The following is a 72,089-nucleotide window of genomic DNA, read 5'->3' on the forward strand; positions in this document are numbered from 1 at the left end:
TTTCGGGTGTGCGGTCAACCCGACCGGAACTGAAGCTGAGCGGCGGATTACTGGCTCCTAAACCATAAAAATCACAACGCTATAAGTGACACGCTAAATCACTTCCCGGGGACTAAAACTTGGAACTAAAAGTTTCCCTATCGATAAAAAGCATGGCAATACCCCTAAAAACATAAAAAACGAGGAAAACTAGGGTCCCTGAATTTTCCCCAACCGGTAGACCGGTCGCCCAACCGGAATTCCGGTTCTGGAAAATTCAGAACCCTCATCCGGAATTCCGGATGTACAACCGGAATTCCGGTTCCTCGCAGGCAGCCAACTAAAATTTTCATAACTCGACCAATTCAACCCCAATTGGTACCAAACTTTCCAGACCTGCTCTAAACACCCCAAAGAACAAATCTAAGGCCTCAAAACCACCCAGAAAACACATATACAAAAATCACCATTGGAGCTCAAGCTTTGAGTTCCAAACTCAAGCTTGAGCAAATCCACCTAAACATGCATTCCACTAGCTTAAATCTACTTAAACTAGCATATAAACACCTCTGAAAACTATAGAGAACATCCAGCAACTTCACAGCAACAAATAGAACCATTTCATTCAAAAATCACATATTTGCATAGGAAATTCAAAGCTTTAAACAACACCACTAGCATGCATTAAAACCTATATAATCCATCCATATAAAACCTAATTAAGCTACTGGAAACAACAATTAAACACAGCAACATACAGCTTTACAAACTAACATGCAACCTACCATTTTCACCTCAAAAACATCAAGAACAAAAAGAATAGTTGAGAACCACTTACAAGTAACTATGGATCATAAAATCAACACAAAAAGGGCTTGAATCACCAAGGAAAACTCCTCCTCCTTGCTGCTCAAAGAGGGCCGAAAGAGAGAGAGAGGCTTGAGAGAGAGTGTTTGAAAGTTTTTTGTAAATTTTCTCTAAGTGTAATGTTTTGTAAAAATAAATAAGTGAATAAAGCCATTTACATATACTTATTTCAGCCAACAATTAATCAAATAAACACTTATCTTCCATTTCACAAAATCACAAAAGACAACAATACTAATGGGGCAAAAAGACCATTTTGCCCCTCCACCATAAAACCACATAAATCATACTAAAGGGGGTATTTTTGGGAAATTCTAAATTTCCGGCCATTCCCGACATTCCCAATGTCTAAAACCCGTCCCCAAATTACTAACATACTAAGTTGTGATTTCTACTGAGCCAAACGCCGAGTTCCAAAATACCGGACACCGGAAATGCAAAATATGCAACTACTGAATAACATAACCATGCATTTCTGAATTCCATAAATAACAGTAATAAATTATTTAAATAGCTATAAATAATTTCATAATTTAACATAAACAACTGCTAATTTCCAAATTAACTAAGCGGGCTTTACAACTATCCCCCCTTAAAAGGATTTCGTCCCCGAAATCTAACCTGAATAACTCTGGATATTGAGCTCTCATATCTGACTCTAGCTCCCAGGTGGCTTCTTCCACCTTGCTGTTTCTCCAGAGAACCTTGACCAATGCTATGGTCTTATTCCGAAGGACTTTATCCTTTCTATCCAGGATCCGCACTGGTTGTTCCTCATATGACATGTCTGACTGAAGCTGAAGACTCTCATAACTGAGTATATGAGAGGGGTCTGAAACGTATTTTCTCAACATTGAGACATGGAATACGTTGTGCACTGCTGATAAGGCTGGAGGCAATGCTAACCGGTATGCCACTTGACCTATCTTCTCGAGAATCTCAAAAGGTCCTGTAAATCTAGGGCATAACTTGCCTCTTTTCCCGAAACGTTTAATCCCCTTCATCGGAGATACTCGTAAAAACACATGTTCCCCTACTTGGAACTCAACATCTCTGCGTTTCGGATCTGCGTAACTCTTACATGCGCTCTGTGAGGCAAGCATTCTAGCTTTTATCTTTTCTATTGCCTCATTGGTCCGCCGAACCGACTACGGACCTAGGTATTTCCTCTCCCTGTCTCATCCCAGTGGATAGGGGATCTACCTTTCCTACCGTACAACAGTTCATAGGGAGCCATCCCTATCGTACTCTGATAACTGTTGTTGTACGAAAATTCTATCAACGGTAGATACTTACTCCATGAGCCTTCAAAGTCCATAACACAGGCTCTCAACATATCCTCCAATATCTGAATTGTCCTTTCGGACTGACCATCTGTCTGAGGATGAAATGCTGTACTGAATTTTAGCTTTGTACCCATTGCCCGTTGCAAACTTTGCCAAAATTTGGAGGTGAACTTCGGATCCCTGTCCGAAACTATAGACTTCGGTACCCCGTGAAGTCTCACTATTTCTCTGACGTACAGTTCAGCCAACTGATCCACTGAAAATGTTGTTCTAACCGGCAGAAAATGAGCAGATTTCGTAAATCGATCCACCACTACCCAGATGGAATCATACATACCCGTGGTCCTAGGTAACCCGACCACAAAATCCATCGTAATATCCTCCCATTTCCATTCTGGTAGGGTTAGAGGCTGCAACAACCCTGCTGGTCTCTGATGTTCAGCCTTGATCTGCTGACAAGTGAGGCATCTCGATACGAATTCTACCAAATTCTTCTTCATACCGTTCCACCAGAAGTACGGTTTCAAATCTTGGTACATCTTGGTGGTGCCGGGATGCAGAGAATATGGGGTAGAATGAGCCTCCTCAAAGATCTCATTTCTAAGTTCCACACTGTTCGGAACACAAACCCTGGCTTTATACAAAAGCATCCCACTATCTGACATCGAAAAGTCTTTGGCTTGACTAGCCAATACCTCATCTCGGATTTTCAGTAACTCCGGATCTGTCATCTGAGCGACTTTTATTCTTTCTAATAGATCAGATTGCAGCGTCAAGTTGTGAAGCTGACCTACCACAAACTCAATGCTGGATCTAACCATATCCTCTGCTAGCTGAGGTGAGATCTGAACCATGCTAGCTACTTGCCCGGGACCCTTTCTACTCAGGGCATCGGCCACTACATTGGCTTTTCCGGGATGATAGAGGATCTCACAATCGTAATCCTTCACTAATTCCAACCAACGCCTTTGTCTCATGTTCAAATCTTTCTGAGTAAAGAAATACTTGAGACTTTTATGGTCGGTAAAGATCTCGCACTTCTCCCCATAAAGGTAATGCCGCCAAATCTTCAGTGCAAAAACCACTGCGGCCAATTCTAAATCATGAGTCGGGTATTGCTGTTCATAATCCTTTAACTGACGGGAGGTATAAGCGATAACCCGATCGGCTTGCATCAATACGCACCCCAAACCCTGTTTGGATGCGTCACAGTAGACTACGAACTTCTCCTTGTCCGAAGGCAAAGCTAGCACCGGAGCAGTAATCAATCTCTGCTTCAGCTCCTGAAAGCTAGCTTCACATTTATCTGACCAGATAAATCGCTGATTCTTCTTTGTAAGCTCGGTTAGGGGCATTGAAATTTTGGAGAACCCCTCCACGAACCTATGGTAGTACCCAGCTAAACCCAAGAAGCTTCTGATCTCTGTCACTGTCTTCGATCTCGGCCAATCCCTGACGGATTCAATCTTCCCGGGATCCACCTTGATCCCATCTTTACTCACAATGTGCCCTAGGAAGGACACCTGAGATAACCAGAACTCACATTTCTTGAACTTGGCATAAAGTCTATGTTCTCAAAGCCGTTGTAGTACCATCTGAAGATGTAACTCGTGCTCCTCTTCTGATTGAGAGTACACGAGGATGTCGTCGATAAACACAATCACACAGATATCGAGGAAATCCTTGAATACTCTATTCATCAGGTCCATGAATGCTGCAGGAGCATTGGTTAGTCCGAATGACATAACCAGAAACTCGTAATGTCCATACCTAGTGCGGAAAGCCGTCTTCGGAATGTCCTCCTCTCGGATTCTCAACTGATGATAACCCGAACGGAGATCAATCTTAGAAAAGACTGTCTTCCCCTGAAGTTGATCGAACAAATCATAGATCCTAGGTAATGGATATTTATTCTTCACCGTCAGCTTGTTCAATTCCCTGTAGTCGATGCACATCCTCATAGATCCATCCTTCTTCTTGACGAACAAAACCGGGGCTCCCCAGGGTGACACACTGGGCCGAATGAACCCTATGTCAAGCAACCCTTGGAGCTGAATCTTTAATTCCTTAAGTTCAGCTGGAGCCATCCTATACGGGGCTTTGGAAACCGGATCCACCCATGGTGCCAAGTCAATCACGAAGTCAATCTCCCGTTGAGGTGGTAACCCTGGAAGTTCTTCGGGAAAAACGTCCAAAAATTCCCGAACCACTCTGATGTCCTCTGGCCGAATGGTGTCTGGCCGAGTGGTGTCCACCACCACGGCCAGAAACCCTAGGCACCCGCCGTGGAACAATTCTCTCGCTGACATAGCCGAGATCACCGGGATCCCAGATCCCTGAACCGAACCCACAAATACAAACGGTTCTTCACTTTCCGGTTGGAAGACCACCATCTTCCTTTTACAATCAATGCTCGCCGAATATTTAGATAGGAAATCCATTCCTAAAATAATATCAAATTCGACTAAGCTCATCTCTATCAGATCAGCGCTTAACTCTCTACCATCTATCCTGATCGGCATAGACCTAATCCACCTATTGGAGATAACCAATTCTCGCTGAGTAACGGGGTTCCAAACCACGATTCATATCTATCAAAGGGTCTACCCAATTTACTAAAGACTCGGCCGCCACATAAGAATGTGTAGCCCCGGAATCAAACAAAGACCGAATAAAGCGAGTTGTTAATAAAAGGCCGACTGTGACAGGCGATGGGCCGGCATCCGCATCGGCTGCGTGATAGCGAACACCCCGGCTGGAGTGGGTATCGCTGGAGCTCTCGGTGCCTACGGCGGGCCCGGGGACATTCCCTCTTGAAGTGTCCGGGCATACCACAATGAAAGCATCACGACCTTTGCACTCACCCCGATGGTGCCTCTTGCAGCTAGGGCACTCGGGATAGGAGAATCGGGTCTCAGTACCACCAGGACGACTCCTCTCGTTCGGTTCCCCGGAACCTCTTGTTCTGACTCGAGCCGCCGGAAGCAGTGGGTGCCCTCTTCCTCTGATCAATGGCCGAACCACTACTACCCCTGCTATAGCCTGATGCAGGAGGGGTAGGAGCCCCGCCACTAACCGGAGTACTCGCTGATTCTGACATGCACCCCACTGCGCCCTCAGCTCGCAGTGCCTTCTCCACCATCTGAGCATAGGTGGTGCTGTCGTCTGTGGTGATCATCAGGTCATGCCTGATCTTGGGATTCAACCCGTCCAGATACTTCTCCTTCTTGCTGAAGTCGGTCGGCACAATTCCCGAGGCTAACCTCGCCAACCGATCAAACTGAGTAGTATACTCAGTGACGCTCATGTTCTCCCGCTGGGTCAGGTGAACGAACTCTTTCCTCTTGGCGCTTCTAACCGCCTCGTTGTAGTATTTCGCATTAAAGAGTTCCTGGAACCTTTCCCAGGTCATGGTGGTGACATCATGAATCTGAGACACCATGTCCCACCATACCAGGGCGTCCTCCTGGAACTGAAACGTGGCGCACACCACTCTGTCGTTACCGGTGACTCCTATGAAGTTCAAAATCTTGGTGATCACCGTCAGCCACTGTTCGGCTTTCATCACGTCCGGACCTCCCAGGAATACCGGAGGTGCTTGCTTCCGGAACCGCTCATACAATGGTTCCAATCTATGGGCCGCCACCACTATCTCGGCACAGGCGGCGAGGGCGAGGTGCCCTTTGGAACTATGGGCACGAGGCTGCAGGAGCACCTCGCTGTCTCAACCTGCGAATCTCGAGGTCTTGTTCTTCGATCCGGGCTTGCATCTCCGCAAACCGTAACTCCCGATTCGGGGCTCCACGATCGGGCAGGGAGCACAGGCGACTGTGGCGGGTTCTCATCACCCCGGCCACGAGCCCTGCCTCGGGGACCTCTGCCTCGGCCCCTAGCAGGTGGGAGAAACTGAGCTCCCTGTCCTTGGTTCGACCCTACGGAGTTGCCCTGACTCCTGGTAGTCCGCCTGGCGTCCATCTGATTAGAACCGCCTGCGAAACCAAGAGTTGGCATATCAGGTCGTATTCAAGGCGAGCTTACTAATGCCGCTTAATTTGGAAATTAAAAACGAAACATGCGCCTATTCTACTATCAGGCTACTAACATGCTTCCTAACAGGCTTTTTCTTTTTCATAACTGAATAAAATAAACTACTAAAGCAATAAAGGCTTACTGAACCGTGAACCGAGCTAACTGCTGATGATGATTGTACATGTCGTGACGATCTTCGAAAGACAACCTGGCGGCTCTGATACCAAATTGTAACACCCTAACTAACTTAGGCGTATTACGTGATTTTTAAACGTACTGTGCAGCTCGTTGCTAATCAACGAGGTTTATGGAAAAACGTGATTAATTAAAATTTTGCTTTTTAATTAAACTTATAAACCATATTACAAAAGACTCGGGATCCCGATTTATAAAACCATTTACAAAAGTTTTAACTGTTTAACTATTACATAAAATTAAAAGTCGTCTAACGACCAGTTACAAAAATTCAGCCTTGCTGTCCCGAGGATCGTACGCTCCAGGCCTAACCGCCCCGACATGTACAATCTCATAAGCTCGCTCACGGTCCATCAGCTATAGCCTTGCCTTTACCTACACATGAACATAAGCCGTGAGTCGACGGACTCGGTAAGAAAAGCATAATAATATCATACATAATACTAACCGCCGTGTCCAACACGATGCGAGTCCCGCTACCGCCATGTCCAACATGGTGCGAGCCACTCTTGCCATGTCCAACATGGTGCGAGTTTTGAACGTTCATAGGGACGGTACTATTGACAAGTATTCTCCTGATCGGTCGAACCGGTCATACTCCATTCTTGGTCATACTCCGGCTGTACTGACGGGATAGGTCAATAGCCTTTGAACCACCAACCAAATGTCGGCTGATCGGTCGAGCCGGTCATACTCCGCTGCTGGTCATACTCCGGCTGTATCGACGTGACGGGGTTGGATGGTTCGAAGCCTAAATACATAACTAATGTAATCTAGCGGGCTTCCTACATGCACGCTAAACATGTAATCTACATATGCATACCGTTATACTAATCTTACACGGATTAGATTTCGGGTGTCTTGGTCCAACCCGACCATTTGGGCGAAGCCGAGCGGCGGATCGGCTCCTAAACCATAAAAATCACAACGCTATAAGTGACACGCTAAATCACTTCCCGGGGACTAAAACTTGGAACTAAAAGTTTCCCTATCGATAAAAAGCATGGCAATACCCCTAAAAACATAAAAAACGAGGAAAACTAGGGTCCCTGAATTTTCCCCAACCGGTAGAGCCAGGTTGCCCAACCGAATTCCGGTTCTTGAAAATTCGAACCCTCATCCAGGAATTCGGATGTACAACCGAATTCCGGTTCCTCGCGAGCAGCCAACTAAAATTTTCATAACTCGACCAATTCAACCCCAATTGGTACCAAACTTTCCAGACCTGCTCTAAACACCCCAAAGAACAAATCTAAGGCCTCAAAACCACCCAGAAAACACATATACAAAAATCACCATTGGAGCTCAAGCTTTGAGTTCCAAACTCAAGCTTGAGCAAATCCACCTAAACATGCATTCCACTAGCTTAAATCTACTTAAACTAGCATATAAACACCTCTGAAAACTATAGAGAACATCCAGCAACTTCACAGCAACAAATAGAACCATTTCATTCAAAAATCACATATTTGCATAGGAAATTCAAAGCTTTAAACAACACCACTAGCATGCATTAAAACCTATATAATCCATCCATATAAAACCTAATTAAGCTACTGGAAACAACAATTAAACACAGCAACATACAGCTTTACAAACTAACATGCAACCTACCATTTTCACCTCAAAAACATCAAGAACAAAAAGAATAGTTGAGAACCACTTACAAGTAACTATGGATCATAAAATCAACACAAAAAGGGCTTGAATCACCAAGGAAAACTCCTCCTCCTTGCTGCTCAAAGAGGGCCGAAAGAGAGAGAGGCTTGAGAGAGAGTGTTTGAAAGTTTTTTGTAAATTTTCTCTAAGTGTAATGTTTTGTAAAAATAAATAAGTGAATAAAGCCATTTACATATACTTATTTCAGCCAACAATTAATCAAATAAACACTTATTTTCCATTTCACAAAATCACAAAAGACAACAATACTAATGGGGCAAAAAGACCATTTTGCCCCTCCACCATAAAACCACATAAATCATACTAAAGGGGGTATTTTTGGGAAATTCTAAATTCCCGGCCATTCCCGACATTCTCAATGTCTAAAACCCGTCCCCAAATTACTAACATACTAAGTTGTGATTTCTACTGAGCCAAACGCCGAGTTCCAAAATACCGGACACCGGAAATGCAAAATATGCAACTACTGAATAACATAACCATGCATTTCTGAATTCCATAAATAACAGTAATAAATTATTTAAATAGCTATAAATAATTTCATAATTTAACATAAACAACTGCTAATTTCCAAATTAACTAAGCGGGCTTTACATTTTACCATGATTTTAAATTACTAATTATGCCTGTTGATTATAAATCTACTAACATCTTCAATATAAATTATTTTAAAATAATAAATAACATATAAGAGATTAGAAATCTTTACGTTGGTTGCAGAAGAATATAATGTCTCATTTCGTTCAGTACTCTAACCTTTGTTCCTTTATGTTGCAAAGTAGTAACAAGTACTGAGCCTGAATCTCCTTCCTTAACCCGATAAAAAGTGACGATTCTTCATAATCGTCCACAAAGGTTTGAGTATCACCTTGAATAGTGTGAGATGATACTCAATTCACCTTTGGAGCACATTTTGAGAGAGAAAGACTAGTGAATTTTGAATTTGCTATAAAGAAAGGAAGAGAGAAAGTTGTCTGACATAGAATTAGGTTAGAATAGCACTTTCAAGCTCTCTCATCACTTAGGGTTAGGTTTGAATGAGATGGGCTTAAAATAAAGACTTGGGCTTAAATAATTCTAGGACCGAAATAAACAATGGGCCATCGAGTTAGATTATTGTCACTTTATTTCAATTAATGAAACAAAGTGTGTTTTTTCTATTTTACCATTTATCTCATCTAATTATTTAAATACCAATTTTTATTTTAATAATTATAAATAATTATAAAAAATTACAATTTAAGTATATTTATTAATTAGATCCACGAAGTGTCTTGATTAACAAATAAACCCATATTTCTCTTTTCTTCTCAAAATGGCCCAAACTTAGTAAAAAATCTCAAATAAGACGTAGTCTATTTTCAAATTTGTTATCCACGTTTTCGACATTGGACACGTGGAATCCAGATCAGCATCCAAGGCCCATTAGTGGGTCCCTAAAAAAAGATAAAGTGGGATAGGCCCATTTAGACAGGACCTTCCAGGAACGTACTTCAGCTCCGTGATCGGATAACCTTCCGCCATTGAAGGCTCGTGTCCGAAAGTAGGTCTAGTACCATGAGACAGGAAGGGTAAGACAACATGATCTGGAAGACTGGTCTGATTTCTCTTTTTATTCCTTCACACAAATAAGGAAATATCTATTTGCCAAATCTCGACAAAGGATTGCATCAAGCCAAAAGGAGAAACTTCCTAAAATAGATATCAGACAATTAATTCACAGTTAATTGCTCACAATCGTGGTACACGGTTTTGACTAAATCTAACCAAAATCTCATTTACCTAGTCAACATATCTTCTCCTTTATGGGTTGGACTTCACAAGGCAGCCCAAATATGTTCATTGTAAACTTTCCAATAGAGAAAAAAGAGAAACTAAGTGTAATTCTCAAAATACTATAAATACCCAGTGAATTCTATGGATTAAAGGTTGAATTCTCTGGAAAAACTTGCTCAAGCAAACTTGAGAACTTACATTGTATCCCCAAAGAATTTTCAAGCTAAAGAGTTATATAATAACATTGACTCGTGGACTAAGGCTAGTTAACGCCCTAACCATGTAAAAATCTTTTGTGTCTTTCTTACTTTTTCTCTTTTAATTGTTTATTTATTCAGTTCTGATTGTTTATAATTAGTTTTCGAAAATCTCAGTAAACAAAATTCACATTTACTTGTTAAATCAATTAATTGAGTCTACAAATATTATCCTAGACAATCTGGGGATCATGGACCTATGCTCCAAATAAGTAGATCCAAAATTTACTAAGTAAATTTTGTAGCTTATTAATTCATCCTGACTCCATTATAGATTCAGAATTACACTATTGATTACATAGAACGCTCTATATACCAAATATAGATACGCAATTAATTATCCATTCTTACAATATAAACAGTCATTGATCCTCTATAGATGGTTTACATTGAGTATAGCAAAAATTTTATCGTTTTACTCTTCTATATAATTTATCCTTGTTCAAACACATTTATTGGATTTGAAAAGTTGGTATGGAAAAAAAAATCGATCAATCGATGAGCTCTTAATTAAGTCTAACATAAATAGGGTTCAACCACCTAATTACAACATGTAAAAATAATATAAGTTGCAAATATTACACTACAAAAAATTGTAACTTTTAGTGACAACTTTTTAGTCACAATATAATTTTTTTTACGACTAAATGTGACTTTTAGTCCCAATAAAATGTTACTTGTGACTAAAACATAGTATTTAGTTACAAGTTGTCACTAATTTAGTTTTAGTCACAACAAGTATTGTGACTAAAAATACATTTAATTAGTAACAACAATTAATTGTAATTTTTGTGACTAATACTTTTAGCCACTGACCTTTTAGTTACAATATAGGAATAATAATTTTATAATTAGTAACAAATTTTTTCACTTTTAATCACAAATTTTATTGTGAATAAAAGTAAGATTTTTTGTAGTGTTAATTTGTTTTAAAACACGGTATCGAAAATAGGTCATGATGCAACACATTAGTTGTAATTATTGTAAGTAACTATTTGTGGTACATATTGATTTTTAGTTGTAATTATTATAAGTAATCATATGTGGTAATTAAATAGTGATTTTTAGTTGATTACAATTGTATTTTAATAAAAATGGCGGGGCCTACACAAATTTAATGATTAAAAATAAATATAACTATTATAATTACAAATTTAATATAACTATAAAAATCTCCAACATATTTAATTATATATTAAATTTCTCAATTAAGATTCATTTTTGGCTTTTAATGTAGTGTTGTTCATTTTGGAAATGTCGATTTAGCCAATGGAAAAGGAGTTGTTGCTAACCCTAGCTACTTGAATGACCAAATTGAAATTGGCAACGGAAGATCCCTCGCATCACATAATATTATTTATTTATAAGATATACTTTTACTTTGTGGATGTGTTTTATTTGATGTACCTAATCCATACAATTTGTTTCGTTCCTTTAATTTATTTTTGCTGTAAATCAAATTGTTATCCTGAATGGGGGAAGGTTGAATATTAATTTGTATTTTCATTTTGGCTCGTAGTAACATACAACCAAATGATATTAATTAAATGTAAAAAATAATTCAAACCCTAGTTATTTTATATAATGACTTTATGTTTCTCCACCTGCCTTTACATATACCACTAGTAGTTTAAGTTCAGCAAAATTTATTGAGAAACTTACCAAAAAAAAAAAAATATTGTAAAATGAAGAAAAGTTTACAAAAAATACTGTGACACAAACTTTTTTTAATATTTTTACTGTAATAATTTTATAAAAAAATTGTATTTAAAGTTTTAAAATTATTAAAATATCATCTTTTAATAAAATTAAAAAAAAAATAACTAATAATTAAGAATAACTTAACAAACAATACGACAACAACTATAAAATAACAAAAATATAACTACAAAATATTGACCTAATTGCAAGAAGAAAAATAATATCACCTCAATATGTTTTGTATTACGAATTTTCTTTTTACTTTTGACAACTTGATTTATCTTTTTGTATTATTATATTATTTTTTTTCATGGAATATATTGTTATAATTCTTTTAACTTTTTTTTTTTTCTCTTTTCCTTTTTGAGTTAGTGATAGTTAAAAAAAATAACTATAAACTGAAAAATAACATAAAAATAACAAATCAAATGTACATATATACAATAAAAATAGTCTAGAATAAATTAAAAATATACACGATAAAAAATACACATAAACTAAGCAACAACTATAAAAAAAAAATAAAAACAATAAAAAATAACTATAAAAACACCTAAACAATAACATAAAAATAACAAAAAGACAACTATAAATTAACAAAAAAAATAACAAAACATCAATCTTGTTAAAATATACAAATCGTTCATAAATTAACTCTAAATAAACTACAAAATATCCTAAAACATATACTACTTTTATTAATCATGTAAAATATAGAAAAATATAAAAGGATTGCTCTTAGTTTTTATATGAGAGAGAGAGAGAGAGAGAGAGAGAGAGAGAGAGAGAGAGAGAGAGAGAGAGAGAGAGAGAGAGAGAGAGAGAGAGAGAGAGAGAGAGAGAGAGAGAGAGAGAGAGAGAGAGAGAGAGAGAGAGAGAGAGAGAGAGAGAGAGAGAGAGAGAGAGAGGAGAAAAATAATCAGCCAAAGCTCACTAAAAAAATATAAAGAAAGAGAAAAAAAATTTAACTTTTTTTTTTTTGATCAAGAAGGAAAAACTTCATTAATCGTACAAAACTAATTACAAATCGAAGCTACAACATGTTAGCAACAACAAACCAGCTAATAATTACATTGAAGCTTCCTTGAAAAATCACTTTCCTTACAAATTTTTTTTTCCAGTTAGTTACAATTTACAATCTATACAAACAAGCTCTCCTTATGTCCGAAGCAGTATGATCTATAGACTTAGTGCAGCCCTCAAAAATACACTTATTCTAGTTCAGCCAAATGTTTTAAATAGAAGCATCCAAGACATTCACATGTATCAAATGCAATAAACCTTTGGTTTTCGAAGCCAGCCAACCATTCCAGCCCTTATAATCCATAGGCCAAGCCCTATACCCCAACCAATCAAAAATCTTATCCAACACTCTTTGGGAAAACTCACGCAAAGAATAAATGATCATGTGATTCCAAGGCCAACCCGCAAATCAAACAGTCTATGACTTCTAAAAAAATTTGAAACCTTAATTATCATTTTATCTCTGGTAAGTAAATGATTATTCACTACTTGCCAAAGCATAAAACGATGTTTAGGAAGAATTAAGGAGTTCCAGATAACTCTGTGATAGGTTACCTGAATCTGAGCAAGTTCACTGTTGTAGAGCTATCCAGTTTTGAACTTGTTGGTGCCCCTTGCTGCTACAATTTCAGCAAGCAAAAATCTTTTCCTCAAGTTGCAAATTTTATGCCAATACCAACTAGTGTCTTGTTTGAGTTCATAGGACCAAAGGAGACGTTCCTCAAGTAGATAATATTGATCCATTTGACCCAAAGTAAGTCCCTCTTGGTGTTGATTGCCCATATGTACTTGCTATATTAGCATGATTTAACGCACATTTTCGTTAACAAAAAAATAAATAGCCTTTTAGTAATAAGTTATTAACAGAAATTAATAAATAATAAATGATAGTATAACTTCACATATTTTACGTGATTTTTTAGTTAAAATTCATATACTCCACAATCCTTATAATTAAGGATATTTTTAGAGTACAAAATATAAAATCTGATTTTGAATAATAGTCTTTTCTCTCAAATTTTATCATCCCCTTTTCCCATGAAATCTTCTCCTATTTATTGGAATATAGGTTGATAGTTATTATTTTTGGGATTGATTTAAATACAACTGCTAATGCAATGTGGGCAATTACCATGTACTTTTCTTATCTAGTTATATCCAGAATATGCATCCATAAAAGTCATCAGCTCGTGTTTTGTTGTTGCATTCACTAACAGGTCGATCCTGAGTAGTGAGAAACAATGTTTAGGACATGCTTTATTCAAGTCTAAAAAACCGATACAAGTCCTCCACGTGCCGTTTGGTTTTGGGACAAAAACTGGATTTGAGATCCACGAGGGATAAAAGGTATCGCGTATGAAGTCATTAGTTAACAATTTGTCAACCTCTTCTTTAAGTGCCCCTTGTCTCTCGAAATCTAACGGTCGTCGATTTTGTCTTTTCGTCGGGTAGCTAGGGTTGATGTTTAAATGATGACAAATTACTTTAGGGTTTATCCTTATCATATCTGAGTGGCTCTAGAGAAATTGATCCTGGTTTGCCTTTAAAAAATCAATTAATTGCTATTTTAGTTTTTCATCCAAAATTTTCCCAATGTATAAATATTTTGCGAGATTATTTGGATCTAAAATAACCTCTTCCAGCTCTTCAATCGGTTTGAGCAGGTTATTTTTGTCTTCGATTCTGGAATCTAGATCCTCCTCTTCATTCTCACCTTCTTCTGTTATGATTATCATCAATTGATAATTGGCTCTCCTTTTCTGTAGTTCTATGCGATAACACTCGCGAGCCAACAATTGGTTGCCTCGAACTACTCCTACTCCCATTTGTGTTGGAAACTTTAGGGACAAATATTTGATCGAGCTTACTGCTCTTAGTCCAATTAATGCGGGCCAACCCGTCAATACATTGTACACTGGTGGAAGATCAACAACTAAATATTTTTTGCATCTATGTCGTTGATAAGGGCAGCTCTCCTACAGTCAATGGAAGTTCGATGATTTGGCTGGCAACACTATCACCTGTGAATATACACAAGCTTATCATGCAAGGCTTCAACCTGGATCTTTGCTCTTCTCAAAGACCTTGGTGTCTCTCACATCATACATGCTAAAATGTATTGTGACAACACTACCGCTATCCACATTAGTGAAAATATATTTTACCACGAACGCACTAAAGATGTGGATAAAATCAATTGTCATTATATACGGGAAAAGGTCCGATAAGACTCTTTCCAACTACTCCATGTTCCTTCCCAATAGAACCTAGTTAATATTTTTACTAAGGGTTTACTTTCTACTCATTTTTTCAATATTGTATCCAAAATAAGTGTAATTAACATCTATACTCTATCTTGAGGGGACTATTACAAATAGTTATAAGTTTATTTTATTTTTTGTTGAGATGATATCTCTATCAGTTAGGTTGTTGTGTTGTTTAATCTTCTTAACCAACTCTTGTATTTGTTGGATTAAAAATCCTATGTGGGCACATATGTATAATGTATATGCTATTATAAAGTGTGATACAAAATTAAGTGACCAATTATGTTATGGGTATCAAAAGGGTATTAAATTGTCATGGAAATAATGTGTAGATACCATAAGTTAATTTATAATTTGTTGAGGGGCCAAATTATAAATACCCAAAACTCATTCTAAGATGAGTCTATAAATAGGTAGTGGTCCCCAAGAAACACTAAGGTTTCTGTATTCTCTCCTTCCCCATCAGAGAAAATACTCTAGAAAATAGTGTATTCTTGGAAGATCAAAACCTTCTCTGCAATCTCCAACAATGGCTTCAGGTTAGTGCTTCCGCTGATCTTTTATCTTCATCTTCTTCTTTAATTTAGCAAAGGCTTTATAGATTTATGATTTAGGGTTTTCTATATTAAAGCACTTTAGGAATATGTTTAGATCTGTGATTTATATATTTCTTTAAGTGTTTTATAACCCTAACAAGTGGTACCAGAGCCTCCTTTGTTGAATTAATTGAAGATCTGATAATTTTATTTATGAAATTTGGGGATTTTGAAAATTATGGTTAATTTTCTTTACTGTTATCGTAATTTTTGGGTTCCAGATTAATTGATTATATCAAAGTTTCAATATATATATATTTATTGATTGTTGTTGATGTGACTGTTAGATTTTACTTGGCTTCAGACCATCAATATGTAATGTAATGCATATTACGATTCAGATATTAATTTACGGTATCATGTATATATAATATATAATTTATGTTTATGGCTTCTGTAATCAATTTTTCGGTCCGATCCCTTTTTTGTTTTGTTCGAAAGATATATATATATATATTTATATATATACTGATAACCTATTATGCCTCTTGCGGTTGAATGCAACCATAGGTTCTTATATATATATTTACAAAATTTTGTTTTATATGCTGTGAGAATAATTTTGGCTTGGATACATATTTGTAATCCCTCCTCTCCTCTCACATGTGTTTTGCATATATGTTTTGATAATATATACTCGTTGATTACTGTATATATGGTTTCAGATATATATATATATATATATATTTATATATTCATAAATTTATAGATCTTGTATAAAGGCCCTGCTCAGTCCAGCCGAATCAATAATTTTTTTTTCTTTCTTTTCTTTATTAATTAGTTGTTGTATATAATGTATATATATTACAGTATAATTTAGTATATATATATTTTGGTTTAAACAATTTAATTCAAATTTTGGTGTTAGTTTATGATTAATATTTTGAGTAAATTAATTGAAACAATATGTCGCCAAAGTGACCTCTTTTGTGTAGATTAATTTATTTAAATATTAGGATGGTTGTGTGTTTGTAATTGATGCTTATATTGACTAGCCCAAAGGAAAGTGAATATTTTGCTAGATTTCAAACATACCTGTGGTAATAAATGTGTGACAATTATAAGGTATTTTGTGTGAGCAATACGTTAGTCCAAAGATTAACCTATTGTTTGACACAGTTTTATTGTCAATATTTGATTGCTACACCAAGAGTACCGCTTACAGTTAATATTACTGTCCAAAGACTTGATATTAATGTGTGTTTGGTATCTTGAGATGGGATTAACCAATTTTTGAATTTATTGTTTAATTATGCATATTAATGTGAGCTTGTTTTATTTGTTCTATATTCAGCTAGTTCATCTTCTGCTGCCTCAATATCTGCTAACATTAATTCCATTCCTATGCTTAATGGGACCAATTTCAAGGATTGGAAAAGGAACTTACTTATAGTTCTGGGATGTATGGATTTAGACCATGCACTAAGGAATGAACAACCTGCACCTCTCACTAAGGAAAGTTCCCATGATGATAAAAGGGAATTTGAGAGGTGGGATCGTTCAAATCGCATGAGTCTAATGATTATGAAACACAACATTCCAGAAGCCTTTTGGGGCACAGAATCCGAAGGGGTTACTATGGCTAAGAATTTCCTTGAACAAATTGAGGAACGTTTTGCTAAAAACGATAAGGTTGAAATGACAACACTTCTTGGTTCTTTAATGAACATGAAGTATAAGGGTCAAGGAAATGTAAGGGAGTACATTATGGAAATGCATCATATTGTCTCAAGATTAAGGACACTTAAGATTGAGCTTTCGGATGATGTACTTGTACTCATGGTTTTGTTAACGCTTCCTCCACAGTTTAACCAATTTAAAATTAGTTACAACTGTCAAAAGGAGAAATGGACTCTCAACGAGCTTATTTCTCATTGTGTGCAAGAGGAAGAAAGGTTGAAAAAGGACAAAACTGAAAGTGCTCATTTGGCCACTACCCCTAAGGATAAGGGCAAGAAAAGGAAATTTGAGAATGAAGCTGCTAAGGGTCCAGTTCAAAAGAAACAACAACAGGATTCTAAGGGTTGTTTCTTTTGTGACCAACCTGGACATGTGAAGAAAGATTGTGCCAAATATCACGCATGGCGTGTAAAGAAAGGTATTAATCTTGCTTTGGTACGTTGAGGTTAATTTAGTTTCAGTACCTAGAAACACTTGGTGGATAGATTCTGGTGCTACTACTCACATAAGTGTTTCTATGCAGGGTTGCCTGAGCTACCGAAAGCCAAGTGATGGTGAAAGATACATCTTTGTGGGCGATGGACAATCGGTGGAAGTGGAAGCAATTGGGCATTTTAGATTGTTATTAGGAACTGGTTTTTATTTGGATTTGAAAGACACTTTTGTTGTGCCGTCTTTTAGACGGAATTTAGTTTCTGTTTCTTTGTTGGACAAATTTGGATATTGTTGTTCATTTGGAAACAATCAGTTTACTTTGTCTTTAAATTCAAATATTATTGGAACTGGTTATTTGAATACTTATGACAATCTTTATTTGTTAGAAACAATTGCATCCTATAATGAAACCTTGCATGTGGAATCACGAGGTACTAAACGCAAATTAAATAAAGAAAATTTAGCGTCATTATGGCATAAACGCTTAGGTCATATCTCAAGAGGTATAATTGAGCGTCTTGTGTCTGATGACATTTTAGAGTCTCTTGACTTCACAGATTTCAATGTCTGTGTAGATTGTATCAAGGGAAAACAGACCAAAACTAAGAGATTAGGTGCCAATAGAGCTTCAGAAGTCTTAGAATTGATTCACACAGATATTTGTGGGCCATTCCCTACGGCATCTTGGAATGGTCAACAATATTTTATATCATTCATAGACGATTACTCACGTTATGGGTACCTATATCTCATTCATGAAAAATCTCAGTCTGTGGACGTGTTCAAAGCTTACAAAGCTGAAGTTGAGAATCAACTCAACAAAAGGATTAAGAACGTCAAATCTGATCGTGGTGGTGAGTACTACGGTAGATATGATGGCTCAGGTGAACAACGTCCAGGACCATTTGCTAAATTCCTAGAGGAATGTGGTATTGTCCCACAGTACACCATGCCAGGATCACCTAGCATGAATGGTGTTGCTGAGAGACGAAATAGGACTCTTAAAGATATGGTAAGGAGCATGATTGCTCATTCTACCTTACCTGAGTCCCTCTGGGGAGAAGCATTAAAGACTGACTTACATTCTGAATAGAGTACCAAGTAAAGCAGTTGCAAAAACACCTTATGAGCTTTGGACAGGTCGAAAGCCTAGTCTAAAGCATTTCCACATTTGGGGATGTCCAGCTGAGGCAAGGCCTTATAGGCCACATGAAAATAAATTGGACTCCAAAACAGTTAGCAGCTACTTTATTGGTTATTCTGAGCAATCTAGGGGCTATAAGTTTTATGATCCCACTGTCAGAAATATATTTGAGACGGGAACTGTAACATTTTTTGAGGATGTTGAATTTGGGGGGAGAAATAAGGTTAGAGACATTGTTTTTGAGGAGGAATTGAATTCAAACTCAGTTCCTACTATCATTTTAGACAATGTTCAGGCTTCCACACCTGTCATTGATCAAGAAATGAATCCGGAACCTCAACAAGACAATGTTGAACAACTCCCAAATCAAAATGAGGCTATTGTTCCAGAAGAACAAATTCAACACCCTCAAGAACAAGAGCCATTAAGGAGGTCCACAAGAGAGAGAAGAAGTGCTATTTCAGATGATTATTTTGTATTTCTTCAAGAACATGAGGATGAAATTGGAATGATGGAAGATGATCCAATCAACTTGCATCAGGCCATGAAAAGTTCTAACTCTCAAAAGTGGATTGATGCCATGGATGAAGATAATAAGTCTATGCAAGACAATAAAGTTTGGGAAGTTGTCCCATTACCAGAAGGTGTAAAACCAATTGGTTGTAAGTGGATACTTAAAACCAAGAAGGATGAATATGGTAATGTGGTGAGATTTAAGGCACGTCTTGTAGAAAAAGGCTATACTCAGAAACAAGGCATTGATTATACAGAGACTTTCTCTCCGGTTTCATCGAAAGACTCTTTTAGGATAATATTGGCACTTGTTGCTCATTTTGACCTTGAGTTACATCAGATGGATGTCAAAACAGCGTTTCTCAATGGCGACATTGATGAGACAATTTATATGGAGCAACCAGAAAACTTTGTGGTTGGTGACCCAAAGAATATGGTTTGCAAATTAAAGAAATCCATCTATGGACTCAAGCAAGCTTCTCGTCAATGGCATCACAAGTTTCATCAAGTAATTATCTCATTTGGTTTTGAGATGAATATTATTGATGATTGTGTATATCACAAGTTCAGTGGGAGTAAATACATATTTCTGGTTCTATATGTCGATGACATATTGCTTGCCACTAATGATACAGGCTTATTGCACGAAACCAAGAGATTTTTATCTAAGCAATTTGAGATGAAAGATCTTGGTGACGCCTCTTTTGTATTAGGAATTCAAATACGTCGAGATCGTTCTCGGGGTATTCTTGGATTATCACAAAAGAGCTATATCGATAAAGTACTCAAAAGATTTGGCATGCAAGATTGTAGACTGTGTGATACCCCTTTTGCTAAAGGAGACAAATTCGATCTTAGACAATGCCCTAAAAGCTACCTTGAAATTCGGGGAAATGAAAAAGATTCCCTATGCATCGATTATAGGGAGTCTAATGTATCTTCGAGTATGTATGCGTCCAGGATATTGCGTACATTGTCGGGATGTTAGGCGGATATTTAAGCAACTCGGTATGGACCATTGGATGTTGCAGCCAAGATGGTTATGAGGTATCTTCGAGAACAAAAGATTACATGCTCACATACAGAAATCGATCATTTGGAGGTCGTAGGTATTCGATTCGATTTTGCCGGATGCCAAGATAGAAGGTCTACATCAGGCTACATTTTCTTGTTAGGCCATGAGGAGCTATATCTTGAAAAGTGTCAAACGTACACTTGTAGCTTCTTCCACTATGGCACTGAATTCGTAGCATGTTATGAGGCATCAAATCAGGGAATATGGCTGAGAAACTTTGTCACTAGGCTGCGTATTTTGGAGAATGTTGAAAGACCACTTAAGATATTTTGTGACAATAAATCAGCAGTGCTGTATTCCAATAACAATAGGAGCTCATCCAAGTCAAAACATATTGACATAAAGTTCCTAGTTGTGAAAGAAAAAGTGCAGAGTGGACAGATATCCATAGAGCACATTGGGACAAACTCCATGATAGCGGATCCGCTCACAAAAGGATTACCACCCAAGGTCTTTCATGAGCACACTGCTCATATGGGTGTAGTATTACTTGAGGATATCATGATTTAGTGGGAGTTTGTATTCTCTTTGCTTTATGTTTGTTTAAGACATTTATGTATTTGGTTATTTTCTGATCAGAAATAAAGTTTTCAGTTTATTCACTCTATTTTGTTATGTTTAAGTTTGACCTCACTTTGGTTTAAGAAGGACCAGTTGGAAATAGGCATGTTCGGTTCACATTGCATGTAATTTCCATGCTACACATCCATGATTGATCTATGTCATTTGGCTATATTTGTATATGTGACCATTGATGGGTTTAGTCATGATTGATATGACGAAAATCGCTTTGATCCTATATGGGTATAGTTGATGGACGAGATTGTTGTAAATACCTTTACATAATAGCAAATTTTGAGCTCATAAGGTTATACATTTATCAGGTAACATATGTTGCCCAAGTGGGAGATTGTTGGATTAAAAATCCTATGTGGGCACATATGTATAATGTATATGCTATTATAAAGTGTGATACAAAATTAAGTGACCAATTATGTTATGGGTATCAAAAGGGTATTAAATTGTCATGGAAATAATGTGTAGATACCATAAGTTAATTTATAATTTGTTGAGGGGCCAAATTATAAATACCCAAAACTCATTCTAAGATGAGTCTATAAATAGGTAGTGGTCCCCAAGAAACACTAAGGTTTCTGTATTCTCTCCTTCCCCATCAGAGAAAATACTCTAGAAAATAGTGTATTCTTGGAAGATCAAAACCTTCTCTGCAATCTCCAACAATGGCTTCAGGTTAGTGCTTCCGCTGATCTTTTATCTTCATCTTCTTCTTTAATTTAGCAAAGGCTTTATAGATTTATGATTTAGGGTTTTCTATATTAAAGCACTTTAGGAATATGTTTAGATCTGTGATTTATATATTTCTTTAAGTGTTTTATAACCCTAACAGTATTGCCTATATATATGGCTTTTGTTTTCAGAGCTTAATTAATTGAATGAGACACAGTTATTACTTTTCTCGTACTCTATTTCTTTTATATTTAGGTTAGGGATATAATTGTTCTTGGTAATGAGTTTATTTACATTGCTTGTAATTTTTGTGCAAGGAATACAAGTAGTGCTACTCACTATTTAGCTAAATTTGTCCTTTCCATGGATCATCTTGATTGCATATATAAACTTAATTAATTTAGGTTGATATCTCTCATGAAGGATATCTTCTTGATATACTCTTTTTATATTAAGCCTTTACATTGACTTTTGCTCTTGAAAGTTTTAATGAGGCCAAGTTTCTCCTAGAAAAATTATTATTGTATATATGTATGAGTGTAAGTTTAAGATTATAATTTTGTGTTTTGAGTTCTAGAAGAGTATTTTTGAGAACGTAAGTTTTATTCTGAATTCATATGGTTCAAATAGTCATCATCTTTTTAGTGTACTAGAATATCAAGGCATTATTAAAGGGTGAATCTGATTAGTGTGGGGTCAATACCCCTTGCATAAATATGCAATATAGGTCAGTTTTAAAATGATTGAGAGATATATGGATCAAACAAATAATTTAGACTATGATATGACAACATATATATATAAAAATGAGATGCTGATCATATACATATATGAAATGTAGTTGGTGGGAGAAACTTGGTCTGTTAGTCACTTGGAAAATCATGATTTATTCTTCTCCTCCCAATATGGCCAAGACCCAAGACTACCAAAAGCTTAATATTTATATAAAAACATGTACAGGACAATGGTTTTTTTTTTCTTGATGAATTTCCATATGCTAATTACTTTGAATTTTATAAACATATAATATATTTTGTTTCTTAATATTTGAATACCAATAAAACTTAATTAACTATTTTTTTTAATTTATTGGAAAGATTAATTAACCATGATGTATCTAAACAACATGTACCTACAATACATAGATATTTTTTTATTCAAATTTTGTTTCAAAAAGGTATTTATTGTATAGTTATAATTGAATATTTGGTAAATTATTAAATTTTTTGAATAGTTTAAAATAATAATTTTACATGCGTATAAACAGATAATAAGACAGGCTCTATCAATATTTAATATTATAAAAAAGGATATATTTCAAACTTTTTTTTTTTATGAAAAGGAATTTCAAAACTTTCTAAACCTTACTACTATAGCTAAACCGAAACCATCATTAAAAAAAATAAAAATGTTGGGATGAAGACAGGTCCACATATTAGGTTTTGGAAGCATGCTCATGGATACATCACATACTTTCTTTTCTTTTGTATATATACAAATTGATATGTACGATATCTTGTGTGTACACATACATTAAAATGTTTTTTGCTGGTTACACGTACTTTTGATCACATGACCTCACCTGATCATATTCACTTAAATGAGTAGACTTTTATTAGATCATTCCTTGACTCTTGCAGTAACACTATTAATATTTTAGTATCGATACTGCTCTTTTTTAGCTTGATGCTGGCCTTGAATATAATTAGATTATATGGTACCGGTTGCTAAAAAACATATGTTTAATAATTAATAAAAATAAATATTAAAGGATTTATAGCTCGAAAAGAAACCAATGACTATGAACATAATGTTTTTTTTACATATCATGAAAATCTCCGGTGGTGAGACGGCAGAGAGAGAAAGAAGGCCTGGGAGGGAGGGGTTTTGTAGAAGAAGAAGAAGAAGAAGAAGAAGAAGTGAAAAAAAAAATATTAATTTTTTAATTTTTTTTAAATTAGAAAAAGTAAAAAAGAAAAAAAAAATCTGATTTTTTTAATTTTTTTTAAATATTTATAAGTGTACACGTGAACAGTCTACTGTGACACTTAACTATGATTTTTGGACGGAGGTGTACAGAGCAAAACGGAACCAGGGTTTAGATAGTTATGCCGCCAAACTTTCAGTTTTTGTGGTTAACTGTTACAAATCGTAAAGTTCAGGTGGTTTAGCCACCAATATCCCTAATAATAATAAAGTCATTTGGTTGAAGGTAATGAAATGGAATGGAATGGAAAGAAAACAATTTTGATTCCATTTCTTTATTTGGTTGCATTTCAAAGTATTGAAATATTATTCCAATGGAATGACCTTTCCACCATTTTGGTGGAATGGCTATTCCATTTTGAAATAGAAGGAAAGACCATTCTAATGCAAGATTTGAAAAAAAATTCAATTTTTGTATACATTTTAAATTTTATTCTATTCCATTCCTATTCCAATTCCCATTCCCATTCCTATTCCTATATTTTCATTCCTCCTAATCAAACACCACCTAACAGAATAACAAATATAAAATCTTAACTCTTTTAATTAATGTTACTTTTTAACTCTTCTTTCTTTCTATGGGCCCACTATATATATAAATACATAAAAAACTACGAGGAATTTAATAAATAAACCATTTGAAATAATAAAACTTATAAAATAATTTTACTTAATTTATTCTATACAATTATGACAGTCGCATTGTGTAAATCTATAGTCGTTTTACGACCATAATAATCGTTTATGGTCACACATTGTAACTCGTGGTCGTTTTTGCGACCATAGAAAGTTATTTTATTAATAAAAAATTTTGTACAGTTATTTTACGAAAACTACACATTGATAGATATAAATTTTGAAAGGAGTAATGTATTGTTAAATAAATAAATTAGAAAAATACCATAGATACATTAAATAACTTCAAATGTAGGGGCCGATCAGGGCCACTGTGGGTAGATATGTACCTCCGCCCCTTCCCATCGCATGTAACACATTGTAAAATAGGATGTAAATACTACTCCATCTATCTTGCAACTCTCGACGTAATTGTAAGTCCAACACCTACAATTTTATCACTAAAGAATCTGTGTGGTAGGTCGACTTACCTTAAATTAGTTTCTATACAAATAATGGGTGGATCTAGGAAGTATTAATCTTGTGGCGTGACAAAGTACTATGTGTTGCATTGACTGAAGACATTTTACCCTCTCAAACATTCTCTTCTCAAAGTTGGTGTATTGGTGCATTTCTTTAGTTGGCTCTGGACCTCTATTTCGCTACTACTTGGATTGTTCCTCCTAATGGGTGTTGGCATTTCCTTCACATAGTGCACCATTCCTTAAGTCATCATAATATGTTGAGCTTCATTGTAAAGCACTTGCACTCATTTATTATGAAACACTGGGTTCTTAAAGAGTTGAATGCACCTTTCGCTATTTGAAAACACTATAGAATTCCCTTCAAGTAGCTTTAGTTCCTCCATCAATCCCTTTAGCCAAATTTCCTCCTTTATTGCCTTTTTTTGATAGTGCAACTACATGTTGCAGTTGAACTTTCCAGCAAAGAAGTAGGTAAAAGTGAACTTTTTACTATCTTTTTCTCCAGCATAATCTGCATCACTACCCAGTAATCATAACACTCTTTTTCTTCTTGAAATTTAAACCCAATTCTGGAGATCACAATAGATACATAAAAATAAATTTCATAGTCTCCCAATGTGTCATGCTTAGATTAGCCATATACTTACATAAGATACTAATAGCATAGGCTAAATTTAGTCTTGTACTAACCATTAGGTACATTATAGATCCCACAGCAATAGAATAAGATATCTCACACATAACTTCTTTCTATAGTCTTAGGAGACTATTCTTTACTTAGATAGTGCTAATTACGAATAGGCTGGTTAGTTTGCATGGAACCTTTCATACAAAATTTCTCTATGACTTTTTCTATGTAACTTTTCATATTAAGTGTTATAATACTTATTCTTTTGTTAGTTAGAATTTTAATGCCTAGTTTAACACCCTAACTCCAGCGAGGTCACTTGTGTATTTTTGAAACATAGTTTTGTAATACTAGATAAACAATTTATTAAAATCCGTAATAATAATAAAAACTTCATGAAAATAAAATCATAGCTATGAATAGATTACATCAGTAAAAATTTGTTTCAGGAATCTCTTGTTATAAATTTTTTTACAAAAGGGCTATACACAAAAGTCAAAATACTAATCAGGTGAAGCACTAAAACATCTCCTGACAGCTCGACCACACAAGCCAAATAAGTCGATATGTAAATTTGTCGGAGAAGACTGTCATCTCATGGCTACCCTAGTTTTTCTTTGCCCTTACCTGCACCACAAACCACCCGTGAGTTGTAAAGACTCAGCAAAAAAAGTAAATATAAACATATATCAATTAGACAATCAATTCTGAATAATATAATTGAAAAGTAATGCACAAGTACCTGTCTAATAAGACAAGCCATATGTGTTCCCTCATAGAGTAACCGTTTCCATTGTTCTCTAATAAGACAACCCTAATGTCCTATCCCGACATCCACATATCTTTGTCATTGTCTTATAAGACAACTAAAATGTACAAAACCTAACAATGGTTTCGATTGACGTGATGATTTTCTCTTGCTCAATGACAATCACCGTATCTTTACCCCGATCGTAATCGAGTCATAAATGATAATAATCATATCTTGATATCCTATGTGGTACATATGTACTTTTCTTACCTCAAGTCCCAATTCAGGAATGTTGATCGACCCAAATGGAGAATGGTCAACGATCCCAGACCCTATGTCACAAAAAAAATGATTAATCAACTTGACCTAACCTATTCTAGGTCTTTAATTCATCACCGAAAGTTTCCTTATTAATCACTAGGGTACCAATACCCTAAACATTGAGAAAACATAAAAAAAAAAAAAATGGGAGTTCTTAGCATCACCAAAAATGGTGGGTCATTTTCTATGTTCCCTGCTAGGAAAAATGGTATACCTACTTAGTTCTTCAAAGAACTAAACATCTCTATTTCAAAAGGAACAGACATGATGGACAACCAACATGGGATACACCTACAATAACATATCTCTAAATAAACCTAATCACAAATCAAGGTTAGGGGAATGGCTGGAGGGTGTTCAATCCTGCATAGCATAACACATAGATGTGGTATCCCAATACCGCCTCTAAGAAGCGTTACCAAGAAAGAAGCTAAATAACTATTGATAGGAGTGCACAAAGGCTTTACAACAATCATGCCAAGGGGCAAAGCTAACTGAGTGTAGAAGGGATCAAACTGTAGCATCGACCTGGCCTCCAAAAGGCTGGCAAACCATGAGCTCATTAGTCTAGCTAGCCATAGAACTGACAATCTAGCTGGCAACTACCTCCACAGGCTGGCTGGCCATAGCTTCATTCAATCGGTCAGGCAATGCTCCCTTAACGTGGCTGGCCACCTGGTCTGTACCCTGGCTAGCCCAATCCATAGTATACCTTGACAACAAAGATCCTGTAGCAAGCATGATCGGAGCCTACTAAAAAGGTTCACATCGAGTTACAAGATAATAATAAAGGTGCATACAAGCTTGGCGAGTACAACAAGAACTTGGAGTTGGCTCTTCTACCAAAATATTAGAATAGAGAACATCTTGGTAAGTGTTTTCATTAGCCAACTTGTATATTAGTTCCTCTAACATTTTGCAATGCAGGCATCCAAAAAAGAGCTAGTACTCGTCGCTCTTCATTGATGGCATCCCATCACTCTTTAATGATGGCCTTTGCACGCTAAGCCCTGCAGAGGTAGGCAAATATAAAAGAGTCAGTACCCATTGCATTTAAGCATGGCCTCCCGTCACTCTTCAGTGATGGCCATTGTGCGGTAAGTTGCGTAGGGGTAGCCATAACGTGATTTCAAAAGCGAAAACTAAGTTATAAGCTTTTGTTACATGTAAGACCAACTATGTCTAAACCACTTGCTAACAAAGATAACTTCTTAATGTTATTCTTTGCAGTTCCACATGCATACACCTGGTAGCACCCCAAGAAATATCCCAAGGAAGGTCTATGAAACTTGGTGAATTGCAAGTGACCAAGAGACTGTAAGTGTGCATGCTCACTTGGGGGCACCTATGTCGTACAATGCATCGAACTAGCACGAAAAACTTATGTAGAGAAATATAATTTAACACTTAGAATAAGCTACTAAACCTGCCTCTAAGTCAAGTGCAGAGATACTTCAGCTTGGCATAAAGAACATTAAATCTGGATACTTAAGAAGATAGCCAAGATGATCATACGTCCATAGTAAAAGGATTTAAGGCTAAATAATAGTAGTGTGCCAAAAGCAAGAACATGACAGCCTTCAGGCCGAATATGAATAAAAATTGGTTCACATGCATAAGGCCAAGGCCTTGTAAGAATCGTACAGCTAGAGAAGAACCGGACAGAGTTCCTACAGAAGCCACGTATCGATCTAAGGCTAAGGCAGAGTTCCTGGCAGGTCCTAAGCCAAAAGGCAGAGTTCCTGGCATGTTCCAAGCCAAAAGGCAGAGTTCCTGGCAGGTTCCAAGCCATAGACAAAACTGTGGACAACCGTACCCAAGGGTTTTTGCTAGACCATGTCATTGTACAAGGCTAGGTATCAATGAAGTACAAGTCTTAAGTGTAACAACTTGGACAAATTTTGAGTCTTAAGTTGAACTTTTGACTATAATATACTCACCATTTAGTTTCATACAGAGTTTCTAAGGGAACCATGTATGAGACTAAGGTTTTATATGCTTACAGGGCCATGACAAGATTCTTGTCGAAGTCAAAAGAGGACAGATATTTGGCTGCCCACTTGGAACTAAGGCCCAAGCCGACCACGGTTCCCAAGCCTTGAAAGGGTCATCCAAGGTCACATGACTCAGCCAAGAACTGACCAGGATCACTAAACCCAGGGATAAATTGGCTAGCTTTATAGGGTGAAACCCTAGAGTTGGCCAACTCCAATGATTAAGTGCTAGGACTGGCCAAGTCTCAAGCAAGACCTCTAAGGCCAGCCAAGATTAGTTGTGAATGCAAATGTGTGTTATTTTTCAAAACTCGAATATGTGCCTTCTAACACCCTAGCTATTATAGGCATGTTAGCATGATTTTAAACGTATTGTGCAGCTCGTTGTTAATCAACGAGGTTATTGAAAATCGTGAATAATTAAAATATTCTTATTTAATTAAAAATTTAAAGTATTACATATATAACATTTCGGGATCCCGTTTACAAAATACTTTATAAAAGTTTGCTATACATATAATCAAAAGTTTGTCGCATAGCGACTATACAGCAAAAGCCTCGATGTCCCAAAGATCGTACGCTCCAGGCCTAATCGCCCCGACATGTACAATCTTCATCTGCTCGCTCTCACGGCTCCTCAACTTTAGTCTTGCCCTTACCTACACATAGCAATAGCACTATGAGTCGACAGACTCAGTAAGAAAAGCATAACATAAACATGCAAATAACCCGGGTTATAACCTGGCCCCCATACACCCGATCATAACCCTAATCCCCGTGTCCCACACGGTACTGGGTCTAGAACGTTCATACGACAATACTATCGACCATAATGTCAGCCTATACTCAATATGCTAGTCATACTCTAGCCATATTGATGTGACAGCATCGATCAGTATTTCAGCCAACATACATTTATCAGTAATCAGTACAACTCTACGTATACTATTACTGCTATCAATGTAATCTAACAGGCATAAACAACATGTATGCTAAACATGTAACAACAAATGCATAACACTATACTAATCTTACCTCGATTCCGAATTAAGGTGTGCCGGCCAACCTGAGTGGAACAACTGCTCAGCGAATTACAGGCTCCTAAATCACATCAATCATAACAAAGGTAAGTGACAAGCTAAATCACTTTCCAGGGACTAAAACTTGAAACTAAAAGTTTCTCTATCGATGAATAGCTTGGCAATACCCTAAACATCTCAAAAATGGGAAAAACTAGGGTTCCCATAACTGCCCCAACCGGTAGACTAGTTCCCAACCGGAATTCCAGTTCTGCGGGATTTCCTAGGGACCAACTGGAATTCCGGTTCCTACAGGTCCCCCTGAACCGGAATTCCGATTTACTGCAGGAAAGATTCAAAAATTCATATCTCACTTAAAATAACCCCAAATCATACCAAACTTTCCAGACCTGCTCCATATATCCCAAAGAACATATTCAAGGCAATAAAACACAACTACATGCACTGAAACAAAACTTGCCAATAAAGAGCCAAGCTTGAGTACCAAAACTCAAAGCTTGCTCAAACCTAATAACAGCCCACAATTCAAGCCTAATTCAACATAACCTAGCATAATATAACCATTGAAAACAACAACAAACACTAACAGTAACTACAGCAACAAATCTCACAAAGCATGCATAATTCATTTTCTTCAAAAACAAGAAACCAAAGAGTGAACTACAACAGACTTACCTAGAGTTTAAGATCCCTTAATATCTGCTAGAGCTAGCTTGTAAATAGAGAAAAACACAGCAACCCTAGCTGGTTTTGAGGGTTTCGAGAGAGAGAGAGAGAGAGAGAGAGAGAGAGAGAGAGAGAGAGAGAGAGAGAGAGAGAGAGAGAGAGAGAGAGAGAGAGAGAGAGAGAGAGAGAGAGAGAGAGAGAGAGAGAGAGAGAGTGAAATGCAAACTTTTGGAAACTTTCTTATTTTCTTATAAAAATTATAAAAATGAATAGATTATGATTTATTAACATACCAATATTAGCATACAACCCATAAAAGAGAATTAATTTATTAATTAAGCTAAGTCCACTAAAGGACAAACTACTAATGGCAAAAAGACTATATTGCCCTTCCATTACCAAAACCACTTAAAAGGCACTAAGGGCATTTTGGGAAATTCTAAAATCTCGACTAATCCCGACATTCCCAATGTCTAACTAAACTGTCCCGCTATACTAAAAATACTAGGATGTGATTCTAATAGCCAAACACCGCGTTCCAATGTTGTCGGGCACTGAAAAAGTAAAATCATGAAATTTATATATGTAACACAAAAATGCATTCTGAATTCAAATAAATCATCATAAATTAATTATTTAGAATTAATAAATAATTTCCATAATTAATTCCTAATTATATGCTAATTTCTAAATTTAAGCTAAGCGGTCTTTACATGCCTCATGTTCTTTATGATTCAGAGAGTCAAGAATCACAACGAAGGCCAAAATTAAATCTTTTCCATCAAGAAGTCACACATTATACATTCTAAAACTGTCATGTGGATCAAAATACCAAAAAGATTACAATCTAACATGAGAATCAAAAAGTTTTTAAGAGCTTAAAAAGCTTGAAATTGAGTCTTTCTTTTTCCCTTTTTTTCCCTTGGGTTTCCCTCCTTTTCCACTGCCCCTCTGTGCCCAAGACTTGGGAGCAAGAGAGTCTTGCTTTTTCTTTTTATTTTTAAGCCCTTAACTCGAGATTTGGCTTCCTCGAGTTTGATAAGTCATCTTCTCTATCGAGAAACTCGTTCATGATGTAGACTAATTTCATTTTAAGGTTTGACCATAGGGGGATCATCTCCTTGAACTTGACTACTAAGGCCATGACATTTGTATCCTCGCCAAGGATTTTCTTCTTACCGGTGACATCGAAAAATCTTTGGATGTAATTCTTGAGGGATTTCTCGTCTTGTTGCTTAATGTCAGACAGATCATTAGCCTCGATTTGTCATTGACAGGACATGAAAAATTGGTTGTAAAAAACCTCTACAAGCTCGCTCTAGGAATATATCGATCCCAGGGTTAGCTTGAAATACAATCTTTGAGGTGTTCCAAATAAAGTGGCTGGAAAAATCTGACAGCAAGCATCCCCAAGGAGATCCTGGATGTCATTTGCACCTTTAAGTTATGAATATGAGACAGTGGGACCACTTTACTGTTGGAACTTATTTTACTACGATCTTAGATCTACTCACAAGTATGTTGATTAACACCCTAAATATGAACTTTCTAAAACGATGAAATAAACACATATAAAGTTTAGGAAACCTTACATTGGGTGCAGCGGAATATAATGACTCCTTCCGTTCAGATATCTAGCCCTTGATTCCTTTCTGTAGCAGAGCATTATCAATATCTGAACCTGGATCTCTTTCTCTGAATCTTTGATGCTGAAACTCCTTCTTGCTGAAAGTCTTTCTTCACGATCTTCCTCACTATGATTGAGGTATCACTTGATGTGTGTGGGCACTACTCTTACACTAAGAATTTCGAAATCTCAATGAGGAAGAGAGAGAGAGTGGGTTCGGCCAAAGATAGGGAGAGAGAAGGCTCAGTTTTTTCTGAATGAAAAAGTAGAAAATTTAAGTGTAATTTTCCTGAAGCCTTCACTATCTATTTATAGCATTCCACTAGGGTTAGGTTTGAATTATTTGGCATTAAAATAATGAACATATCAGTTTAAAAATTCAAACCAAGTGGCCGGCCAGGTACAGTAATGGGCCTTACTTGGATTTTGCAGTTTTCTCAATTCTGCATCTGATTTTCTCAAAAACGCCAATTTTCTAATTCAACCATTTAAATGCCAATTCTAACTATTTAATAACTATAAATAATTATTAAATAATATTTTCATTTATCATATTTATTAACTGAACCATACAAAGTATCATAATTAACAAATATGCCCCTAAAACTCTTTCTTTACAACTTCGCCCTTACTTAGTGAAAAATTCACAAATAGACATAGTCTAATTTGAGAATTATAATTGATTAATCAAAACCAATTACATGAGTCTTACAAGCAATATTATCTCAACTAGTGCGGGGACCATGGGTCTATATAACCGAGCTTCCAATAAGTAGATCAAGAATTTATTACTAAAATTCACTAACTTATTAATTCTTCGTTGAATCCACGCATAGAGCTTAGAATTGCACTCTCAGTTATATAGAATGCTCTATATGTTCCACCATATAGACACATCATTAGTTATCTATTGTTATAATCCTAATTTGATCACTGATCCTCTATATGAATGATCTACACTGTAAAGGGATTAGATTACCGTAACACCCTACTATGTATTTTATCCTTAAAACACTTGACCCCGTATAAATGATATTTCAGCTTATGTGAAATGAGTACTCCACCATTTATGTTCGTTTGGTCAAGCTCGAAGGAGATCATCATTTGCTTACTATTCGCCAGATAGAAGCTATAGATTCCATGTTTATGTTAGCGCTCCTACTCAATTGCACTACCGTGTTCCCAAAATGTACGTATCACCCTGACCTAAAAGTAGACTTAACTAACAAATCAATGAACACGAATAGCCTTTCAAGATTGAGCCTAATCATAACAGGATTAAGAACATTTGATCTAGGATCAACTAGGCGATATTAACTTGAATAGATATTACGGTAAGTTTAATAAATCTACGTCAAAGTTCAATATCGGTCCCTTCCGATGCATATTCCATGCATCCAACCTGAGCTTCACTTTAACCAATGCTCTGGAAAGAACATAGCACTTTTCCAAATGCAAGTAAACTCTGTTGTAGATTATCATATCAGTAAAACCATATGTCTGATAAATCTAGAAAACTTTATTCACATAGTCATGTTTACTTTCCAATGTGTTGACGGCACAATAAACAGGATCAAGTATGTGAAAAGGGTTTCAGATGAATTTATAAATTATGTACATATAATCATGAAATAAATCATGTGAACCATGCAACATTAAATGTTATTTCTGATCTATATTAATAAGTAAATCTGATTATATTGAAATGAGTTTTATTTAGGGCATAAAACCCAACAAACTCCCACTTGCACTAATATAAAACAAAAAGTGCGTTTCAAATAATCTCAACACCTCGATATACAAATCAAGTGTAGTAGTAGTAAACTCCTCGTAATAGGATCTGAAAGGTTAAATTAACCACAACCTTTTCTCCACCATTACTCTTCCTTAATCACAAAATTATTGATAATGTGAAATTCCTCTCTATATGTCTACTCTCTTGGGATACTGGATTCTATACATACCTTTGGCAACTACTTTTGGTTAATCAGGAAATTAACACTAGTAGTTTAGGCAATTTGGAATGGTGCCAAAAATGTATAGAACTTTCCTTAGACTGAATAAGTACCTTTCCTGTAACTTTAACATTCAGTCCCTTCCTGGTAGACCTAGAGACTTCAGATAGGTTTTTACACTTCTCCAAAATCACTATTCCACCCCTAGAGTAACCACCATCTTATTAGAAAGATTTACTAGCACAAAGGAAAATTTCGAAATCTGATATGGTGTAGTCTAAGAGTTTTAAACACACCCTTATAGACTAACATATAGTTCCTCTTCTTAATCTTAGGATTTACTTGATTGTCTTCCAATGTTCTTCTCCTGGATTAATCTGATACCTACTCATTACTCCCACTCAACAGCAGGTGTCTTGTCTAAGGCATACAAAAGCATATCTAAGACCTCTCACTGTTGATTTAAGAAATTCTTTCATGGCTTTATCTTTTCTGGAATAGTTGAGACTTTTCCTTAGATAAATAAAATCTATGTCTAAGAAGTTGTGAAGCTTCTATAGATTGCCATTAGAAAGAAAATGCTTCAGCATCTTACTAAAGTAAGTTGCTTGCATTAGAGTAAGTAATTACCAGGTATACCACAAGCCATAGGTTTAGATAAACTCAAACCTATAATACTAGGAACAGGAAGTTTGTTAAGTCCATTGAATAGACTTATAAACAAAAATTTCCTTTTATGTCCTTGTAATGGAAAAGTTTAGGTTACTCCATGTAAATGGATTACACCATAGTTCTATTGGCTTTTCTTCTTAATTTTCTTATCTTGACAATCCATTACTTGTTTAAACTCACAATGGATTTTAAATCACTAGTGTCTCCCAAGTCATAAGAAGGTGAGTTCCTAGAAACTCTCCCACTACGACAAGGTACCGTGAATTATGTCTAAGAAAACTAAACGGTATTAACCTCTTTGGTTGTGACAAGACAACAGAGGCAGTGGGATCATCATATGTTGTATAAGATTATAGAACACTTTTGGAATCAAGAAAAATATCTCCTTTATTTGCTACTTTATTTTCAGACTTAGTCATTATCTTAGAAAAGTAGTATTTGTTTGAACAAACACTTTCTTATCTATTGACAATGGGATGGTCCACCCCTAATCACTTAGAATAGCTAACAAACCATGGTTAACAGTTCTAGCTTTTCTTAAGATTTTGATTAGGTCATCCATGAATCTAGTAATGATTTACATTAAGTATACAACCATTACATCATTCTGAAATTGTATTACCATAGAAGGAATTAGGCAACGACTAGTAACTAATCATCAACATGCAACTCGAAATTTCTGGGGAGGTAAGTTTGGATAGAATTCAAAAATCAAATTAATGATCTTTGAACTGCATATCTACTAACTATTTCTCCACCCCTATCAGTTCGCAAGATCTTTAATCACTTACCTTAATGGTTTTAACCATTGCTAGAAATTAATGAAATTTTTCAAACATTTTAAATTTCTTGCTAAAAGGTATAATCTAGTGTTATCGTTTTAAGAATACAACGAAAAACTCATATCCACCCCTGAATGTACATCCATCTGCAAATGAGATGAACTACTTTCAGTGGATATAGGCATATTAACTCTTTGCAGAGATTGATCTTGTCAAATCCACTATGAACAAGATACAAATGCCATAGATTAATGACAAATGTGGTTGAGTCTTTTGATGATTTAGGTCTAGTTACATCAAAAAGTTCTTAGAATATTGCAAGTGGATTCTGGTCACAGAATACCAAACTCATATTCCATATAGTTTGAATCCATTAATAGAAGATGGATATTGAACACTTGGAAAGTGTAACTGTATTGCTTCCTGGAAATAGAAATATAAGAATATTTCTTTTTGGAATCTAAAATTAAAGTCAAAGACTTAAATTTATACCAAATATAATGAGTAATTCTATCTTGGACCACCACTAATAATTTAACTCTAAGTCTGATTTGCCCATACAAGCAGGAGATTTCTAAGATTGAGGATTTATATCAATTGGGAATAGAATTTCGGGATTATAATCATATGCGTCATTTAATTTCTTAAGAGAAAATATAGAATGACATGAAATGATTTATAGACCATTCATTCAATGATATGTTTTGAAGCTAATTCAAAATGAATAAGCTAAGAGGAATTAGGATAATTTCGTTTATAAATAAGAATCCAACGATGCTTCGATTAGCGAATGTCAAAGTAATCTTATTTATACAATCTTCTTGTTTCATATTGTAAAAATACTAGTCTAAGGTGTCATCAATTGATGAACAGCTAGATGTTGCATATACAATATTTATCTTTCGAGTTCTAACACTATTATGTATGTTTAATGGTGAAAATCCATTAGGGATTTATCTCATTAGATAAACAAATCAAGTTAGACCAACAATGAAGATTCAAAATTAAACTACAACTTAATAACAGAAAATAACATGGTTCAATATAAATTCATACACAATTCGGAAATTATTAAACATATAGCAAGTAGGAATGACAAGTGAAAATACTAAAACATACAATCCTAAATAATTTCCAAGGTTTTCAACAAACTGATATCAGTGTCCCGTTTAGGCGAGAGTCAAAGCTACCATCCATTGAATAGAGTTGTCAGCTCATCTAAAATGTTAAACATTCTAGCAACCTTTTATTCGATCAAGATTGGAATTCAGCGTTGTCCCGTTTAGGTGAGAGTCAAGGCAATTCTATCTTATGAGCTTCCACCATTGTTTCGCAATTTGCAAGTCAAATATGGTCGCCACCATTAGGGTGATCCATACCATATAAAACACTTACAAACTACTTATCTTTCGAGATTAAACGGTGCGAAATTGCTAATGAACGTTCCTCCATTAGGGAGGATTACTCACTAAAACAAACGCGATGTAAAACAAACAATGGAGATCGAATATCTTAATAATAAAGCTCATTATTTAAAGAGAGTTGTATTTTCTTTGATTCTCTTTATTTAATCTATTTATTTTAAATATATATTTATTAAAATTTCCAATTTAGAATGAAAAATTCTAAATATAAATTTTAATTTAATATTTATAAATTTTACTTAGATGGATATGAAAATAACATGAATTATTTCCATCTTAGTAATAATTTCCAATAAATATTTAGAAAAATATTCAATTTAAGTTGTTACAAAATTAATTTAAATTAATTTACAACTCAAATTTAATTTTCTATAAATATATATTGTATTTCGAAAAATTAAAGTATTCAAGGACACAATTTTCGAAAATGCATGTTAAAATAAAAAATTAATCCTGGAAAAATTATTCTAATTTAATGTTGGCCCAAAATTAATTAATAAAATTAATTTACAACAAAAAATATAATTTTCCTATTTAATTAAATATATAAGAAAAATTTCAAATATTTAAGTATGATGATAAAAATCAACTTAAATATTAATTTTCTATTTAATTAAATACACTAGAAAAATACTTCAAGCAAAAATATCATCTATCTAGATTTTCTTTTGACTAATTAATTCAATTTCCAATAATATACTTTAATTCAATTTATTTTAAATTAATCAATAAATGAAAAAATCATTGATTTAAGTTGATCCAAGAATTAATTAAAATAAATAATTAATTTACAACTTAATCTATTTTTCAAGATAAATTCAAAATCATCTTGCATTATGAAATGCAATTTCAAAAATTGATTAATAAAATAAAGAAAAAAATATATTTTGCTTCATTTATTTTAATTAATCATTAAATGAAAAAATCATTGATTTAAGTTGGTCCAAAATTAAAATAAATAATTTAAAACTTTAATCTATTTTTCAAATAAAATTCGAAATTCTAGCATTTAAGAAATGCAATTTCGAAATTTGATTAATAAAATAAAGAAAAAATATATTTTGAAAATTATTTAAATTTAGTTGAAAAAATAAATTTCAACTAAAAATAATTTTCTATTTAATTAAGTGTCATGAAAAAGAAATATTTAAGTATCATGATGAAAATCAACTTAGATATTTAATTTTCAAATTAATTAAATGTATTAAATTCAAGAAATAAATAATTAAGTGTAGAGAAGGCCTAATTATTAATCTCTAGTTTAATACTAGGAAAAAATATACTTAAAATAAATTGTACCAAAATTAATTATTTAAATAATTAATTTCACAATTTATAATATTTTCCTATTTAATATTAGAAATAATAAGTAGTCTAGAAATAACTATCTATAAAATATCTTATTTGACTAAGTATTTTTACCACAAAATTTGAAAAAATATCTAATTTAAGTTGTATTAGAAAAAATCTAGAACTTAAATATTTTCAAATTTAAATTTAATTAAATATCAAAAATTAAGTTGTAACCACTTAATTTAAAAATATTCCATTTTAAGTTAATATTCGAAAAGATATCAACTTAAAAAATATCTAAAATATTCCATTTTAAGTTAATATTCGAAAAGATATTAACTTAAAAAAAATATATCTAAAGAATCTTAATAACCAATGCCTAAAATTCCTCAACTTAATTTTGAAATTTGAAATTCAAAAGATATTCAGATTTAAGTTGATTAGTTATAGATAACTAAATATCAACTTAAATAGGAATATTTAATGAAAAAATTTAAATTAAGCTTCAGAAAGAATCTATATGGTTATAATTCTATATTTACTTAAATACAAGAAAATACACATAGTTTAGCTTAGAATAAAATTCTTTAAACTATGATTTTCTTAAATTAATTTCAAAATAAATGAAATTAATTATGTTGCTAATCAATTTTATTAGGTTAAACTAGTGTAATTAACCTAGTACAGTTGTTCAAATCAGGCAAATGGGCCTTCACAATTGGGGTGGTTCATGTGAGGGGGTGCTGGGTTCAGTATGTCGTACCCACTACTATGGCTCCCAACTCTCACACAACGCCCAAAAGAGATGAATTTAACCTTAAAATGAACAACTGTTATTAATTGACTGAGCCCAAAAACTAAATGGGCCTAAATAAAATCTATCAAGAACTATGACATTATATTTAGCAACAGCAACCTATATGCATCTATAATGAAATTAAACGCATAGGCTCACACAGGCACACTTTGGATGGGTCCTATCATGTTGCTAGGTCATACACAGATGAAAGAAGATTGTAAATATACCTGTTACAAATTATTAACTTGACCAAGGGAGCCATGAGTTAAAATCAGATCATTGGATCTGTCAACAAGTTAACCATGGCTATTTGCAATCAAGCAATAATAGGTTTTGAAAACTTACACAAGCTAAAACACATACTCCTGCAACAAGGTTAGCTGGATAGTTGGATGTAGGATTTATTTAATTTTAAATAAATAATTTCGAAAAATAATTAATTAAATAAATAAATAATTTATTTTCGAAAATTTTAAAAAAAATTTGAAAAAAAATCTCGAATTTTTAAAAAAATATTTAAAAAGATTTAAAATTAAACCTACAATTTTAAAAAAAATTAGGTTTCAATTAACCTAAATATCATTTCAAAATTTGCTAACTACTTTTAAAAATTTAATGTTATTTTATAAATAAAAATTAAATAAAAAATTAAAAAAGATAAATGAATATCTTTTTCACATTTTAAATAACATTTAAATAAATAAAATAAAAAAATTTAAAAGTTAGCAAAATATCTTACATCTATTTAAAATTACATGATTATAGTTATCTTATTTTAAATTTAAATAAGGTCAAATTATTTAAAAAAAAAAAGATTTAATTTAAAAATTTAAAATTTGACCTTAAATTTAAAAATAAGATAAGATATAATCAAATTTTAAAAATAAGATAGATTATTAAGCAAATAAGATAGATACTAACTATTTTTAAATTCAAATTACACTAATATCTTGGATTAAATTTAAAAAATATTAAATTAATTCAATATGATCATTAGAATTGAAATAGAAATAGTAATAGTATAAATACAGAACTACACAAAAAATCGGAAGTTAATTCCATGAAAAAGCATGAAAAAACGAAGAAAAACGATAAAATTACAAGCTGTACGGACAGTATACTGAGCATACATGTCTGTGGGCGCGCATGAGGGGTGCTGGGCGTGCAAACTCGGCGCTAGTGGGATTTGCATGAAATCCGCGCGCGCATGAGGGTGCTGCTCAACCCCGATTTTTTCGAAACTTCAAAAAATCATAACTAATTCAAATTAAATCGAAATTGAGTTCTGTAAAAAAGTAACTTGCTTAATTTTTTTCCATAATATCCAATAAAAATAATTCCAGAAACAGATATTCAATTATTTTTCACGAAAATTCACAAACACCAATCAATCATCAAATAACACTTAATACAACATGATACCATCCAAAAACAAACAAACAATCGTTTTAAATTCCAAATTTCTTGCAAGTAAATCAATTACCATGGCTCTGAGGCCAGTTGTTGGAAATTATTTTACCAGGATCTTAGATCTACTCACAAGTATGTTGATTAACACCCTAAATATGAACTTTCTAAAACGATGAAATAAACACATATAAAGTTTAGGAAACCTTACATTGGGTGCAGCGGAATATAATGACTCCTTCCGTTCAGATATCTAGCCCTTGATTCCTTTCTGTAGCAGAGCATTATCAATATCTGAACCTGGATCTCTTTCTCTGAATCTTTGATGCTGAAACTCCTTCTTGCTGAAAGTCTTTCTTCACGATCTTCCTCACTATGATTGAGGTATCACTTGCTGTGTGTGGGCACTACTCTTACACTAAGAATTTCGAAATCTCAATGAGGAAGAGAGAGAGAGTGGGTTCGGCCAAAGATAGGGAGAGAGAAGGCTCAGTTTTTTCTGAATGAAAAAGTAGAAAATTTAAGTGTAATTTTCCTGAAGCCTTCACTATCTATTTATAGCATTCCACTAGGGTTAGGTTTGAATTATTTGGCATTAAAATAATGAAAATATCAGTTTAAAAATTCAAACCAAGTGGCCGGCCATGTACAGTAATGGGCCTTACTTGGATTTTGCAGTTTTCTCAATTCTGCATCTGATTTTCTCAAAAACGCCAATTTTTCAAATTCAACCATTTAAATGCCAATTCTAACTATTTAATAACTATAAATAATTATTAAACAATATTGTCATTTATCATATTTATTAACTGAACCATACAAAATATCATAATTAACAAATATGCCCCTAAAACTCTTTCTTTACAACTTCACCCTTACTTAGTGAAAAATTCACAAATAGACATAGTCTAATTTGAGAATTATAATTGATTAATCAAAACCAATTACATGAGTCTTACAAGCAATATTATCTCAACTAGTGCGGATATATAACCGAGCTTCCAATAAGTAGATCAAGAATTTAGCACTAAAATTCACTAACTTATTAATTCTTCGTTGAATCCACGCATAAAACTTAGAATTGCACTCTCAGTTATATAGAATGCTCTATATGTTCCACCATATAGACACATCATTAGTTATCCATTGTTATAATCCTAATTTGATCACTGATCCTCTATATGAATGATCTACACTGTAAAGGGATTAGATTACCGTAACACCCTACTATGTATTTTATCCTTAAAACACTTGACCTCGTATAAATGATATTTCAGCTTATGTGAAATGAGTACTCCACCGTTTATGTTTGTTTGGTCAAGCTCGAAGGAGATCATCCTTTGCTTACTATTCGCCAGATAGAAGCTATAGATTCCATGTTTATGTTAGCGCTCCTACTCAATTGCACTACCGTGTTCCCAAAATGTATGTATCACCCTGACCTAAAATTAGGCTTAACTAACAAATCAAAGAACACGAATAGCCTTTCAAGATTGAGCCTAATCATAACAGGATTAAGAACATTTGATCTAGGATCAACTAGGCGATATTAACTTGAATAGATATTACGGTAAGTTTAATAAATCTAAGTCAAAGTTCAATATCAGTCCCTTCCGATGCATATTCCATGCATCCAACCTGAGCTTTACTTTAACCAATGCTCTGGAAAGAACATAGCACTTCTCCAAATGCAAGTAAACTCTGTTTTAGATTATCATATCAGTAAAACCCTATGTCTGATAAATCTAGGAAACTTTATTCACATAGTCATGTTTACTTTCCAATGTGTTGACGGCACAATAAACAGGATCAAGTATGTGAAAAGGGTTTCAGATGAATTTATACATTATGTACATATAATCATGAAATAAATCATGTGAACCATGCAACATTAAATGTTATTTCTTATCTATATTAATAAGTAAATCTGATTATATTGAAATAAGTTTTATTTAGGGCATAAAACCAAACATTTACCTGTGTACAGGTGCCACACTGCTTAGAGGGAATTTCAAGGTTTTGACTTGACCAGAGAGTGACAAGCATCGGTCTCTATCCAACTCATGCTCCATCGGCATTGGTTTTTCCATTTCTCTAACCAAAGTAGCCAAAGTAACAAATTTGACCCTACCTACTCTGCGTTTGGTGGTCTGTGTACTAGTTGGAGCTTTAGCTACCTGTATAACAGTGTCATTGCTAGAAGCTCTCGCTTCCACCAACCACTTTCGATTGAGATCGTTCCTCAAGTCCTTCTTTTTCTTAAGGAAGTTGAAGACATTGGCCCTATTGGCCATTTCTTGCCCAAGCGACCTAGGTGGAAGCCTGGGGGATTTCTCATGAATGATGACAGAGTCATCTCTCGAGTGACCACGTCTAGCGATGTTACTCGTTATACTATAGAGACTATTTCCTTTGAAACAATTTTTTTCAGGGTCGTAAGTGTGGACAGAGTTAAACTGATTACTCAGGTTCACCACTTCCCCATACACATGTGGAAAGTACTCCTATTGCATCTCGTTGGGCACTCGGGAAAAGTACCGACGTAAAGCACCTAGATTAACCCAGAAATACTTTTGGGTGTGAAATGGTTCATTGGTCCTTAAGCTCAAGGCTTTGAACCAACCATTATCATTGCTCAACCTCTAAATGGACCTTACCAGTTCTATTGTAGGTCCCTCTCCCTTAGTAAGGTCATCGGGTGGCCTGGAATAAGAAGACCAGTGAGAGATAGCTCTATATGGTGATATAGTTTCCCTACGGTTCAGATTACTCCTAGTAGGGTCCTGATTGGCTTGCTCCACTAGAGGTAGAGGGCCCATAGAAGGTCGCTCACCCCTATTTTGAGTCCTATTGGACTCTCATTAATGGTTTGCTTCCCAATTAAGAGGTCGTTCACTTTTGGTCTGAGGACTGTCAGACTCTCGTCGAGGGTTTTCTTCCTTAATAGGGGATCACTCATTTCTGATTTGAGGCCTTTTGGAATTTTGCCAAGGGTTTGCTTCCCCAGTAGGGACATTAGTGCAAACTGCTCGAGGAGCAGTGGAAGTGCTACCGAGATCAGTAGCCGCAACATTCCATGCATTCAGGTTTTACCCTAAGCGTTGGTCTACATGGAAAGTTGGAAAATGTCAAATCCTTCCTCCAGTGGACGACACTCTCCCTAGTACCGTCCTAATAATAGCTCGATACGACTCGCGTATCGATTGAGCCAGATTGGCCCTCATCTTCCTCTTGGAAATTTTTTGAGCATCAATGCTAGTCCGTTGCTCCTGGAACCAGTGTTAGAACTCCTCCCACTGCATGTTCATCGACTCTCACAAATTTTGTTGCAAGTTAGCAACAGACTCCTTTAGTTGCTTAACCTCGAGGTTGAGCGCAGGATCCTCCTCACGCTTTATGTGTTCCTCTTTGAGGCCCACAGACTCATTGAGGTACACATGAGGCTCACCTGGTGGCATAGAACCATGTGTGCTGTTACTGACCTTTGTTGGCGGCCTAGGCAGTGGTCTTCAGCCACATGCTCTCGATCCACCTCTTGAGGTGGCACCAACTGTACATCTCAGTCCACACTAGTGGATCTCGTTGTCACTATTCTTTTGTAAGTCCTTAGGTTCTCGTACTTATGAATTCCTTTTTAGAATGAAGTGCGTAGTCAAATGATAAAAATTTAAAGGCAACCACGAGACTCGAGCGGTGCTCTCAATGAAAGTAGCAAAATGCTGACGCTGAAAAGTGATCAACTGCATACCGTTTGATAAGAGGTAGCGATCAACAAATGTATGAACAAAAAAAAAAAAAGAACACCGTAGTTACAGTAGTTCACTCCTCATGTTGTCACGGTAATGGAGTCACGTCTACTTAGAGATTTTATTATCACAATAGATAATTGCCTTACAAGAGAACTCAAGAAAAAATGACTAAGTCTAGCTTCACTTCACAATTTTTAGAGAGAGAAAAACTTTGACCATTTAGAAAGAATAAGGAATGCTTAAAATGAGCTAAGGGAGCTCTCCTTTATAAGGAAGAAGGTCAAATTAAGTTACAATAAAATAATTAAAAAAAGTGCACAAAATTCGCTGGGAAATTCTACACAAACTCGTGAGTCAATTTGAGAGGTCTAAAACATTAAAATAGTGGCAAGGGTGTGAGACACACTTAGCTCTATCTTGAAATGCACTTTCATATGACACTTTAATGTATCATCTGGATAAAAAGTGAGAGAGTTATGGTTATTTTAGTAAGCGGTGTGCACTGCTGAAAGTGACTACGAGGTTAAGTCGACCTTTGGGCGCTCAGATTGACATGAAATGTCAACGTGAGGGCCCATAACTTGGTTTCTTCTACTTTAGACATATTTTGAGATACTTGAATGATGTGATAGCTATCTTTAGTTCATTTTTTGAATCTAGTTAAGTTTTCTTGGAAATTTTACTTGATATGCACGGGTGATGCTCATGTAATCACTAGTGATGGCTAGGTGACAACTGAATGATCCCTAGTGCACACATGTACATGAGATAGTGACTTACAGAAGCATCCAAATCTTATTTTAGCAGAAAAATAAGATAGATGCTCGGAACAGACCTATTGTTTAATGGACGAAACACTGAGCCTCAGGCCAAATGTCAACTTGGGTGCCTAGTGTGGTGATAGGTGGTGTTTGGGAGCTAAACAACCACTTGGATGATATTTTCTCCTAAGTCCAAGTCTCATATCTTGTTTTGGGAGCAAAAAATGAATAAAGTTTGAGACAAATTCGAAATCGGATCAGTGGAACTACATGTTCGTGTATAACACGTCAACTTGGGTGCCTAACATCTCATCTGAGCTCCAAATGGCTTTAATTTTCCCAAAAGCATTTTTATCTTTTATTGTGGATGAAAATAAGGAAAATGCCTGAAAGACTTCTCCATAAAGATGTGTTAGAGTGCCCCAGATTAAAATACGTCAACCTGTGCGCCCATAGTGGCCTAGGGGCATGCGCTGGGCGCCCAGGTGAAACATCTTTGAAATTTGTGTTCTGATCAATCTTCTATTTGGTGAAAAGTACTCCACGAATTTCATTTTCATCAAATTTGCACACACATTACTCGATGAAAAAAATCGGTGCCTAGGTTGAAATGTAAACTTTAGTGCCCATAGTTGGGAATGGGCTCTTTCAGGATGTCTTTGATAAAATATCACATTCTAGGATTGTTCCTTGATAAATTTAAGGAATTGGGGTCCAAGAATGTCCCCAAAAACCTAAACCCTGGCCGTTGTATGCCCAAATAGAATAGGTGCAACCTGGGCGCCCATTAGGGCTTCATAGTGCCCGGGTGTCGTACACCTACCTCTAAAGTTTTGAAACTTAGTTAGGGCCATTTGTCTCATGTATCCTAGGGCAATGGCTATGGAAATCACCCATAGGAAGTTGCCAGGAACCAAAACTTATGCAAGATGACACTCATGATGTCAACCTGGGCGCCCAACGCTAGTACTAGACCCAGTTTGAGCCCTAGGATGTCCACATGACATTCTCAGCTTCATGGTTCATCGTTTTAGGGTCACTAGGACCTATCCACTTAAACTTTATCGAAGGATAACACCTAGGAACGACTTTGTTGGATCTTGGTGCCCCTCAGGGCATCCCTTGATGTCAACTAAGGCACCAACACAGTTCCCAATACCCAAGTTGAACACCCTATTTTTGAGAGGTAGGGCCTAAGGTTATTTTCTTCTTGCCACGTGTCAAAAATAGTGTTCATGTCATTGGGTCAAATTTCTGAGTAAACGCATAAGTATTAAAATGAGGGGTAATAAAAGACTTAAATAAAAATTTTAATTATTTTAAGAGTACTAAAGTGGGTAATTTTTATAAATAAATAGTATCAATTAATCATTATCCAAAATAAAAGATATCAAATTTGTATTTTAGCAAAATAAATAATAAATAAGTATTTACTTTTGTCTTATATAATAAAATAATTGACAATAAATTAATAATAAGTTATTATTTTTTATATAATTTAATGAAAACATCAAATTGTACAATTGTATGCACATTGATAAAATTTGATACAATTATATCACGAACTTATTTATTTATTTGCCAAATATTACATAATTTTTTACATTTTTCATTATTTACTACAAAAATTTAGGTGGTGTTTGGTAACACTTTTTTAATAAGTTTTTTGTTTTTAAAATTAGAAAAGTGAAAATATTTTTTTAAAAACATGTTCTATAAAACTGTTTTTGCTTTTCAATTTTTTAATTAAGAATCAAAATTTTAAAAACAAAATAAAATCACTTTCAATATTTTTTAAATAGTTTTTTTTCTTAATCAATATTTTGGACTCCGATAAGACTCGGACCCAAATCCTCTCTCACGGCCCTTGTGCTGAACCCGACCTCTAACCCGGATCCGAATTCGACCCCGGACCTAGACCCGACTTAAATAAAATCAAAAAAATGAAAATAAAAATGAACTTTACAGAACACACTTTTGTTTTCTGTTTTTAAAATTGAAAAACAAAAGTGGTTACAGAACGCATTTTTGTTTTTCGAAAACAAAATTTTTAAAAACAAAAATTTTACTTTCATTTTGTGAGTAAAATATTAGAAAATAAAAGTGTTACCAAACGGCACATTAATATTTATGCATTTCTACATGTTTTGCTTTCTAGTATAACGCATGCCGTTCCTTTTTTCCATAATTAATACAAGTTAAGTATGTTACAATTTTTTATTATGGAATGACATAAGCCCATTATTATTAGGTGTTTTCAAATATTTTATGTGATTTTCTTTCTCCACTTGTTTAAGTATATAGTATAACCAATTTTTCTTACATCTACTAAAACTCCATATAATTTAATTTCTTTGAGAATTATATATTAATTTTTTTTGTGTTATATTTGCTTGATCAGTTCAAATACAATTAAGAAAAAAAAAAATGAAAAGAAGAACAAAAAAAAAAAGAAGAAGCTTATACCACTACAAAAGATCTTACTTTTAGTTACAACAAAATTTGTGACTAAAAGTAAGAAAGTAGTGACTAATTATAAATTGTTATTCTTACGTTATGACTAAAAAATCCGTGGCTAAAAGTATTAGTCACAAAAATTACAATTTATTGTGACTAAATGTGTTTTTAGTCACAATATTTGTTGTGACTAAAACTAAATTAGTGACAACTTGTAACTAATTAAATATTATGTTTAGTCACAAGTAATTTTGTTGTGACTAAAAGTCACATTTAATCACAAAATTTTTTTGTTGTCACTAAAATAGTGTACTAGCCTCTTGAGTTTTTAGATTTTTGGTTTAATTTTTTTTAAGCATTATTTCATAAATACTCATAAATAGAGAAAAGTTTACATTTTTAAGAATTTTTTTTCATCTTTTACTATTTTATCGATTTTTTTTTATAGACCATTGTTTTTAAGGTTTTTTTTTTTGGAATTACGTCATATACTATTTTTTAATTTTATTTTTACATTTTATAGTTTGGTTACTTCGGTGGTTTTTATGTGGATTACCATGAATTTTAGTTGTAATTTAAGTTGCTATGTAGGTTGTTTTGTGATTTTCTTAAAAAGAGAAAAATAACTATTTTGAAGTGTAAAAATGAAAAAAAAAATTAAAAAAAAAACATCATTGGCACGTTATGTTTATATTGCACAAATATAGTATAAGGTTGCAGTAACATAAAAACAACATTATTTTCCTTTTAGAAAAACACATCCGTACAAAAATATATATAAAAAATTGTAAAAACATAAGAAAAAGTGTAATTTTATGTATTTTGTGTAAATTCTTTTTCTTTTTCTTTTTCTTATATGATAGAACTATAATAGTTTTTAATTTTCTTTTAAATAATTTGCGGTATCAAAATAATTAACTCACTACAAGAATTTTGACAATTAGGGGCGGACCTATTACCGGCGGGGAAGGTCCGCCCCTAATAATAAGGTTATTACCGGCGGATTTAGGGGGTCCGCCGGTATTAGTATTTATTTTTTTAAGAAAATTAAAAATATAATTTAAAAATAGTAATACCGGCGGGCTACCAGTATTAGCGGCGGACAACCCCCGCCGGTATTTACAAGGCACATTTAATGCGGGAAAAGAACCGCTCTTTATTTCAAATTACAATTAGCGGCGAATCAATACCGGCGGGGATCTGCCGCTAATTGTAATAAATTATTATTTTTCCTATTAATACCGGCGGGGCCCAGTATTAGCGGCGGACCCCCGCCGGTATTGTTCGGCTATATAAACACACAAACACCCGGTTCCCCCATTTCTTCCCTTTCAATTTTTTTCCCCAATTTAATTTTTCTCTCATTTTCTCTCTGAAAACCGAAGCAAGCACTCTCCAACCCGCCTCCCCTAATTTTTTCTCTTTGTTTATGCCTCCGGCCGGCTTCGTCTCCGCCAGTGTCGTCTCCGTGTCCGCCTTCGCCTCCGTCTCCGTTTGAAGTGGTTTAGGTATTTATATTTACCAATATATGTTTTACAGTTTATTTTTTTTAGTTTTGTTTTTTAATGTAAATTTTTATGTTATAATTTTAGAAATTGTAGAAGAGGTTTCAAATTTTTTGCTTGGAGAAGAGATCCGAAAGTTTCATTTGCGTAAAGTATGTCTTTTATTTCTGTAAAATTTGTAGTTAGTATTATAAATCTGAAATGTATTGTATATATAAATATTTTAATTAATATGTGTAAAATATTGTTAGTATATAAATTAAAAATGTATTAGTTTGTTAAATCTGTAATTTATTTTGGAAAAAAAAAACTGTAATGTGTTGTATATATATATAAATATATACAATATATAGTATATAGTGTATTCTATATATTATATATTATACAGTAGATAAATAGTATATAGTATATATATCTTTATACATTTTTATATATAGTATATATAATATTTGTCTTAGTAAATATGTGTAATATATAGATTATTGTTTGAGTTCAATTGTTTATGTGTAATACATAGATTATTGTTTGAGTTTAATTGTTTATGTGTTTTGATTTTAGTTATAATTATTTGTTTGGTTATAATAATTTCAGTTTTGTATTTAGTAAAATTTTACTAATTAAAAAATTGATAAATTGAGTTTAAATGTTTTAATTATAAATAAAAAACTTATATGAATATTTGTGTAATTATTCTTAATTAACAAGTAAAATTTTATAGATTTTTAATAAATTTATATAATTTTAGAATTAATATAATTTATGAAAATAATAATTATTGAAAATATAAAATTTTGCCTTTTAATATTTTAATAATTTAGTGTTATTTTGTAATTATTTTTAAATATGTGGTTATTTATAAAAAAGAAATTAATTTTTTTAAAAAAGTTATGTAAATAATAAATTAATATTATTGATAAAAATAATTAGTATTTATATAATAAAATAATTAACAAACATTTGAATAATTAGAAAAAACTTTTTTATTAAAAAAAAAATATTTTTTAAACAAACTTAAATTTAATTATTTATATTAAGTTAATTATATTTTTTTAATTTTTTAAATAATATGATAATTAAATTTATTTATAAATATATTTATGTAATTATTAAATTGATATATTTATTTATAAGTAAATTAAATATTTATATAAGTAATTATTTAAAAAAAATTAGAGAAATAAAATGAGTTTATTTAATAGTATTGAATATTAATTTTAATAAATAAAATATAATTAAAAAATTCGTAAATGAATATCATGAATTAATAATAAATATAAAATAAATTGATAACTAATATTTTATAAAACTTTAACCAAATGAAGTCTTTAACCAAATAAAACTTTAAACAATGTTGGTGTACACTTTGTTTCAATATACTAAAAATAAAAAGAACACACATATTCTTAGGATTTAGGATAAGGTGAATAAGGTTCCATCTCAAAACCAATTGATAATGGGAGAAGTAGCCCATTATATATGACAATTTATTTCTACACATAAGCAATGTAGACACCCTCCCCACGTTTGGCCTGAAAAGTGTAAGTATAACGAACGACCTTTAAGAGACCACAGGACCGAACGTGACATTTTAAAGAGTCCCACAAGGCTAAATATCAGGAAATTTGTGGGTGTACAAGTTGGAAAATTTGTAGATTTTTGAAATAGGTCAAAGACCCCAACACTGGAAATTGGCACACATTGGCCGAAAGGTCCCAAATGGAGGTTCAAGGGGAGACAGTGGAAGTATCTTTTTGGATACTCGGATCACAAACGGCTTTTTAGACCAGTGGCACTTTGGGCTCATAACGAATCACAAGTGGCTCTCATACATGTTAGAATCTGGGATAAGGTGAATGGGGTTCTATCTCAAAACCAATTGCTAATGGGAGGAGTAACTCATTTCTCTTATATATGACAATTTATTTTCACACGTAAACAATGTGTGAGACTAACTTTACATACAGGGACGGAGGGACTTTAGCCCATATGTGGGCTAAAGCCCTCACTCAAATATATACATTAAATTTTTTATATGTAGATATATACATATATTAATTCACTTTGCTCAATTTATTAAAGTCCAATTCACAAAAGCCCTCATTCAATATCTTAATCATGATTCATGAGCCTACTCTTATTTTAATCAAGCCCATTTTAAAAGTAGTCCAATACAAATAATAAAAAAAATGATACTTTATTAAAAAATAAAATAATACTATTGACAATATTTTATTTTATTTTTGTCAATAGTATTATTTTATTTTGTTGAAGATGAAAATTTGAAAGATGCATTTATTATTATTTTTATTAGTTTTGACTTAATATTTATTCAAGCCCTCACTCAACTAAATTTCTGGCTTCGTCACTGTTTACATATACTTATAATTGAGAGACTGAATTTTATTTTAAACTAAAAATAAAATTATTAGAATGACTCAGATAATTATAATTTATAATATACTACATCATAAATATATATCTAAAAAATAATTATAATTTCTCCAACTTCTTTTTTAATATACTGAAACGTCCCTTGTATTGCAATCTTCTAGTTTTTATACATTCAACGTTGATGTCTATATCTAGAACTCTTCAACGCTTGTTAATGCAATAAAAAATAGTTTAGATATTTTTAGAGAAATACATTTTTTAATTAGCGAAATAGTTTATATGTTTTGTTTTAGGGGAAATAATACATATCGAAAATAATATATATAAAAATATATATGCACGTCAAAACTCAAATAATGAAAATGGCTTAAATACTCTATAATTCAATAAATTAGATGCGCTATGTTTAATACGTAATTGACCAAATTTATTCTAACAATATTTTTAATGGAAAACATTTTCAAGAATTACATAAAAAAAAAAAACAATCACACTTAACAGTTTTCATTTTAAGAAAATAAACATAAAACAAAATCTTTTTGTTTCAGTACTTCTCTTCAGCTACTCTGCAACTCAAAAATAAATAAATAAATAAAGCACATTTCATTTAGATTTAAATAATATGTATATTTATATATAACTTAATTATAAGGGAGCTACTAGAGTGTTGACAACTTGCCAAAACGGTAACATCAACTAATTATTTAATTTCTGGTGCAGATCATTAAATTAAATGATTGTTATTCATAAACAAATTTATTATTTATTTTTAAAACTACTAATAAAAATAATAAAAAATAAAAACTGTAAATTAATCAGTACACAGAGCCGCCTTATTATTACCCGTATATCTACGTGTTAGAGTTTGCATGAAAATGTCAATAGTGAAGTTTAAATCGAAATAGGAAGGCAATTTTGTCATTTCCACTGTAATAGAAAAAAACAAGTTTGTAAGGAAAACCCAAAACATAACCAGTTTTTCTTTCATCTCACTGGTTTTTAAATATTAAATTCAAAGCACTTTTTCTTAAAAAAATTAAAAAAAAATAAATAAATAAATTAGTCTGCGCGCTTATTATTTTTGTTTTTCTTTCGGAAGAAAATAAGGAAATAAAGAAGAGAAGACTAATTGAAGAGAAACATAAAAGGAAAAGAAAGAAAGAAAAATAAAAAAGCTTAAATCCTTTTGTTGTTTTGCATTGAGTTTCCACTCTTATCTTTCTCTCTGTCAAGCTCTTGTTAAGTTTATAACCGACCCCTTTATCTCCTCTCTCTCTCCTTTTCAAATAACTTATTTGTCTTTCTCTTTCTCTCTCTCTTTTATGTGAGTGAGATGAGGATGATCATGGAGCTGAAATATGATCATCTTGAAAGAAGAAGAAGAAGAAGATAAGTATATATATATATATTAAAAAATATATAGACTAATAAAGTCAAAAGACGGTTTGGAGATATTAATGGGGTTTTCAAGAGCTGGTAATAATAATTGTTTTAAAGAAGAGAAATTTTTAGTAGACCAAGCTGCAGAGGCAACAAAGCTTTTGGGAACCTCTTTCATGGCTTCCAGCATTAAAGGAAACAACAACAACAACCAAACAAGTAATAGTACTTCTGACGAAACACCACTACTATTCCAACACCAACACCATCATCATCAGATTCAAGGCCACCATCATCAACATCCTAATCAGATTCCTTACAACATGATTAATCAATCGTCATCTTCCTCTTCCCTTGGAAATTTCATGTAATTTTTTTTCTTTTGTGTATATTTAAACTAATAGTTTGTCTTCTTCTTTCAATTATATATATATTTACCATTTCTCGTCTTAATTTATGGTTATTTCTTGTCTATGATTCGTATTAGTAATATTTGGTATGTTTTCTTCTTCTTTTTTCGGTTTTTTTTATTATCAGAAGCAAAGACAGTAATAGTACTAGTGGCGCTTATGATTTGGGGGAGTTGGATCAAGCTCTATTTCTCTATTTGGACGGTCAGGATCATCACCCTTCTAATAATTTTCAAGATCAACATCATCATCACCAAAGACGTAACTAATTACTACTCTCTCCCTCCTTCTCTCCCTTGTTAACATATCATTATTACTTTTATCATTAATTTTAATGGAAAATAATTTAGGGTTTTTTTGAGCTTCCATCTCTCTTTCTTTACATGATATGGAGAGATTCTACTCTGAAAACTGTCGTTGGGGATGGTCACAGGAAAAGTATGTTCAACAGATCAAAATCTGCTGCAGTACTTTTTACTTTGACCGGATCCTATAGCCAGAAAGTAAACTTTTTTATTTTTTTTAATAAATGTACGAAAAGTATCAAAATCTTTTTTAATAAATTTCTCAGGCTGTTGGATTTAAAAATAAAAATAAAAAAGAGAGTTGAGAATTATTTGTCTCTTTTAAAATTTTTATGTAACAAATCCCACGCATATATTGTTCTCAAAAATTATGGTATGGGACTTCTCTCTCAACCTTTTCTTTTCCGTCGGTATTATATGCCAGACCAGTACTCTATAAAGAGTTGTACTACTATTCTCTTTAACGTTCATTTACTTTTCTCTCTCTCTTTTTAAAACCCCTTATGTACTGAATTAGATATACACTCACACATTAAGTTTTGAAAAAAATGTTTCATAATTATATGTATATGGGTACAGAGAGCAGTGGGGGTACTGGAATGAGGCCTCCAACTTTGAATATTTTCCCATCTCAGCCTATGCACGCAGTAGAGCCTGCTTCTTCAACCAAAGTAAGTGCCATAAAATGCTACTTACTTTATCATCATTTCATTTAATTTATTTTCCCACATTAAAAATAATAGCGTTACGTTATATATTATTATAATGCACTAAAATTAAAAATAATAATACTAAACTGGGTTGTTGAATTAATTTGTAATTATTATTTGGTGAAGGGTTCTCCTCCAATGAGTGGAAGTATTCATAATTCAAAAAGACCGTCTGATCCATCGGCTATGGAGTTGGCCAACAGTACACGCAATGACAATAATTCTACTCCTGCTCCATCTCTGCCTGATTCTGCTGCCAATAAAGTTATCAAGGTACAATATATATACATATACCGTACATATATATATGTGAAATGACCTTGAATGGTCCCCAGCTATAATCTCATGTAACTAATTATATAATTATATATATATGCAGGATCAAGAACCTCTATGTTTATTGAATTAGCATGTTGACATTAATTAATCAATCAATTGAATATTATTAATTCAAACTACTTATTATATATAACATTTTGTCTCAATTGACTAAAATAATTAACATTAATATGTATTAAACGTGTGAAGTTTGTTTTGATTCAGCGAGAGGGTAATAATAGAAAAGGTCCCACATCGAGTTCGGAGCAAGAAGGACCCAAAACTCCAGACCCTAAGGTGTGATTCTTGATCAAACAAATCATTAAGCATTAATCATTGCACTATATATACATATATATATTCTCTTGAAATGAGAAAGTATTGTACCTAGAATGACATTTATTACTTTTTCCAAAATTAATTATTTGAATACATAACCAGACATTGAGAAGGCTTGCTCAGAATAGGGAGGCAGCTAGGAAAAGCAGGCTTCGGAAAAAGGTTCGTTTGGCTTTGATACCTATATATTGATATTATTATAATTATGATTATTCCATAAAATTGGAAAATATAATGTCGTTTCTTTATTATTTTGGTACTTATTAATTATTGCTTTTGTCGTTTTCATCTCCAGGCATATGTGCAACAGTTAGAGTCCAGTAGGATAAAACTCACTCAGCTTGAACAAGAACTACAAAGAGCTAGAGCACAGGTACACACTCACATTGTCACACACACACAATTAATGAAATCTATAATTTTATATAATTATGAAATATTCATTCAAAGAATTAATTGGGTGTTTTATTTATTGATTTTACATAATAGGGAATGTTTTTCAATGGTGGAACTCTAGTTGGAGGTGAGCAAGGCCTTCCAATTGGTATTAACAACACTAGTCAAGGTAACAATTGATTAATCTCTCATTTATATATTAATAAATGTTTAATTTAAAATTATAATTGTGGGCTTATTAATTAAGTGATGATTATTAATTAGAAGCGGTGGTTTTCGACATGGAATATGGGAGATGGCAAGAGGAGCAGCACCGTCTGATGTGCGAGCTTAGGGCAGCGGTGCAAGAGCATTTGCCTGAAAATGAGCTAAGAATATATGTGGAGAATTGCTTGGCACATTACGACCTAATGATGAATCTCAAGGGCATGGTCGCCAAATCAGACGTATTTCATCTTGTTTCCGGTATGTGGAAAACTCCAGCCGAACGATGTTTCATGTGGATTGGTGGATTTCGGCCTTCTGAGCTCATCAAGGTATTACATCATACACGTTCTTGTTAATTAATCTTCGGTTTATTTTATATATGTTATAGATAATTAGTCAATAAGAATGGTCACATCAAAATGAGATTATTAATAAGAATGGGCGCGGGGGGCACGTTTTAAATGTAAGTATTTTGCTATAAAAAGTAGGATCAACAGGTATGGGGAAATAGTAGTGGGTTCTTTACATATATAGAGATAGAGATTAATTTACTAAGAAGTTTATTAATGCATGGAGGTGGGTATGTATGTATGTATGGCTATAACTATTGCTATATGGCTATGGCTAAGGGAGATATCGTTGTGTTTGTGTGAATGTTATTAAGTGAAATGACAAAAGTACTATATCGCTAAGGTTTCCAAAATAAGGTGTTGTTAGGTATTTTTCCGATAAAGCTATTATCTGTTACTGCAATTTTTAGGTTTTGAAAAAGAGAGAGAAAGCAAAGTAGTTACACGGCACTATTATTCTCTCTCTGTCCTTTTCACTATATTTTCATGTTCATTTGTTTATATCTTTGTTATTTAATTTATTGTTAACAAATAAGAAAAAATTATTATTACATACAATCATACATATATATATATATATAACCATAACCAAACTGAATTGAGTAAGGTCGTTTAATATTCTGAAAAGAACGTTATTTTCATACTTTAAATATTATTTCAAACTTTTAAAAATATCTTTCAAATTGATAGTGTGGTTTTTTCCTTATGTTAATTTAGAGAAAATATATATTTTCAGATAATTCTGAGTCAAATAGAGCCATTAACAGAGCAACAAATATTGGGCATATGTGGATTACAACAGTCGACCCAAGAGACTGAAGAAGCTCTCTCTCAAGGGCTTGAGTCTCTGAACCAGTCACTTTCGGACACAATAACTTCTGACTCCTTAAGCTGCCCTCCTAACATGGCCAACTACATGGGCCAGATGGCTATCGCCATGAACAAGCTCTCTACGCTCGAAGGTTTCGTTAGACAGGTGCGTACACGTTATAATATTTTATACATAGTTATATATATATGTGTGTGCCATGTGTTATTATGAATGATCATAATTATACATAAAAATATTTAAGCATGTGCAATTCATTGTTCATAAACATCTTTTTATCTAATTAAAAATAAATTACGTGAACAAAAAAATGTAATATAGAATTACTAGTAATACTTAGGGAGAATAATCATGAGAGATGAGAAACTATACATTGGGTCCCTATCCATTTGTGGTCCTCCATAATGATATCTCTCTCTGAAACGTGGGACCCACAAGGAACAAGAATCTGTTCCTGTTTGGGTTGGGAAACCTACCACCGATGCCATGAACTACTCCATGTCTCACTCTCACGAGGACCCTTTTGGTGGTTACATGGAATCTATATATAAATATTTATACATATATATTTATATATATAATATATGTATATGCCAGTGCCCACACACACTATCATACACATAGTTTATAGACAGAAATTTATGTATCTACCCTTGTTTTGTACGACTGATTAATAACATTGGCGTCCCATTAACATTATTATTAGTTAGTTGAGAAAAAGAACTTAATATACTATATTATCATAAGTGCAAACCGATTAATTAGTTTAATTTCTTTTTCTTGTCATTTTTGTATAATTCTAGATATGATAATATTTGGAATGTACAATAATTAAATGTTTTTTTCTGACTAGATATAACTGAAAGGTTTACGGATTAAGTATCTAGTCCTAGCTAGGAGATTTTTATAATTTAGCCAGCTATATAGCATGCATGTAGTTTAGCTAACTCTTCCTCGTATGATCATCTCTATCATAAGTCCACCTTAGTTTCATCTAGTTTGTAATGATGACACACAAGCATAAAAATTCCGACACGTGGCACAATCACATATAGCTGGTCCTCACAAATGTCCAATATTCACCAAGGATGGCCTCTTCTAGCCCATAACGTATGATGTCATAGTGTCAGCTCGTAACCGTTTGACTAACTAAGGCTGCTTTTCACACTCTTAACCACACATACATACATTTTTTTTAATTAAAATATATATATATAACTTCTTAAATGTTTTTCAAAAAAAAAATTGACTTACTATCACAGAAAAAATTTCAATGACCCGCCGAATAAGAATAATGCAACTAACTGCACGTGTCTTTGAACACGCAACTTGATCTTTCTTGTTATATTTAGAGAAAAAGAAATTAACCGTTACTTTTATATCTTTTTTGTTATATAGGATAGTTATATTATATAAGGTGGTAGAACGAGGAGTTTTAGTTTGAATAATCAGTTAATAAGGCGGACCTTAATGAAGATATAGAGACAAATTATCATTATATATAATGTCGAATATATAACTGTGGAAAGACTAATTTAAGTTTACCACTTTATATACTTGATTTCAAGTTGACTAATTTATCTCAATTTCATTATATTATGGTCTCCATATATAGTACTACGTGTTAGATCATAATTTATATTGGATTTATTTGAATGTGGATTATTAGTCAAAATATTTCAAGTTATTCCAAGTGTGCTATCATTTCATAGTTTAAAATCTCTTTTTAGTATGTATGCCCCGTTTTGGTGTGAAAATGGTACAAGTAAAACCTACCCCACGACTAATTTACAATTTCATTTTGTACTACTTGACAATGAAAACATTTTGATGTTAATTATGTGTAAAGTAATCTTAGCTGAGACGTTTCATTAATTAATTAACATTAAAGTCTTTCCATTATTTATTCAAACTAAGACCCTTGGTTCACATTAATTCCTGTCCTAGTAATGAAATAATAATTAAACAGCAAATAATTTGGTCATCGTGTGTGTGTCAGTGTGTGCACTATATTGACATATGTAAAATTACATATATATATATATATTTATATTGAGATTAATATTTTGTAATTATTACAGGCTGATCATCTGAGGCACCAAACGTTGCACCGGCTACACCAACTCCTGACTACCCGCCAAGCCGCGAGGTGTTTGCTAGCGATTGCCGAGTACTTTCATCGTCTTCGAGCGCTTAGCTCTCTCTGGCTGACTCGTTCTCGACAAGAATGAGTAATGATATTGAAAAAGAAAATGCCAAAACCCTAAGCCAATTCAAAGCTTTCATCCATCTCTTTTTCTTTTATTTTGTTCTTTCGTTACATAAATATATCATTAGTTGGCTTATATATCGATCGCTAATATTATTTAGTATTTAACTTTCTTTTGTTTTGTTATATTTTCTTTTTTCTTTTTAATTTCACACATATGATATCATGTATAGTGCTAGACATTAATTATAATTAAGTAACGGTTCAAGAAGTAGACTTTAATCACTCTTTCAGTATTTCTCTCTCCCTCTCAATTAAGATTTTAACTCTAGCTACCAAGCTTTAACCTATAATAAAATTTTGGTAATTAATTGCATATGCCTTGAGCAACCATTACCAAAGAATGTAGGAAAAAACATAACACTGCCAAAAGAAAGAGAAGCATGGTTATGAAGACTATGGTATAGTTCCTCCAAATGAATAGGTTTTCATTAGTTATCTTTCATTCTTGGAAAGTCGTTCACTCGCGTAAGCCAGTCTTGAAAGGCTTTCTTGTCCTTTCGAAAGAGGTCTTCAGGATAGCTAGCCCTCCTCCAGAAATGAGTTCTGGATAGCTAGTTGTTCCTCCTGGGAAGGAAATTCTGAATAGTCGACTCCAGCTAGCTCTATCCTATCCAGAAGCTCCTTCAGTGAGTGCATTTGGTCAGTGATCTCGAAGCTGATATATGTTCCTGGATGCACTAAAACTGACACTGACGTGGAGACTTCGCTAAAGAAGAGTTGATTAAGTTAGTTATTCACTAACTAACTTAACAAACCTTGATTTTTGCAGCCACCGACTTTAGGATCTTGATTCTAAGCCTATAAATACCATCCACACTTAAGCATTTGCAAGCAGACGAAATTCATACAATTCAGATTGAGATTGAGAGCTAGAAAGAGATTGAGATTGAAAGGTAAGAGATTGGATTTAGATTTTGTAAGAAGAATCTTCTGTAGATGAAGAAGATTCTTGGGTAAAAGTGTGAGAGTTGAAATACTTTGAGAGAACTCAATAGAGAATCTTTCTCCACTGTATTATACCGGTTCCTGCTCAATCAATAAAGATGATTTGGTGGTGTTCCAAAACTGAGTAAAGCCATAAATTACATCGATCTATCGAACTTGAACCAGTATATATCATGGTGTTATTTTTTGTTGTTTTCTACCTTAATTATTTTCTGGTTTTACATACTCTATTCATCCCAAATCCTCTAATGACGTAAGTTAGGCATACGACCATTCCATAGTTTTAAAGGAGTTTTGGAGATAGACTTAGATGGGATGACATTTAGGATGGGCCTTGGCTGGCATGGGCCTTAGTTCCAAGTGGGTATCCAGTTTTCTGTCCTCTTGTGACTTCGGCAAGAGTTTGATTCTGTAGGCATATACAACCTTATCCTCATGCGTGGTTTCCTTAGAAACACTGTATGAAGCTTAATGGTGAGTCTATTATAGTCGAATATTCAACTTAAGACTTCACATGGCTCAGATCCTGTAAGGATCTCTGCCTTAGTCGTAGCTCGGTACGTGGCCCTTATAGAAGCTACGTCTAGGTCTTTTCTGGCTATTATACGGCTCTAGTAGGGCCTTGTCCTCATGCATGTGAACTGATCTCATATCCGGCCTCAAGGCTTTCATGTTCTTGTTTTGGCCAATAGGCCCTCTATTTTTGAACCCACTATTATTTAGCCTTAAACCCATCTATGACGGACATATAATCATCCTATTTGTCTTCTTATGGCCTTGACAAGTAAGGGTCCGAATTTACTTTGTCAAGCTGAAGTATGCCTGCACGACTTAGAGGCAGGTTTAGTAGCTTATTTTAAGCCTTAAAATTTCTCTGCATAAGTTCTTTGTGCCAGTTCAATGCTTTGTACGGTATGAGCACCCCTTAAGCGACCATCTAGGCAAGTCTCTTGGTCACTTGCTATTCACCAAGTTTCACAGACTTTTCTTGGGTTCTTCCTTGGGGTGTTGTCCATAGTACGCATGTGGAACTGAAAGAGTAACTTTAAAAAGTTAGTCTTGTGAGCAAGTGGTTTAGACACAGTCGGTCTAACGTGTAACAAAAGCTTACAGCTTAATATCCCCTTTTAAAATCACGTAGTGGCTACCCCTGCGCGGCTTAACTAAGCAGAGGCCATCGTTGAAGAACGGTGGGAGACCACGCCAAGAAGGTTGTGGGTACTAGCACTTTTATGGGATCCTGCACAATGAAATGTTAAAGGAACTTAATTGACAAGTTGGCCAATGAGAGTACTTACCGAGATGTTCCCTATTTCAGTGTTTGGGTAGAAGTTCTAACTTTAAGTTCTCGTTGTACTCGCCAGACTTGTGTACACATTTACTGTTATCTTGTAACATGGTGTGAACCTTTTCAGTTTGGTCCAAACATGCTTGCTATAGGGGATTTGCTACCAAAGAATATTATTTAAGGAGTAATTCTCTTGCAAAGGATTTCTTTCCTCGACCTGTTTATTGACGAGCCTGGTAACTCCTTGTGCGCAACCATGCTGCTTTGAGTTGGCTTGGTCTTTTCTTCTTTCCCTTTTGTCTAGGAATCCTGCTAGCAAGATATTGTGTACCTCTTGGTCATTGTAGACAAGAAGTATGAGAGCAGACTGCTAGTGGATCAGGCTGGTCAGGGCAAGACCAGGTGGCCAGCCATATTGACGGAGCACTGCCTGGGCGATTAGATGGGGCCATTGTCAGCCAGCATGTGGAGGTGGTGGCCGACTAGAATGTGGATTCTATGGCCAGCCAGCTTGCTTAGGACATGGTCGACCAACCTTCTAAAGGCCTGATTGATGTTGTGGTTGGATCCTATCTGCATTCGATTGGCTTTGCCCCCAGCGTAATTGTCATAGAGCCTTTGTGCACTTTTGTCATTAGCTATACAACTTCTTTCTTGAAAATGCTCATTGGTGGTGTTGGTGTACCACTTCTGTGTGTTATGTTGTGCAGGATTGGACACCTTCTAGTCGTTATCCCAGTCCTTGCTCTCTAGCAAGGTCTTTGTTTGGAGGTAAGCTGCGATAGGTGTCATCCATGTTGGAGTGTCATCTAGCATGTCGACCTCCTCTAGGACAATAATGTTGGGTTCTTCTAGGAACTGGATGGGCACCAAGTTTGCTTTGTCAGTTATGGTACTGCTCGCTAAGCGGGTAAGTGCATCTACTGTGACATTTTATTCTTTTTGAAACAAGACTTGGTTCTTTGAAGAACTGAATAGGTACCCAGTTTGCCTTGGTTGTCAAGGTGCAACTGGCTAATTGAGCGAGTGCATCGGCCGTTGTGCTGTCTTCGGGGGCTTTCCTTCAAGTATAGCCTTTGAGCTATTTTAACAGTTTTGGTAGGCCATCATCTTCTTGTATTGAGATGTATATTCACCTAGGACACCACCTACGACTATCTAAGAGTCGTGGTGCATGTCTAGGTGGTTCACTGCGCTTCATGTGCTAGCCTTGGGGCCAGCATTTGGAGCTTCATGTTCAGTGTCCTTATTAGAAGCTTTAAAATTGACCTTGTTGCCTCGTGCATTAGTTGTCCCCATGTGCCTTGGGGACCAGGCCTACATTGGGCAAGTGGTCTATGCACCACTTGGATTCATGCTCTCGCTTCTTCTCTGACTCTTGATTTTCTCCTGAACTCTGAGAGATTTAAGAAGATATACTTCTATGATTAGTCATGAAGCTGGTGAGAGCTTGGCCTTTGGTGGCCATGCCTAGTTGTGAGGTGCTTATATGTTGGTTAAGTCTCAATGGTTAACTTGAGTAGTTCGCCTGATGCTCCAGATTTTTGTAGAACCTGCCGCAACTGTTGATCGGTGTACACCTTTATAGGGTGTATCTAGAAGTATGGCCTTAGATTTTTAGAAGCCAAGAGCAAGTTGTGGGTCAACTTTTCTATGAGTGGGAATCGACTTAGTGTCGATCAGTCTCTTGCTGGTGCAGTATATAGGGTGTTGTACACTGTCTTCTTCTCCTGTGAGGGCAGCACTCACAGCATGTTCTGTGACTACTTGGTGCATGCCTAGCTCTACTTTGTCCAGGGATTTGGGCAACACAGGTGGCTGAGCCAATCTATCACTTCAGCTCCTGGAGTGAAGTTTCACATTCCTTTGTCCACTCAAATTTGTTGTTGCTTCTACTTCATGTTAAAGAATGGTACACATTTGTCTGTATACTTAAACACAAGTCTGCTTAGTGCAGCAGTGCATCCCGTTTGGCTTTGTACTTCCTTGATTGTTATGGGCGACTTCATGTTCAAAAGGGCTTGGATCTAGTCCAAGTTTGAGCTTCTTCATGTTGTAGATGTGGAGGATTTTGAAATTTTTTATCGGTCCTCCATATGCCCCAGCCCTTTTGGACTTGACAAGCTCATTGTCCACGCACACCTTCATGTTGCGGCTGATTGGATCATTGAACATTTTTTTCATAAGCTTCTGATGTGTGACCCCTGCATTCTTCAGCCCAGGGGGGCGTGAATTTATAGCAGCACATACCTAAGTTTGTCACGAAGCTTGTATGCTCATGATTTGGTGGGTGCATCTTCTTTTTCTTGGCTTTGGATAAGGCCAAGCTGTGACGGGCAGATTGTTGATCTCCTCTTGACATCCCCCTCATGCCTTGTTGGGAAATTCAGGCAAAAATGGTAAAGGGGTGCTACCATCTTAAAGTTGCATAGGGTCGGTCAGTCCATCATGGCGTTGAAACCCAAGGGAACGTCGATTATGACGAACTCTGGTGGTTAGATCTTGTCCAATAGAGAGGAGTAATCTGCTATATCCGATGAGTGTGATGCTTCGGCCATAGAGGCCACACATCACTTGATTGAAGGGCGTCAAGTCAATGAGTTAGAGCCTCATCTTTTCATGTGTTGATTTTGAAAAGAATGTTGATGGAGGCTCCATTGTCCACCATGTATCTTGCTACAATTATATTCTCGATTTGTGCAGTAACGACTACGCGGTCGTTGTGCGGGAAATTGTCTTAGATAAGATCTCCTTTTTAAAAAAGAGATTGTGGGCTCTCCAAGCTTTGGTTGCTTAAAGCCTCGTTCTTTTCCTGCCAGGGAGTCACTTTTGGGCTCGTGACAAAGTGTCCGAGCATAACACTCTCTAGCTTTGTTGGTCTCGCCTGCAATATAGGGTAGTCAATGATGGCCCCTAAGTGTTCTGCCACTGAAGGTTTGGGCAAAATGTTATGGTACCTACCTATACGCCTAGCCAAAGATGGAGGCCAACCTTCAGAGATGGAGGCCAGACTTTTGAGGTGGTGGCCAGCCTTCTGACCGCCTGTTACTGGCATGCCCTGTTGGGACGTCTGGTCATGCTATGTTTTGGGAGTTTTGATGGAAGAGCAAAGCATACATATTTCTCCTCCTTCTTCCTTGGACTTCATGGCATAAAGGAATCATTGAATTTCCCTCTTTTGTCATTATGTTGGTCAGAGTCATCATTGTTGCGCTTGCCTCCACCATTCTCGTTATTTGAGAATTGATAGAGATCGTATGTGCTGGTCAGCATGTTAGGCAATGTTTGGGGCACTATGAGGCCCTGTGTTTGTTCGTCATTATCCTGCCCTCTTGTCTAGGCTTTCCTGACAGCTTTTTCTAACTTTATGAAGCCATCAACTCCCTTTAGGAACTCCTCCGTATTACTCGTTAAAATCCTCTTGATATCTTTCTAAAAGTCACTCAACGGTAGGATGCCTCCGAGTATGGTTGTATATCAACCTTCTTCTGTCAGGCTTGTGACCTTGGTGGCCTTAGCCATGAACTGTTGAATGTAGTCCTTCAAGGGTTCATCTTGTCTTTGCTTTATTTTGACAAGATTCTCCAGTCGGGCAGGTATTTGTCTTGAAGCATAGAACTGAATATAGAACTCTCGGGAGAGCTCTTCCAAAGAAATAAATCTTCCTGGGGCCAGCTTGAAATACCATTGTTGGGCTATTTCAGCTAGAGCTTTCAGAAAGATACGACATCGCACATCTCCATGTACTTGTAGGAGATCTATTTGGATCTCAAAGTACTTCAGGTGTACTAGATAGTCTTCTTTTCCTGTGTACATCTTCCAAGCCGGCATTTTGAATTTGGGCAAGGGTAAGGCATTGATGTATGTCAAGAATGGTGGTCCCCTTGCCCTGTCTACCTCGAGTTCTAAAGGTTTTGGACCAGCTACACCCTTGAGCATGTCTCGTATTTGATTCAATTGTGCTTTGCACAAAAGGGTCTGTTACTACAGGGGCCTGATTGATTGAGTTGCAGCCTCAAATTGGCTAGAGCCTAGCCGACCATACCTTGGGAGAGGGCATACCCAAGGCCGGCCAACTATGACTCTGGTGCTTGTACATGGTCAGCCATCCCTAAGCTGGGCAGAGCCTAGCCACCCACACTTCTCTACCTGGCTGGTGGAGCTTGTGCGTTGACATAGGGTAGTTCACACCAATTGTTGGAGTTTAGTGGATCTAACTGTCTGAAGTGATGAACTTCACTTCTCAAATTGTTGTTTTGAGTGTTTCCACCCACTCCTAGTCCTCGTCGATTAAAAATTGACCTTCGGGTGACTCGCTCCCCTTGAAGAAGGAATGTTCTTCTGTGGATGGCCATGGGGACTGTTGGAGGAGTCTGGTCAGCCACGGGACTACTAGAGGAGTCTGACTGGAGGATAAACAAAGGGGGTTGTTGTTGAGCCTGAGATCCCTGGCCAGCCCCCCATGCCGCTGATTGCTGAGATCTAGCAGTTTTCACTGTTTGACCTTTGTGGAAAGGTATGTCCTCCCTTTGGAAATGGAAGATTTGTCCTTGTTCCTGAGGAAATGGGTTAATCAGTATATCGATAGAACATCCCTGATCTATCAACAAGTCTTCCTTGAACTGGATCTCTAATGAGATCCTCACCTGGTGAGATCGAAAGATGTGCTCCTAATCATCCATCCATCTCAGGAATTTGCATCTTTGCTGAGCGACTGCATCGCAATCAGCAGCGTGTGGTTCTTTAAGGGATTCGCATCTCTGCAGAGCAAACATATTAAAGTCAGCAATGCATGGTTCTTCAATTAGGCATTCACAGCCCACAACTTTCCTGAGTCTGGCCAACTCAAGGACTTTTGCCAAGCCCAGGTGAGGCTCGCCAATTCTGATCTGGTCTCTCCTGGATAGTACTGGGGGTGAAACCCAATTGTTGTTCTTGGGGGGTGCCCCTAAGGATTCTTCCTTCGGTCGGATTCGCCAATGGTGGGTCTACTCTTGGAGTTATGGGCCTGCAACTTGGATCCACCAGGATGCTTGTATCAGTCTTATTGTAACACCCTAATAATTAGGCACGCTACCCAAGTCACTTATTAAGCCCTAATCCCCTAAACGGGATTACTAATAAAAATAGCGCGGAATTTAAACTTTAATAACAATAGGAATGAAAATCAACTTGTAATACTTTAAACTTTATAAACTAAAAGTTACAGATGTTGGGATCCCAAAAATAATATTTACAAAATATTATTACAAGTCCTTTTCTTTCAGCCGACCTAAGCGGCAAAACAGAGTCTCAAAATTACAACACTGGTAGTGTTGGGTTTTGTGCCCTAAATAAAACCCATTTCAATATAATCAGATTTACTTATTAATAAAGATCAGAAATAACATTTTATGTTGCATGGTTCACATGATTTATTTCATGATTATATGCATATAATGTATGAATTCTATTTAAGTCCAGAACATATGAATTTGTTAATGATTATAGTGTTGTCAGCACAGTGGAATATAATCTTAATTATATGTTCAAAAGTTTATTCCCTGATTTGTCAGTTCACTGGATTTAGACTGGCATGATATAATCAACGATAGGTATTCATACACCTTGGATAAGTGTTATGTCCTTTCTAGGGCATTGGCAAAGTTTACCAGTATCGGATGTATGGAGTATACATCGGAAGGGACCGATATTGAACTTTGATTAGATATATTAAAATTTACCGTAATATCTATTCAATTCAATATTACCCGTTGATCCTAGATCAAATGATCTTAATCCTGATATGGTTAGGTTCGATCTCAAGAGTATTATACATGTTCTTTGATTTGTTAGTTAAGCCTACTTTTGGGTCAGGGTGATACGTACATTTTGGGAACATGATAGTATAATTGAGTGGGAGCGCTAACATAAATATGGAGTCTATAACTTCTATAGGAATTTAGAAGTGAAACGATGATATCCTTCGAGTTTGGCTAAACAAAGATAAATAGTGGAGATCTCATTTCACTTCGCTGAAATATCATTTATACGGAGCTAAGTGTTTTAAGGATAAAATACATTGAAGGTGTAACGGTAATTTAATGCCTATTCAATGTAGATCATCTATTAGAGGGTCATTGATCAAATTTAGGATTATAACAATGGATAACTAATAGTGTATCTATATCGTGGAACATATAGAGCGTTCTATATAACTGAGAGTGCAATTCCAAGTTCTAAGTGTGGATTCAATAAGGAATTAATAAGTTAGGGAATTTACGTGGTAAATTCGGTTCGACTTATTGGAAGCTCGGTCATATAGGCCCATGGTCCCCATACTAGTTAAGACCATACTGCTTGTAAGACTCAGTTAACTGATTTTGATTAATCAATTATAATTCTAAAGTTAGACTATGTCTAGTTTATGAATTTTCACTAAGCAAGGGCGAAATTGTAAAGAAAAGAGATTCTAGATTTTATTTATTAATTAAGGGACTTTATATGCCCAATTAATAAATATATTAAATGAAAATATTGTTTAATAATTAATTTTTAGTTATTAAATAATTGGAATTGACATTTAAATGGTTAAATTGGAAAATTGGCAATTTTGAGAAAATAGGATTGAAAAATAACAAAATGGCGAAATTGCAAAGTGAGGCCCATTATCCTCTAATCATGGCCGGCCACTATGCAATATATTTTACCATTTATATTTTTTATTATTTTAATGCCATACAATTCTAACCTAAACCTAGATGGCATTCTATAAATAGAAAGTGTTAGTTTTAGGAAAATATGACTTGCATATTGTTTCTTTCAGAAAAAAGCCATTGCCGCCCCTCTCTTCTTCTTCTTCTCTTGAATTTCGAAATAGCCTTGAGTGAATGAGTAGTGCCCACACACATCAAGTGGTATCTCAATCATAGTGTGTAAGACTGTGAAGAATCCAAACAACAAGAAGGAGAATCAGCATCAAAGGAAGGAGAGAAAGAGATCCAGATTCAGATCTTGATAATGCTCTGCTACAGAAAGGAATCAAGGGCTAGAAATCTGAATGGAAGGAGTCATTATATTCCGCTGCACCCAGTGTAAGGTTTACTAAACTTTATATGTGTTTATTTCATTGTTTTAGAATTCATATTAGGTTGTTAATAAAACATACATGGTAGTAAATCTAGATATTGGTAAAATATTTCTAACAACTGGCACCATAGCCATGGTAATGATTTACTTTCATGTAATATGAATTAAAACGATGATTTGTGTTGATTTGGATGGTTTCATGTGGTTTATGTGTTTGTTGATGAATGTTTGTGTTGTACAGAACCTTTTTCTATGAAAAATATTTTTTTCTATTTTTTAAAATATTTTATTTGGATTCCTTGTGAAAATTTAAGCAATTTTTGTTTTTACGGAACTTGATTCTGATAAAAATTGAGAAAGTTATGATTTTTGGAAAAATTGACTTTCATGATGTCGAGTGGGTGCTCGTGAGCACCAGGCACTCGGACTGGAAGCCCATCCCCGCGCGCCCATCACCCTGCAGCTGACCGAGTTTTCTCGGTCAGGGATGCTGCAGATGCCGAGGTTTCTCGGCGTTTCCTCCCATGTCCGCGCGCACTCGAGGCTGCGTGCAGCCTTCCTGGGCTGCATGTGCAGCCTCCTGGGCAGCCAGCACCCAAAATGTGATTTTTGTGGGTTTTTCCCCAAAAATCCGATTTTTTATGGGATTGTTTCCCCAAATTCGATTTTTCCAATTTTAAATATTTCCAATTATGGTCAGATTTAAAAATTTGTTAATTTATTTAATATTTATATATTATTTAATTATAAAATTAAATATTTTGATATTTAACATATTTTAAATTAAAAGATAACTTCATCTTTTTATTTGAAATATGATATTAAAATTATCTTATACGACAAATTAAATAATTAATTAATTTGAAATTAACCTAAATATTTTTATAGATATAATATTTTCAAATTCAAAAGTTTGTTATTTTGTTAAATATTTATTATTTATAAATTATAAGTTTAAAAATGATATTTTACTATTTTATATCATTTCTTTACTTATTAGATATTTACAAATTATCTTTAAATATTTAAATAACTTAGATATTTTTATAGAAATTTGAATATTGCTTAATTTGAGATATTTTGACATATAATTATGGTAATTATTATTTATTTATTATTTTATTCCTAAAATAATAACTATATAACTATATCTATTTTAAAATTGGTTTATTTTAATTAAATTATAAGATTTGAAAGTGATATTGAAGATTCTTTCTTTCAAATCATTGATCTTATTTGATATTTAATTTAATTTGATTCAAATAAACCTAGATATTTTAAAAATAGTTTCTAATTTTTGAAATTTTTGAGGTTTGTTTTTAACAACCCTAAATTTTTCAAAATTTAGTTGGTTAGTTTAAGAATAATAATTTAATTATATTAATATCTTATTTCACATCTGTTACATGGACAATGTTTGTTTATTTATTTATATTGTTTATTCAAAACTTTTTTTTAACAAACCTATTATTTATTTGATCTAAATTGCTATGATTAACTTGTTGACAGATCCAATGATCTGATTTTATTCATAGTCCAATTGTCAATAGATCTTATAAATAATTTGTAACAGGTAAATTTTGTACTTCTTTCATCTGTGTAAACCTAGTAACATGATAGGACCCATCCAAATCATTTGACATGTGTGAGCCTATATGTTTCCTATTGGGCTTAGATGCATATAGGAAGCTCATTTAAGTTTTTACTAAGTAAATGAACTAAGTTGCTAAAATAAAATTTGACATAAGTAATTTTATTTAGGCCCAATTACATTTGGGCTTATTCAATGAATAACAATTGTTTATTTAAAGGTTAAAGTCCCCTCTTTTGGGCCTTGTGTGAGAGTTGGGGGCCAATAGAAGTGGGTATGACATACTGAATCCAGCTCCCCCTCACATGAACTACCCCAATTGTGAAGGCCCATTTGCCTTATTTAAATAATTGTATTAGGTTAATTATATTAGTCTAACCTAATTAAAATTGAATTAGCAACATAATTAACTTTTTAAAATATATGAAATTTTTTTCATTTAATATTTTAAAGTTAATTCTAGATAGTTATTTCTATACTAGTTATTATTTCTAATATTAAATAGGAAAATATCATTGATTATGAAATTAATTGTTTAATAATTAATTTTGGTACAATCTAAGTTTAGTATATTTTCCTAGTATTAAACTAGAATTAATAATTAAGTTTCCTCTATACTTAATTATTTATTTCTTAAATTTAATACATTTAATTAAATTGAAATTTAATATCTAAGTTGATTTTCATCATGATACTTATATATTATTATTTTCATGTTATTTAATTAAATAGAAAATTTATTAAGTTTGAAATCTCATTTCTGAATAACTTAAATTTGAATAATTTTTTAAAATATATTTTATTTTATTTTATTAATCTTTTTCCCACTATTTCAAAATTCCATTTCTTTAATGCAGAAATTTCGAATTTTATTTGAAAAATAGATTAAGGTTAAAAATTATTTTTGTACCAACTTAAATCAATGATTTTTTTCATTTAATGATTAATTAAAATAAATGAACTAAAATATATTATAATTAGAAATTGAATTAATTAGTCAATGAAAGTCTAGATAGCTAGATATTATCTGTTTTGCTTGAAGTATTTTTCTAGTGATATTTAATTAAATAGAAAATTAATATTTAAGTTGATTCTTAATCATGATACTTAAATATTTAAAAATTTTCTTAAATATTTATATTTTTTCTTAAATATTTAATTAAATAGGAAAATTATATTTTTGTTGAAAAATTAATTTTTATTAATTAATTTTGGGCCAACAAAAAATTAGAATAATTTTTTCCAGGATTTATTTTTATTTATTTTAAAGCAAATTCGAAAATTGTATTCTTAGATACTTCAATTTTTCGAAATGCAATATATATTTATAGAAAATTAAATTTGAGTTGTAAATTAATTTAAATTAATTTTGAAACAACTTAAATTGAATATGTTGCCCCTAATTTTGCCCAATATAAGTGGACCAGTCAGACAGGGACACGTGGATCAAGCAATTCGCAATATTTGCTAAGTCTTTATGCCATAAGGTAACGTCCCAGACGTAAGTTCCGGAGAAGGCACATAGAACTCGATATGCTCCCGGAAGCTCATATAACGCTAAGGCATCTTCGCGAGGTGTCAGGTTTCTCCTGAGCAATCAAGTCGCATTAAATACCGCATGGGAGGAAGCGTGTTGGGACTGCTACACGCAATAAAGTCTGACGGCACAACCTCCAACCAGCAGCGCCACAGTAATGATCATTTAAGTCTAGCGACGGCTACACTGTGAAGAGTCACGTCAATCAAAAGGCAATAAGGACATTCCACATAAAAACCCTACAGCACCTAGGGATTTGACCATGCATTACCCATGGTATATTCATTGGGAATACCCAACTTTATGGATACTTACAGATACACTTGTAAGGACAATTCTAAGGATTACCCCACCAAAAACACTATAAATACCCCCTCAAAGCTCATTAAATGGGATCGAGAATCTTGGGCTGCATATGAGCAAGTAGAGTAAATACTCACCAAGAACATTATCTGTATTTATAAGGGTGAAATTCTCCCAAGTATATTCTCTGTATTAAATACATCCATAAATAACAAAGACTCGTGGACTAAGGCTCATTAACGCCCCAACCACGTAAAAATCCTTCTCTCACTTTCTTACAGCTCGTTAATTTTATAATATTTTATTAGTTGCCGAAAATCTCGGTCAACAAAATATTTTTCTTAATATTTATTGGAAATTATCACTAAGATGGAAATAATTCACGTTATTTTCATATCCATCTAATTATAATTTATAAATATTAAATTAAAATTTATATTTAGAATTTTTCATTCTAAATTGGAAATTTTAATTAAATAAATATATATTTAAAATAAATTGATTAAAATAAATATTAGAAGAAAATACACTTTAAATAATGAGCTTTATTATTAGGACATTCGATCTCCATTGTTGGTTCTACATAGTTCTTGTTTTAGTGAGTAATCCTCCCAAATGGAGGAACGTTCATTAGTAATTTAACGCCGTAGAATCGGGAAAGATAATATTATTTGTAAGTGTTTTATATAGTATTGATCACCCTAATGGTGGCGACTGTATTTGACTTACAAAAGTATGAAACAATGGTGGAAGCTCATAAGATAGAATAGCCTTGACTCTCG

At 34.2% G+C, this 72,089-nt stretch overlaps 1 protein-coding gene across 2 annotated transcripts; it reads left to right on the plus strand.

Annotated features, from left to right (window-relative positions):
• The first annotated feature begins 52,088 nt into the window (after positions 1-52,088).
• Positions 52,089-58,786, plus strand: LOC115698870 (bZIP transcription factor TGA10). 2 transcript variants are annotated; one of them, XM_030626076.2, is made up of 11 exons: positions 52,089-52,806; positions 52,977-53,110; positions 53,734-53,825; positions 53,991-54,137; positions 54,408-54,479; positions 54,624-54,683; positions 54,817-54,894; positions 55,011-55,086; positions 55,182-55,453; positions 56,211-56,450; positions 58,385-58,786. In XM_030626076.2, the coding sequence occupies exons 1-11, from the start codon at positions 52,517-52,519 to the stop codon at positions 58,532-58,534; spliced, it is 1,611 nt and encodes a 536-aa protein (XP_030481936.1). In that variant the 5' UTR covers positions 52,089-52,516; the 3' UTR covers positions 58,535-58,786. The 2 variants fall into 2 exon arrangements, with proteins under 2 accessions (XP_030481936.1, XP_060958573.1); XM_061102590.1 differs by having other exon boundaries at positions 52,095-52,806; positions 55,185-55,453.
• The last annotated feature ends 13,303 nt before the right edge of the window (positions 58,787-72,089 follow it).

Source organism: Cannabis sativa, chromosome 8 (genome assembly GCF_029168945.1).
Source record: "Cannabis sativa cultivar Pink pepper isolate KNU-18-1 chromosome 8, ASM2916894v1, whole genome shotgun sequence".
Classification (NCBI taxonomy): domain Eukaryota; kingdom Viridiplantae; phylum Streptophyta; class Magnoliopsida; order Rosales; family Cannabaceae; genus Cannabis; species Cannabis sativa.

Excerpts from the sequence above, each read along its gene's own strand:
- LOC115698870 (XM_030626076.2), top strand. The coding sequence starts at position 52,517 with ATGGGGTTTTCAAGAGCTGGTAATAATAATTGTTTTAAAGAAGAGAAA. Across the intron at positions 54,895-55,010 it reads TACAAAGAGCTAGAGCACAG|GGAATGTTTTTCAATGGTGG; the intron begins GTACACACTCAC and ends TTTACATAATAG. Across the intron at positions 55,454-56,210 it reads GGCCTTCTGAGCTCATCAAG|ATAATTCTGAGTCAAATAGA; the intron begins GTATTACATCAT and ends ATATATTTTCAG.